We start from the raw sequence: 72089 nt of genomic DNA, 5'->3' as shown, positions 1-72089 counted from the left end.
CACTGACAGCCCAAATTTAACCTTGTTTTAGCCAAGACGACTATGTTTAGACGTCCATTAGAAATCTATTAGACATCTTCTAAAAACAAAAAATGCTTGCTGGGTAACAAGCTAATGTTTATTACTCATATAACATACTGGAAACAATTATATAAAACCATAAAGCCTAGCTAAAGAAAATGCTACTCCACCCCTTTGAGAAGCGTTATTACATACTGTGTGTTTTACACTTTAACTAACGTGGTTCAGACTATGGATTTCCAAAAGAGTTCAGGAAAGACTTATCACTAAATCGTTTATTTCACAAATGATGCATCATACTGTGGTAGTTAAGCCGCAAGTTACATCATTGTTTGGGAAACCCCTGGTAGCTAGTTCCTATAACTGACTTGCTATAACTATCTATAAAGCCCCTCCTCCTAAGGCATGTTTTAGTCTATTGGATCACAAGTAGTTGAGGAAAACACATTCTCGTTTACGCCTGGTGTCTTTTTGTTCACTTTAAAACTACTTTTGCATTTCTTTTTTGATTTCTTTGAAGGTAGGGATTATGGCCAGGTCTACGTATGGGCTTTTCAGATAAAACAGTTTAAAATTAATTATAAGTCTAATATTTTATAATGAACATGAAAGGAAACAACAGAAAATTATAAATTTCAGTTCTGAAAGCTGAAAAACTATGCCAAAACTGTGGGTTTATTGAGGAATTAGGTTTATTAAGACAACAATGTGCTTTATATTAGGGATGTCCCAATCAAGTTTTTTCGCCATTGAGTCCGAGTCTGAGTTATTTGATTTTGACTATCTACCGAAACTGAAATTCGATCCGATACTTCTATAATACATAAAAAGGAATAAAAAAGAGTGAAGAAACAGATCCAGGATGTTCCCTATTTTTTATTTAATTCCTATTTAATTATTTAATTAATGTATTTTAACATTCATTAACTCTGGTAACAAACAGAGCACTTCAGTGAGGCAGCTTGAACAATCAAGTAATAAATAACATCAATTCTTCACATTTGGAACAGTGCAACAGTAAATATTTTAAAAAATCTAATATATAAAATAGCACCTCAACTTAAAATACCCGGCAGACAATCCCAAGTTTACATATCTCAAAGTTTGCTATGACAATGTTGTCGTCTTTATAATACCTCCAGACCACAGACATACTCGCACTCTCCGCTTCAAGCTGCTCCCATGTTCTACTTTGCCAGCATTTAACCAATAGAGTCTCTGTAACAAAGTGATGTCATGCCGCACACGTTGCTGTTTCTGTGAGAAGTCAAGAAAGAGGTCTAATTCTGTGCCACCGCATAACTATAGATGTGTTAATAATGAAAAAAACAACAACAACAAAAAAAACATATATGTATATATATATATATACACACACATGAGTCCTGATCGGGAGGTAACATCCGATTTCGATCGAGTCTGAAACCGTGTGATCAGGCCCTATTTCCGATCACATGATCGGATCTGGACATCCCTAGTTTTTACATTTATTTTTTGCTTCACACCAAACTTACATATTCAGATAGTGGATAGTGGTCTGACTTGTCTGCTTCAACAACATGGCAGTATGTTTTAAAAGCATGTAAAAAGACCAATTGGAAATTGTCTATTGAGACGTTTTGAAACAACTAACCATATGCGACCATCTAAGACAGCAATCTAGGTGTTATTATTAATGTGTTTTTGACTTTTCAAGAAGTGGTCAAAACAGTCACAAGCTCAAAGCATTTCAGCCCTTGTTTACACTTGTGTTCAGTGTTGCCCATATATGACCAGATCAAAACAACACATATTAATACCTTAATAAGCAGGGGCATTGTGAAAGTGACATTTTACCTTTAGCTGAGTGATACTGACCCAAGCAGGCCAAAGCTCCAAGTCAAAGGTCAATATCAGGGGTCATCTGATAAAAGAGGAAATGACTGAGCCCAGCACAAGGGATTTACTCTGTGCCTGCTGACGTTACCCATCTTCACTCTCTGTTCCCCAACTCCCACATACACACACCTGCAATTACGTCAAACAGGCTTAATGTTAAATGTCTCCATTATGACAGGAGACTGTGGTTAGAAAATTACAGCTCGATTGGCAGAGCAGCAAAGCGACTTATAATACACACTTGAAATACTGTTTTACGTGACCAAAATAAGTGATCATAACTCAAACTAATTAGTCTCTCCCTAAATAGATCTAACTACCGGATCATTCATAAAGTTAAAGCTGTGCAGACCTCTTTATTCTTTAAAGGGCTCCTGTTTTGCCCTTTTTAAAAGATGTAAAACGAGTCTTTGGTGTCTCCAGAATGTGTCTGTGAAGTTTCAGCTCAAAATGCCTAACACAGCATGTATTACACCCTGTTGAAAATGTCAGTTTTTGGGTAAGAGGGAATTTGAGCTGTTTTGCGTCTGTGCCTGTCCGCTTCAAACCAGCGTCAGATAAACAGGACACACGGATGAATAATAGACCAGTCATAAGCACCAATGTAAGACTGAACCAGGAAGTTTCTGAATGTTATTTGATGTAGTTGTTGTGAAGTTTAGTCAGCCTTGCTGCAACAATGAATAAGCCACACACAAACTATATTACAAAGGTTGCAGCACACACACACACACCCACACACATTTAACAGTGTTTTGCAATGTTTTTTTATCTACTCGTGGCAATTGCGACAGGCTGCCCATCAAACAAGTAAATATATGCTGCTATGTGGAGATCCATTGCAGCTACTATACAAATAAACATCATCCACAATCCAGGCACCCGTTCTTCGTATGTGGATTACTCAATTACCTGGATTTGGTTATTGACAAGTTGACACAATCCAGGATCTTTTCGTTCTTCAAAATTTATCCGAGAGTTGTTGTCATGGCAAAAGTTCTGGTAGCTGCAATCTTGCTCAGGAGCAGGCTCATTTAATATAAACAGGACTAGATTGGGTCTTTTTAAGCAAAGGTAATACTTAAAGTATGTACCCAAGTACACTTGAGAAAATACTAAAATAGTTTTAAAAAGTTTTATAAATAAAACTTATGCAATCTGCACTCCGAAATAAAAGTACAAAGACTGTCACAGGGTGGTTCTCCATAAGGGGTTCAAAGAGAACATTTATTAATATGGACTTTTTAGATACAAACACGTACTATTTAAGCTACCAGCTTTAGTACTATTTGTGTATGATAATAGGCATGCACAACATTGGACTGTTTTTTTTAAAGGAATAATAATTTATGCAGTCATACACAATGTTTTGACAGCTAATATGACGAGGATTTGATGCTTCACAAAAGTTGCAGACACCTTTATCTATATAAAGCTGTTTTGATGCTAAATTAATTTCAACAGCCATTTATTCCTCACACAGATAAAGAAACTTGAAAAGGCCCATGCTATTATAATAAAGAAAACCCGCTCTAAATGTAAAACTAAATAAATTGCTAAGTACTCTCGACATATGAAAGTGTAAACATGTAGGCCACAACAAAGGTGGAAAAGTTATTGCATATCATATTTAACAAACTGTTTACTATGAATTTTATGTAATTTTGCTCTCATGGATTATTGCATATTACAGTTTTTCTCAGTCGCTTTGGTTCATTTCTCACAACACTATTTACATATTCACAACAGTTAATGCATTTCTCAAAACAATCAGTACAAACTGCAAAACCTAGTTGATAACCTGCAAAAGCGTGTCACTTGCTCAAAATGGAGAGCTCATTCCTCAAAAGCAAGTATTCATGTCAATGAAAGTGTCAGTGTCATCAAGATGAAAAGTCCTGACACCATTGTTTGTGAACAAGATAGTCAAATGGCTTTGTCATGTTTTCATTATGACAGTTTACTCTGTACATTTAGTCCAATGCAAAAAAGCTTTTGGTGACACTTCCTGAAAATGCTCAAGACAGCACTATATGCTATTTGCACAGCCATTTGAAAACTACAGTAGACAACACTGCATTTAGTGAGGTATCTGAGTAGAAGACACTGAATATGTGTTTCACATTTTTACTGCATTTGCTCTTTGCAATTCTAATGTATTCACAGCATTGTGCAGAAGAATAAACACACCCTTATTTACAACAAACATAAACTCCCTATGGGTAGAGCTGTGCACAACTGTAAACAATGTTGCAGTACATATTGGAACTGAACCTACAACATACATAGGTCTGTAAATCATTCATGAAATTGTTCAATTTAGAAGACATTTTCAGGGGGAAAAAGATTTAAATTTGTTTTATAAAATTTACATTTGACAGATTTTGACAACTAGTTCACCATTTTTGTATGTAATGACTCAAGTAATGAAATGAGGACTATTAATTTTATATGGAATGACTATTCAGCATTCACAAGCTTAGTTAATTTTGACTGACATGACATAAGCGAATGATAATTTGCATGATGATGCATGTCCAGAAGCATTTGCAAATTGTTGGAAGGAATGAGAAACTGCTACTATGATGTGCACAAATAACTATTTGTTTTGAGAAATGCATTAACTGTTGTGCAATGTAAATAGCGTTGTGAGAAATGCACCAAAGCCACTGAGAAAAACTGCAATCAGATGATGTCATTACACTGCTGTACCGTCAGCCAATCATTGCATTGCTCATCATGATTTCGAGGATATCTGTCCTTTAACTCCTTCTTGAGGTGCAGTTTGATCACAGATAGTTAGAACAGATCTTTGCAAATCCTGTCTTGTGGCTAATACAAGTTAATATTGAGTCTCGGTAATACGCGCCGGTCAATCAGTATCGGTAGGAGGGAAAAACCACATTGCTACGTCACAATGTGATGGGCCTCAAAATCATTGAGAATTGGATCCTGGTTTTATTTTAGGATATTTAACAAATAATACTTAGTGTGTTTGTATAATTCTAATTTGGCTGTGTCCACACTACTGCCTGTCCAAACAGCTTCTTAAGGTTGATTTTGCACGAGAGAAGCCTTTTAAGACAATGGGCTCAAAAAATTTTTCTTCTCTCCCAAATGACATTTTAAACCTAGATTAAATGAAATATTTTCAGTATATAATTGTATCTCTTTTTTAGACTCCGGTTAAACCTTTCATGCATAAAAATATGTTTAGGAGGCCTTTGTTAAAAAATGTTGTATCTTTTAAATTTTGGTTAACAGCACTTTTAAAGTGTGAACCTTTATTTAAAAGTATGTTGCTTTGAATAAAAATATCTTAATTTGTGTTCAAAGATTAACCAAAGTCTTACAGGTTTGGAACAATATGTGACCGAGTAGCCTAAATCATAAATGCTCACTTTCAGGGTAAACTTTCCCTTTAATTAAAATGCACATCATTACATGATGCACATTAGTTATTCATTTAGCAGATGCTTTTATCCAAAGCAACTGACAAAGAATAGATAGATAGATAGATAGATAGATAGATAGATAGATAGATAGATAGATAGATAGATAGATAGATAGATAGATAGATAGATAGATAGATAGATAGATAGATAGATAGATAGATAGATAGATAGATAGATAGATAAAGAGACAGATAGACAGACAGACAGACAGACAGACAGAGACAGACAAACAGACAGACAGACAGACAGACAGACAGACAGACAGACAGACAGACAGACAGACAGACAGACAGAAAGATAGATAGATAGATAGATAGATAGATAGATAGATAGATAGATAGATAGATAGATAGATAGATAGATAGATAGATAGATAGATAGATAGATAGATAGATAGATAGATAGATAAAGAGACAGATAGACAGACAGACAGACAGACAGACAGAGAGACAGACAAACAGACAGACAGACAGACAGACAGACAGACAGACAGACAGAGACAGATAGAAAGATAGATAGATAGATAGATAGATAGATAGATAGATAGATAGATAGATAGATAGATAGATAGATAGATAGATAGATAGATAGATAGATAGATAGATAGATAGATAGATAGATAGATAGATAGATAGATAGATAGGCAGGCAGGCAGGCAGGCAGGCAGGCAGGCAGGCAGGCAGGCAGGCAGGCAGGCAGGCAGGCAGGCAGACAGACAGACAGACAGACAGACAGACAGACAGACAGACAGACAGACAGACAGACAGATAGATAGATAGATAGATAGATAGATAGATAGATAGATAGATAGATAGATAGATTTTTCTTGTAGGATAGTGTTTGGTGCATGTGGAAAGAAAAAGAGTGTCATGTGGTTTGTCAAGTCCACTCACCTATGTGAAGCCCACTCAGAATTGCCTGAAACATTTCTCCACTGCTGCTTGTAAAATTGTTTTAATATTTTTATATACTCTTTGTTGTTGCAGTAATGTATGTGTTTTTGTGTAAAGGGAATAGGGGATTTAGAAGAGTTTGTGTTAATGTTTACTATTGTGCTGATATGTGGAGCTTGTGCTCAGGTTGTGGGCGCATATGGTGTTGCTCCACTCAGTGGCAAATAATAATGTCAATGCAGTGAAATGTGCTCCTACTATGCATTATATTCAGTACAAAAGACATACTACAGCAAGCTGTTTACTAAATTAAATTATGCAGCTAACTGAATCAACACCAAACACAGAACATATCATTAAAAGAGTTTTTTTCTACTATGTGGAAATGTTTTATGTAATCAACTAAGAACAGACATAGAAACACAGATCTGTCTACCAATATACTAACCTCAAGCCTCACTCATATTTATCTCTACTGCAAAACCACAAAGTACTTCAGCGGAAACCTAGCATGCAAAAAGTCCTGTAAGTGTTGTAAAGACGGCAATGCAAAGTGTGTTAGGTCTTGAAAACACTACACAAAAATCAAGCTGAAGAGGGCCCACACTTTGCACAACATTCTCATGAATAATGACGTACTTGTGTTGATGCATTCAATAAGGAAATAGTTCAGCTATTTCTATATAATTGGAACTGAAACTTTCAAGCTTTAAGACAAGACACTGCATGAGAATAAAAGCAGTCGATCTGCAAGTTGTATAACTTCTCCGTTTAATGGCTAATTCGGATATATTTGAGTACCATCTGCTAATCCCCAAATGAGGGGTAGGTGTAGGCGTTTTCATATGAACAAAATCTTAGCCACTTTCTGACAATATGTGAAATAGTTACATTTCCTTGTGAGATCAGGCTGGATACTTTTAATATGCAAGTGAGGCATTATTTAATTAAATCAATTTTTTATTTGCATACAGAGTATTCTAGCACAAACATTTGAACAATTGATGAAGTCTGCAAAAATATTCTTGTTTAATTTTGTTGACTTACTAGAGATGTTGGTATTTTCAATCAATAATTCAGATTTTTTTATTTTGTAGCAGTAAATGTTGTACACCACCTGACAAAAGTCTTTGCTGTAGAGCAGTTGTAAGAGCAACAAATAATACGTTGATGTCTAGTTGATCAGTTGGAATAGTGGCAGAGGTTCGATTTTTCAAATGAATCATCTGTTGAGCTGCGTCCCAATCATCACAAATACTGCAGAAGATCTACTGGAACCCAAGATTCTCACAAAAATCTGTCAAGTTTGGTGAAGGAAAAATCATGGTTTGGGGTACATTCAGTATGGGGCATGTGAGAAATCTGCAGAGTGGATGGCAACATCATCCGCCTGCGGTATCAGGACATTTGTGCTGCCCATTACATTACAAACCACAGGAGAGGGCAAATTCTTCAGCGGGGTAGCGCTCCTCATGTTTCAGCCTCCACATCAGAGTTCCTGAAAGCAGAGAAGGTCAAGGTGCTCTAGGATTGGCCAGCCCAGTCACCAGACATGAACATTATTGAGCATGTCTGGGGTAAGATGGAGGCTTTCTTTGCCATTCCAGATGACTTTATTAATAAGTGATTTGAGTCATTGCAGAGATGTATGGATGCAGTCCTCCAAGCTCATGAGAGTCATACACAATATTAATTCTTTCTCCACTGCACCATGACTTTATATTCAATACTGTACATTATTTCTGTTAAGTGACAAGACTTTTGTCTAAGCAAAGTCAGACCTTACTGACCTAATTAAATAATTAAAAACCAAGGCATGATCATATTTTAATTTGGTAAAATAGGCGTAATCTAGAGGCCTTTGCCTTTCATGAAAGCCACTTCTGATACCAAATGATCAACAAGAAGACAAGTTATTATTTGTTGTTCCTAAAACTTGGATAGGTGACTAGACTTTTGTCAGGTACTGTTGATAATTAGGCAAATTATGGATGAACATATCCTTATGTAAAAAAAATATCTATATATTTTCAGAATACAGTTATGAACTAAGTTTGTTTTATGTAAACAATGCTGAAGTGGATATTTATGGTCTAAGTGCAGGATAAAAAATGTTAAAAATTCATTTTAAAATAAAAGTCTTTTATAAATATGTATTATAATTCAAAGAAACACATATGAATAAATTGCTGCAATGAAACAAAGTGCATTTTGGATGCTTTATTTCTGTTAGAACAGTGATGCCCAAACTAGGGCCTGCGGGCCAAAGTTGGCCCATGTAACCTTTGATTTGGCCTGCCATCCCATCTGAGGTGAGAGGGAGAATGATAGGTATGGTTTAGGTATTGTCATTTCAAATTTAATGTAACCTCATACTTGTTTTATTGTTAAGCTTCAAAAAAAGCTAACTGAAATTAAATGTTTCAATTTAAATGCGGTTGTTTAGTTGTAAATGTACGAACCGTCACCAGATGGATAGAAGACAATGCAGAGACTTTGGTGAGCAAATCAATGCAAAGGCAGATTCTGCTCGACTAGTGTAAACAGCATTGAACGCCACTATGTTATAAATGTGATTGTTTATGTTTTATTGCGACAAGTTATAATTAAAAAGTTATACTGCATTAGTCAATACAATTTAAAGTGATGTTTTCTATTATTTTTTAAATATTATGAAATAAATTAGGAAACTACCCATGGTACCTTTACTGTAAAATAGTTTGGTAAACAGTATTTACACTTTTAACAATGTTTGTAAATTACACAGTATTTAACTGTAATACGAAATGTATTTTACTGTAGAACAGTTATGCGGTATGTTACTGTATTTTAAAGTTGCATTGTGAAAATTACTGTATATTTCACAGTAAAGATATACAATGCTGTAAATACACATGCTAAATGAAGCTGTAAATGCAAATACAGTATTGTTGTTGTAACTGATTTACAGTAAGTTACTGGCAGAGTGTGAATTATACATTGACGATCGGGGATGGGGGGGGTCAACTTTTTTTGGTAATAGTTTGTGTAATACATGCTTCAGTTAATCAAATTCATGAATTTATTTAAATTACATTTAATCAATTATTAAAATGCACACATTTTCGGTGTTTTGAGTGATATTTAGTGGCTGATTAGCTAATTTAGATGTTACTGTATAGGTCAAACTATAAACTAATGTATATAATTTTACTTTATTTTTTTAAGAACAGTGTTTTGTGAAGACTTACGATGTTTATCGGTGCTCTAGCTCCGATAGTATGAACCGTTATGGGGGTGTCAAATGTATATTTATTCATTCATTCATTTTATTTTCGGCTTAATCCCTTTATTAATCCAGGGTCGCCACAGCGGAATGAACCGCCAACTTATCCAGCATATGTTTCACGCAGCGGATGCCTTTCCAGCTGCAACCCATCACTGGGAAACATCTACACACACACTCACTCACACACATACACTACGGACAATTTAGCCTACCCAATTCACCTATACCGCATGTCTTTGGACTTGTGGGGGAAACCGGAGCACCTGGAGGAAACCCATGCCAACACTTGGAGAACATGAATACTCCACACAGAAATGCCAACTGACCCAGCCGAGGCTCGAACCAGCGACCTTCTTGCTGTGAGGCGATCGTGCTACCCACTGCGCCACCATGATGCCCCCACTTTTTTATTATTAATATTTAAGATACAGATCAGTTCGTTTCTCAATAGTTTATCACTATTAAAGAGCTGACCCCCCGTATACATCTTGTTTTGTCATCCATCAGGGGGGATCAAGCGCTAATTAGGAGGGTTAATACCCCCCAAACCCCCCTGTAATTCGCACCCTGGTTACTGGTGAACTGCTGCCAGTAAGTTACTGTGGATTTTACAGGAAATTGTTAAAAGTGTATCTTCAGTCCACGGCTCTCAACGATTTTTGGCTCTTCATATGAAAAAGTTTGGGCACCCCTATGTTAGACACTAAAATTCATCGTTTTTACCTGTAATATCTTGCTTTTTTGAAACTCTTGTACTTTTTTGTTCCAAAGAAAAACACCATGCATGTTTAAGTGTGAGTAAATGATATCAATCAAGTAAACATTTCCATTTAATACCACCTTTGTTTTATGTGTGTGATTGAGTCCAAGAACATCAAATGTTTAGTAATACTTTGTAAATTGCAACCCCCCCCCTGTTCAGCATACCAATAAAACGCCTATGAGTCTCACGAAAAGTCTACTATAAGTATCATAAAATCACAAAGGCACCGAAGGCTTGGAGTCAGCATGGTGTCTGGACCCTAAACGTCGCACTTTACCGACAGAGCTCAGTCCAGACAGTCAGACAGAGATGTGACTAATTCTGCGCAGCCAACTAAACTTCCTGTGGTCTTTTAGTGCAGATACTTGAGAAAAGGTCTATTGCACCACAGAGGTTTTGGACTCAGCATGTTTCTGTTTTAATACAATAAGACTGATTGTGAAGGGGGAAATATATACAATATAACTAAGTATTGCTTAAGGGCAAAATGCACTTCCAGACAAGCGCAGCACTCCAAAAACAAAAAAGTCATTTTATTTTTTGCACAGATCAGCTTTCAGTGGTATCACACTTCTGCTTTAGGGTATTTTAATAAAGATGATGGGAACGTGAAGATATCGCTGTTCATTCGAACGTTCCTTGTATAAATGCTGCGTTTTGTTCAGCAGGGAGTGGACGCGGCTCTGGAAAAGTTTGCTGATGTTGTTACAGCTGTACCATAACTAGAGTATGACCTCACAGACCACAGCCAATCAAAACTAAAGGAACTCGCTGGCCAGATCCAATCAACAGCGCAATAATGGCAGCGTTTGAAGTCAGAATTACTGCCAGTGTTTGGAGGGAGAGTTTAATATAATCGTCTCGTTTGGCAGCGTGGTTCCACATATAAAACTAAAATAGCTAATAGTTTGAAGTTGCTCTGTTCTGCCATATGGAGAAACGCAAACAGCATTAGGGACGCATGGACAGCATCAGCTTTCAGCAAAGCCCTTCTCCCTGCTAACGCTTAGATTGTGACAACATTCATCTTGCTGAAGAGATGATGACGGATGAGTTAAATGTGCAACAGTTTGATTTTGCTATTTAATATTTAAAATTAGAGTATTGTATCTTTGAATGGGGCTTCACGGTGGAACAGTGGGTAGCACAATCACCTTACAGCAAGAAAGACGCTGGTTTGAGCCTCGGCAGGGTCAGTTCCCATTTCTGTGTGGAGTTTGCATGTTCTCCCCATGTTTGCATGGGTTTCCTCCGGGTGCTCCGGTTTCCCCCACAGTCCAAAGACATGCGCTATAGGTGAATTGAATAAGCTAAATTGGCCGTAGTGTATATGTGTATATGCAAGGTGTTTTCCCAGTGCTGGGTTGCAGCTGGAAGGCATCCGCTGAGTAAAACATATGCTGGATAAGTTGGCGGTTCATTCCGCTGTGGCGACCCCTAATTAATAAAGGGACTAAGCCGAAAAAGAAAATGAATAAATAATCTTCATCACCATGATGATTTGCATGCTAGTTGTATAACGTAAAATTGTTTTAATTACACTTCCTAAGTTCCCCTTGAGTATTGTTGTATTGTAAAACAAGCAAACTGAAGTATATGCGTCGAAATTTAGCAAAAAAATATTGGTAAAACTTTAGTTTAAGTACCAATTATTGGCTTATTACATGCTTATTATTTATATATTACCTGTTTAGTACTTATAAAGTGTGATCTTATTCTAGATCCATAATCTAACCTAATAGCTAAACCTAACAACTAACTTCATAATTATTAATACGCAGTTAAAATATTAGTTAATTGAGCTAAAATTATTAGTGAATGGTTTATTAAAAGTGATTGTAAAACATGGTAAAACACTGATTTTATTAGGAGATTAGCTGTGTTTATGTGCTTTAGGAATGTTGAAAAACAGTGTAGATTTGTTCGGCGCCGTGTCTGAGTCCACTAGATCCTTTCAGAGGTGCACCCAGCACTGTGAGTTCATCAGCTTCTCCAGAAACTATACCTGGATGATGGAGGCTTTCAGCGGTGTTTCAGACTGAGCCAAGCCCAGTCTGATGAACTGTTGTCCAAAGTCTGCAAGAGGATTTCCCCTCGGGACACCAACAACAGGTACTAAGTCATAATCACTCCCCTACAAGAGCAAGCTCATGATTGGTTAACGCAGCATAATTGTCCGCTGAAGTTCAGGTTTTTTTTAACTACAGCATTTCATGTAAAACGCTCAACATGCACGTTAAGTATGTCAAACGTTCAAAACACTCAATTTGTGCCGCTTCATCCGTAAATCGCGTAAAACATGCCACAGGATGTCTATTCGCATCTTTGCGTTTTGTAAATCACATGCGCTTGACGCTTCATCCATGTCTGGTGTGAACGCAGAAATAGACTTTCATAGTAGGAAAAAAATACTGTGGAAGTCAATGGGTACAACCAGCATTTTTCAAAACATCTTTCTTTGTCTTCAACAACAAAAAAAGAATGTATTTTTTTGGGTAAATTATCCATGTTTTAGGAAATATATATTTTTATACATTTTTTTATTTTATTATACACACATATATATATATATATATATATATATATATATATATATATATATATATATATATATATATATATATATATATATATATATATATTTATTTATTTTTTGTAACTATGAGTTTGTCACATTTCAGTTGCTTTGTTGTTATAAAGAATGTTCATTTGTGACTATTATTTGGAGAAACGTTAATAACTCACATGTTAGACCAACAGTTTAACAGTTTGTTTAACATGGATACATGGATATGGTGTTGAAATGTTGCACTATGACACTGTGTTCTTGTGTACAGCCTGTTGTCACAGGTTGTGACTGTGCTCAACAAAAAATTGTAAAAACATACAATGTGATTGATAAATGCAGAGGAAATGGCTGCGAAAATGCATGACAAACACTAAACATATAGACGACACAACTATGGGAAGCCTGTTTCTGCCACTTAATAAAAAAATAAAAATGTAATTTAGAATTTTGTGTTAAAATTCAGACTTTTTTTTATTGTGATTCTAAGTTTAGATTTTGCAGTTCTTACTTTTTATTACTTGTTAGAATTCTGACAAACTTTTTGGAGAAATTATGGGAGAAAAAGTCTGAATAGTGAGTACCAAGTATTGGCTTATTACATGCTTATTATTTATATATTACCTGTTTAGTACTTATAAAGTGTGATCTTATTCTAGATCCATAATCTAACCTAATAGCTAAACCTAACAACTAACTTCATAATTATTAATACGCAGTTAAAATATTAGTATAGTTTTTTCATGCAATTCTGACATTGTAACATGCAACTGCAAGTTAGAAAATCAGAATTGTACAATATAACTCATAGTTTCACATATAGTTTTACATATAGGGTCCATTAGGACATTTGAATATTTTTTAATGTAGCTTAGAGAAAATAATTATTGTGATCCATCTTGGATCAAAGATTGATATATTTTAATACCAGCTCAGATTTATTTTATTCTGGCTTGAGCCTTGTCTGTGAATCCAGGGGTATTATAACTCATAAATGTGAGTTTATATCTCAAATTTCTGTGAAAATCTATCAGAATTGAGATTTTTGTTTATGTCTTATTGTTTTTTTGTTTTTTTACCGTACACTTACACAATATATACTTTGTAATGTGGTCTTAATAACAAGCAAATGCAAGTTCATATCACATAACTCTGAGAAAAGTAACAAATGGGAGATATATGTTCACAATTACAATTACACAATCACAAAGTCAGAACTAACTTGTTCTTTTTTATTCGGTGGTGGAAAAAGTCTTCCATGCAGTACAGAACAATGAAACACTTGAGCCTGAAACTGAGGTAATAAACACATGGGGAACCTAATTATCTAGAAACAGAACAGGTGTGTAACTCAACTCTGTAAAAATAAAAATTGGGAACAAAGCAAACAAGGTCAAAACAAAACAAGAAAGGGGAACAACAGAATCAAAACACGTTACGCTTGTTGATGATTTGTGTGACGCCATTTGTGCAATGCATAAAACACACAATATGCAACATATGGTTATTTATATGACTCATTCCAGAATTGCAGGAACATTTCAGGCATTTTTCACACATTTTCCATAAACTTATATGCAAAAAACAATTATAATTTACATTAAACTGAATCAATTTTTAATGTAAAATAATGCAGAATGCTGAAATGTGATAGGGAATGTGATTGATTCCATTTCTATATGTTGTTAAACCACTAACCAAGTAGACTGTAACATCGCTGACATGCTATACCATTTTGTGCATTATCTGTAGTTTAGTTACTAACCTCAAACCAGAAACCACACGGCATCTTTAAAACAGAATTTAAAGGGCACCTATGATGCAAAATCAACTGGACAGAACTGTGTGTAAGTATAGTGTGTTCACAGTCATATTGGAGTGATACAAACACACCAAGTCTCTTTTTAAATTTACTAACATTAAAATAGGATCTAGATTTTGAGGCCCACTGAAAAATGACAGGAGTGTTGTTTTCCCTGAATTGGTTGACAGGAACATATTTACATGTGTTTGTAGTAACACATATAAACATGTCCACAGAACAGGATTTGTGAAGAAACTGGGATTAAAAGATCTGTTCCAACTTTCTGTGATCAGCTGCACCTCAAGAATGAGTTTTACAAGTGCATGGTTGTATTTAGGTAAAGACGGTAAAATCCCTATGTAATTCATAACTGCTAGAATCATCACAGTTGCACTGTGTCAGTATATGCGTGTGTGTGCTGCAAACTTTGTAACAGCATTTGTGTGACTCATCATTTCAGAAAGGCTTGAATAAACTCCACCACAAATACATCAGATAAACGTATTTGGTATATTTGACTAATGAGCTGTATTTTTGCTTCATCCATGTCTGTCACTGACTGCTGTTTATCTGATGTAACGCATGAGAAGCAGACACCACATGGGAACGGTAGGTGGGGATAACCAGCTTATTTGCGTTTAAAGACTACAAAAACAGATACATTTTGCATTGTAAAATAAATAATCTGATGGGTATTTTGAGCTGAAACTTTACAGACACATTCTGGAAACAGCAAAGACTTATCTTACATCTCGTAAAAAGGGTAAAATGGGAGCGAATGAGAAATTCACTTAAATATCACAATAACAGAGTTGGCAAATAATTAATATACTATTGGTGTATCATTAATATTTTGTACAAATTAATTACAGAAGAATAATGACACGCCTCAATGCCTTCTAGTTTCCCGCAACATAGGCTCATTCAGAAAATGTAGCCCTATATACATTTCTGGAGATCGCAAATTATGTAGCCAGAAGTATATATGGCTGCATTTCATCTTTAAAACGAACACTGTGGCGGTATGACGCCGTTCCTTTTCCTGCTTACCAGCTGACCGCTTACCTTCGTGTGGACGAATTTCTCGCTGTTACCAGTTTGTCCAGATAGCTCGCGATGTACGTCGGCGGACTTGAGACGCAGAGAGGTGTTGACCACAATGACGGGATTCGATTCCAGTGAAGAACGGTTCTAGAAAGCAAAAGCAGAAGCCAAAAAGTAGGGGGCGACGCGGTGGAGCAGTAGGTAGTGCTGTCGGCTCACAGCAAGAAGGTCGCTGGTTCGAGCCTTGACTAGGTCAGTTGGCGTTTCTGTGTGGAGTTTGCATGTTCTTCACGTGTTCGCGTTGGTTTCCTCCAGGTGCTCCGGTTTCCCCCACAAGACATGTGGTACAGGTGAATTGGGTAGGCTAAATTGTGTGGGTTTAGGGAAGTGGTTAGTTGGGTCAATCGGTGCTTTTGAAAACACTATAGGTTAGGTTTAGCGAAAAAGAACGTGGGTCAGTCGATTGGTCAGTCAGTCAGTCATTTACATGAGAACAACAGGCATGAAAGGCACTCGCGAGAGAAATTTGAGATCTCAAAAAAAGTACACATCGGCCTCTGGCCTCCTGGGATGTATTTGGCACACTCCAGAAATTTATATAGAGGTACAATTTTAGAATGAGCCTGAGTTGGTTTCCCACCAGAGTGACATCAACATGTTGTGCCTTTTTTATAACAGATATAACAGAGTTGACCAGAATGTAGGGACGGCTCCAAAATGTATATTGGTATATATGAAATAAGATGTTGGTAGGAGCCTTTAAGTATTTTCAAGGCAAAATGTCCCTAAATACACATTCAAACATTATTTTTAGAGATTAACTTCATATAATTTGCTACCAGACACAGTGTGACCAGGTAACTTTAGTATCAGGTCAATAAGCAAAACAAAAGACACCATATAGATGCTAAACCTTCTTCTTAGTATCTCTAAATCTAGAAGACTGCACAGATGCTTTACACAATCTGATATGAACTAAATGCTTTTGACAGAATCTTGTGCATCAGATTCAGTTAAATGATAATCGTTGTTGATGACTCAAAGTGCAGAGGGATAAGAGGCAGAGCACTGATCCCTAATGGGAGTTTCCACATCTGGCAGGTATTAGGAAGGGTGATGTGAGAAACATGAAGCAACACCTAAATCAGCTACTCAGGTCTTTGTTGAAGTTCAGCCTTGACTTTCTTTGTCTGTTGGCTAAATCTCTGCGTGTTTACATATCCGCATGTTTCTTTTGTTTATATCATAACAGAAGCTTCTTTGTCACTGTCTACTGGCGAGTTATGCTGAGTAAATTCCAAAGTTTATCTACTAGTCTGAGTTTGGCATGTCCCAGCTGCTGTGAAGAATGCTTCATAAATTGAGGAACACCATCTCTAGATAGCCTTGTGGAAGAGCGCAGTTAATCATCTGGCGTAGGAATCTTGACAGAGTTGTCTGTGCTAGTGCTAACTGAAAGCAGATTGTTGCAAATGGGCTCCATGTTGAAACAGCGGAACGCCTTAGATTACTGACTGTGGGCGATTAAAAATGGGGGATTGTTATTTTGTTGCGTCATGCCTTGGCGTGAATGCTGACAATAAAATGTTCTTCTTCTTAAAGGATGGAGTGTAATGCAAAGCAGTTGTTCATACTGTCTTAACCTAGTTGTTCATACTGTTTTAATGTCTTGGCAATACAATTGTGGGTCTTTGATTATATTATCACACTCAAGAGAAGAAGTTTGGTTATTATTTGACCTTAAGCAATGAAATGAAAAAGAGACAAAAATAATAAAAAAAATATATTCCTTTTTCTACTCAATTAACATGAAATGCTCCACAAAATCAAGATATCCTAAACCTACACAGCTATTAAAGCCTACAATATAATGCAATTTGTAGCATTACATTTAGATCTGTGCATGTTTGAGCCTATGAATGCTGTAGCCAATCACAGTTAGATTAGACACCACTACCTGACTTGTAAACAGTTTTAAGCAGCCTCAGTGGTTATAACAGGAGTTTTTGTTGTGCTTATAGCTTGTGCTAATCTAATGTTTGAAATTATGGACCAACATAATCTGTGACCAGATCATGATTTCTCCAAATATGCATTTTATGTATTAATAGGCATTAATAGTCATTATTACAATATCAAAACAGTTATAATGGGTTATTTCAGAACAAATTTGGGTAAAATATGGAGAAACCCAACCAATTTAATGGCCTGTTTCAACTGAGTGGTACAGTATGGTACAGTACAATACGGGTCACCTTTATCAGGCTTGCATTTCCACTGCTAAAAGTGTACCAATGGTACTCTTTTGGTGGGTGTGGGACAGAAAGTTTCAGTCGACATCATTCACGCTTGAGGAAATTCACATAATATAAGAGAAGCACTTCTCACAAAACAGATGCTTTATACACATAAATACTTATGTATAAATCTTCATTGCTAACCTTTCAATGAACATGATTTGATCATAACTGCAGATCAATGATAGCGAAATAGCCTACTGTAAAGTCTGCAATTATATAAAATTAATAAATAAATGCAACATATATCAACACATACAGACCCTTGCAGTCTCCGATAAGTTACCAATTACAGAAAAACTATACACAACATACATTTAGTCCTTAATTGGGTTCAAAAACAACACGCAACATATAGCCCACAGTAAAAGCTCATCTGTATCTTTATTCTTTGGCAGAACATGTAACCTCTGTTAGAAAGCATTTCCATCATTCCGAGTTCATAATAGTCCAAAGGGTGATGATAATAGTTAAACATGGCAGTTTGTTCATCTTTTAGTTTGCTGAAACAATCATTTGCTCCTTAGTTTTTTTCAGCTTCTCCTTTGTTTTTTCGTTTGTCCGTTTCTGAAAGGATCGGATGTCAGAAGCACGTCAATAATCACGCACATGTTATTATCATCAGCTCAAGAATTTCGTTATTTCAAATATAGATGCGCGGTGAGCTCTCGCAAGAAAGCGAAACTGCTTGTGCTTTAAACAGCCTTGTAAAAAACAAGGGCACAGTAGAGTCTGCTCTTCTTCTTGGCCTTGTGGCTGTTCATCAAGACGACAACAAGGTTTGTTTGAGCACGGGTCGACCATGGCCTGTTATTATATGTATATATTATTACAATGTAATGTCTTGGCTATGTATTTAAAAATGCTGGTTCCTTTGTTTTTATTCTCCTGGCTTGTTGCACAAGCGAGTAACGTATCTCTGTAAACCAATAGCGTTCAGTTGCGCATCTAGCTTTGCCTTTTGATACCTTTTTGTTGTGCTAGGTACCCTTTGGAAAGGGTACCCAAAAAGTGGCACAGTATGGTTCGCTTTTAGGTACCATTTGACAGTGGAAACAGCCATAAAAAGCGAACCGAACCATAATGTACCACTCAATGGAAACGGGCCATAACTCAACAGTTGGGTTTGTCCTTATTTTATTTGTTGTTTTTGGTGTTGTTGTTGTTTTAATGTATAATTTATATTCAGCTGGCTTGTAGTTGAAGTATTCCATAAGATAAACAGCCCCTGGAAAGTTGGTCTAGAGGGCAAACATGTCTGACCCTGGTAGTGTCACTGTCACACACTTGCAAAGTGATCCGCTAACAAAGTAATGCTTCAGTTGTAGTCTTTGACTATTCTTATCCTTCAAAAACATCCGACTCATCCTGCTTTTTGTCTGACTCCCTATGTTCTCGAAACAAATGACTTCAATTCAGGTGAAAATAATGGTCAATCTTTAAACAAGCAGACCTTTCACCACAAAGGTCTTTACCTTTTCTTCCTTACCCTTTCTGGCTCTCTGCACTACTATGGGTCACTGCCTGAGGCATGTCAGAGTTTACACTTAGGATCTCCAATCTCAAATAACAGTCCCTTTGACTCTCCAAGGCTTAACTCGGTAAGGAAAAAGGATCCATCAGGAAACAGTTGGTATGCAACCTGAAAGCAGTGTGCAAGAGGTTGTCGTGCAGTCACTAGACCTCAGTAAACTCTCACACATCTGGGAGTCAATTGATTTAACAGCCAAAAAGAAATATGGCCTCCGTCTTTCTCCAGTGTGTGCTCACCCTCTCAACCTCCCCATGCTCCTCCAAAAGACTCTGGATTCCAGGAAAGTTGAAGTGGAGCTCTTGAGTCTATAAATCAGCCTCCCCCTGTGACAGAGGAACTGGGGTAAGGCTGAGAGCCCTCCACCCCTCTTTAGAGAGGGGAACTGGACGCCTTTACACTGAAATTGCCTCTAGTGTGTCTAGTATCTTCAGTGTTAAGGCCTGTAAAGCTTTTTATAGCCCTAGCTAAACTGCCACAGAGGTGTCAATGTCAAACCACTTCAAAAATAGACAGTATTCTTTTAGCCATTAGCGTCGAACCATGGCTATGGTGCTGTTACCACTTTACTGCCTGCAATCAGCTCCCGGTCTCCTTTACCAGCTCTGGTATGCCTCACCGATGGGACAAAAATGTGATGACAGCAGCTCCAGACACAAAGGATGACTGTGGGACAGAGGACTAGATGCGTCTGGATTTCCAGACAGGATATGGACGATTTTAATGGAAGGTGTTCGTGTGATTCAGATTTAGGCCTACGTAAGGTGTGCTTGTTTCCACAGGGATAACAGAAAAACCTTTAACTGACACACAGCAGGAGCCAAACCCTTGCAAACCATAACTTGTCCTCACATGCACATTTAACTCTAAAAGGCGATTAGTAATGGGCAAGGTTCAACGGTGAATGACACATCCATCAAAGCATGTGCACTCAATAACACATGGATGAACTTATACACATAACCAGAGAACAGAACATAAACAGTTCTGGAGTTGTCTATTAGATCTTATTTTAACAGGAGATGGGGGTGGGGGTGGATAGGTGCTGGGAGAGAAAAAGCATGAGACTTTTCAGCTGAAATTCTCTGTTACGCGGCCCAGTGGGGCGGAGACGTTGTGTCCTGCCCCCTCTCTCCTATGGGACATTCTGCCTGTGCAAACAAACCGACCTCCGGGCCTCTAGTCTAATGGGAACCAGACTTACCCCAGCACCAAGGCCCAGCAAACTCCACTCTTTTTGCGCACACAGTCATCTTGGTCTCCAGCTGAGGGACGCAGTCCAATTATCCCAAACAGACCTGAAACTATTCCCATTCTTGTTTCCCACACAGTAGAGCGCCACGGTGTTCTACCTTTTAGGGACACTCGCCCTCCTGACCCCTCAGCAACCAGTTGCATTACATGAAGCCCCCTGAGATCTATTGTCTTGATCAGGTCGTAGATTGATAAGTTTACACAGTTTTATGATAAGCGGTGTCATCCAATACTTTAGGTAATTCACATTATGTGCATATCATTAAGTGGTTTGCATCTATTTAGAAAATACAAATAATTTTATAAACACTTTATAATCATCAGGTTTTGGAAATGCTTTGGAGCATCTAACTGCATGCCTACCTACTTCTGAACAACATAAATAAGCAGCAGGCCACAAGACATAAAGGTATTCGTCATGAGACACAGATGGATGGTATTTGAAGCTGATATAAGATGTTTTTTGATTTTTGATGAATTTTTGTTTTGTGAGAGACAACATCTAGCTGTATGGCAAAATATCAACTCCTCCCATAAATAACTCACGCTGCATCAGAAGACTTGGAATAGTCATAATTTTTGAATAAACTGAAACAAATTTATTGATACAAAACTGTAGTTATATCTGCTTTCTATCTACACTACCTGACACAAGTCTTGCTCTCCATCCCAGTTGTAAGAGCAACCAAAAATAACTTGACTTCTAGTTCTAGATCATCTGGAAAAGTGGCAGAAGGTGGATTTTTCTTATGAATCATCTGTTGAAATTCATCCCAATCACCAAAAATACTGCAGAAGACCTATTAAAACCCACATAGACTCAAGATTCTCACAGAAATCAGTCAAGTTTGGTGAAGGAAAAATCATGGTTTGGGGTTACATTCAGTATTGGGTTGTGCGAGAGATCTGCAGAGTGGACGGCAACATCAACTTCCTGAGGTATCAAGACATTTGTGCTGCCCATTACATTACAAACCACAGGAGAGGGTAAATTCTTCAACAGGATAGCACTCTTCAGCCTCCACATCAAAGTTCCTGAAAGCAGAGAAGGTCAAGGTGCTCCAGGATTAGCAAGCGCAGTCACCAGACATGAACATTATTGAGCATGTTTGGGGTAAGATGAAGTTGGAGGCAATGAAGATGAACCCAAAGTATTTTGATAAACTCTGGGAGTCCTACAAGAACCACTTCTTTGCCATTCCAGATGACTTTATTAATTATTTTAAGTTATTTGAGTCATTGCAGAGATGTATGGATGCAGTCCTCCAAGCTCATGAGAGTCATACACAATATTATTTCTTTCTCCACTGCACCATGACTTTATATTCAATACTGTACATTATTTCTGTTAAGTGACAAGACATTTATCCTAGCAAAGTCAGATCTTACTGTCCTAATGAAATGATTAAAAACCAAGGCATGATCGTATTTTATTTTGGTAAAATAAGCGTAATCTAGAGGCCTTTGTCTTTCTTAAAAGCCACTTCTGATGATCAACTAGAAGTCAAGTTATTATTTGTTGTTCCTAAAACTTGGATAGGTGACAAGACTTTTTTCAGGTAGTGTACTGTTTCATATTCACAAATGGCTAGGTTAAGTGCTAGGAGCTGGGTTACTTGCTCATAACGACAAAAACATTACCCAAAATGTCAAATAATCATAATGCTTGCCAATGCCTTTTGAGTCAGCATATCAACAGCAAAGGTTTCTTATTTCAAGCAACGGAGGACCTTGCACGCCGTACAATAAGTGACAAGAAGGGGTCCTGACCATGCATCAATATTTGATGAGTCAAGAGTGAGAATATGTTGTTGCTATAATCTTTTTTTTTTTTAGTCATGTCTTATCTTATACACAGCACTACTTATACACTATGTCAATGCCACCACTGGAGCCCCAACAAAAACTAGAGGTACACAACGTCCCTGTACAGAACAGTCAATCTCCTTGAGTCATCTTATCAAACTTCCCATCTCTAGTCATTCAAGCACCATGTTATTTCCTCAATCTCTCCTATCTCCTCTTATGATTCATTTCTCTAGCTCCTGTTTTTGTACTTTCTCCTTCAGTCTCTTTTTCCGTCTTGTTTTTATTCTCCACCCCCCACATCTTCTTCGTCTCCTTCATCTCGCTCTCCTCTGTTTTTCCATCCCCCACCCCCATGCTACAAAAGTTCAGTTTCAGTTTTTATCACTATTCCATAATGTGCATTACTGTGTTTGTCCTTGGCCCAGTGCTGCTGTTACTTCCCTGGTCAGATCATGGGCTTGTGGAGGAGGCCTTGTGAGAGGGACTTTCTTCAGCAGCTGCAGGGTAATGAGTTGTGCTGCAATCTTAAGTTCAATACATTTCACAAATTTGCCGCTCCAGACGCCCTGAGCACAGGGCAGCACAGTCCATCATGATTCTTGATTGTTCACTGTTGGACGATACGAGCTGAATGATCTCATTGTGGAGTTTATGGGTTATCTCTGAATGTTCAGCCAGTTATTGCACCGCTTTTTATGTGAATGGCTCATTTCGCAATAGACTGAATCACAGCATAGAAGAAACTAACATGGAAAGTCCTCCAAAACACAAAGACCCCCACATACGAATCACAGTTCCGCAGACAGTGGGTTTTTCCCCCGTGTCTCATTAACAGAAGATCTTTTATGCAGTGCATATCTCAAAACAAAACAAAAATCTTTCTGTCGATCAAGCATGCCACTCATTCTGAATGCTTTCATTGGTTTTTGGTTTGCAGCCCACTTGTGTGCGTTTTCATTTTTTTTCATACTGTGTGTGGCAGAGTTGTGGTTTGTTATGCCGTAAATGTATGCTCACTTCAAGTGGTGTATGTTTTCTAAGAATAAGCAACACATGATGTCTAAAACATATTGAGGTTTTGAGTCTGGGAGATTAAGTCTTTTCATTGTTTCCTCAGTATTTGAGCACAGACCAGTCCTGGCAGGCTCAGATTTCTTTCTTTTTTTCATGCTTTCTGTTATTCAATTGGTGTGTTTTCAGGCAGGCCTTTTTGTGTTTCAAGCATGGTAGGAGTGGCTTTGATGAGACTTACCCTTCTGGGGAAGTGTGAATGTGTATATTTGCGTTTATGGTTTTTGCAACGTCAGCAAAAAGGCAGATAGAAACCTGTCTGTGGGTAGTTGTCAAAACATACGATGCATTATCAAATGAAGGACAGGTGTCTATAAAAGCGTCTGTGGTTCTGTGCATCCAACTGAGCTGTTTCTTATTGATATGCGTTAAAAGTATTATCATTATCTCCTTAAAGTGAAACTCTTTAAAAGATCAATTCAATTCTCGTCTCTGCTTCCTTCAAGTCTGTTTGCTTTTATGCAGCATTTTGGCATGACTCTTTTCTTGGTTTAGACTGTTTCTGGACTGGTTTCTTGCATTTGGAACATGACATGGAATCTTTGCAATTTTATCATCAATTTTTAAACAACTTTTAATTAAAAAAGCTTTTTGGGTGCTTAAAAGTAAAATACCGCTCATGGGAGTGTTTAATATAAGTTTGAGCTAAGGGTTTTTTCAATCCTTTCCAAAATGACTTCTACTGACTCTGCCAAGAAAAGAACTCATGCATGCAATGCATTAAAATGTGCCTTAGTAAATAGTTTGCATGTGTGTTTTGCTCTTTATCAATTATTCTCTTTCTGCATGTGCAGTTATAGGAGGGTCTATACGGTATGAAGAAAAATGTGCATGTTCAATACCCATTGGACATCATTTTACGGCAGCTAGCTCACTGCAACACTCACATGGTCTCCCACTGAAGTTAAGCAGGGCTGCGCCTGGTCCGTACCTGGATGGAAGATCACATAGGAAAGCTAGGTTGCTGCTGGACATGGTGTTAGTAAGACCAGCAGGGGGTGTTCAACCTGTGGTCTGTGTGGATCCTAAAGCCCCAGGACTCTATACTGCTCAGTGAGTGTCGTCTTTAAGATGAGATGTTAAACCGAGGCCCTGACTTTTTGCGGTCTTTAAAAATCCCAGGATGTCCTTCGAAAAATAGCATCCTGGGCAAATTTGTCCACTGGCCTCGGTTTATCATGGTATGCTAATCATCCCCATATCATAATTCATCACACTGTCTTCTCTCCCCCAATCAGCTGGTGTGTGGTGTGCAGTCTAGCACATTATAGTTGCCATTGCGTCATCTAGGTGGATGCTGCACACAAGTGGTGGATGAGGAGATTTCCCCCAAAAAATGTGTAAGGTGCTTTGTGTGTTCAGAAAAGTGCTATATTGATGTAAGGAATTATTATTATTGTTATTAAAATGCTTACAGTAAACCCGATGCAGCTAGGTCCATTTGTGATGAGCATTGTAATGCTTCCCCAGTGACATTTTTGAGGCATGGGCCCCTGGCAGAAACAAGCGAAAGACAAACAAACAGCCTTGATCACCATCAGCAATAGGGAATGAAGCTCTAGTTGTTCTGTTTCTCTCATCAGGGTATTATAAGTCCAGACATGCTCTATCGGTGCAGTGTGAATACGGTACGATTTGCTCAAAATCACGTCTATGGAGACTACTACTTCCTTACACCATGTCTTCTGGCCTTCCTTTGTGATTCTTCTCTTACACAGGCCCCTCTAGCTCTCACCACGTCTGCTGCCACGTATCCAGATGCTTCAGGCCCAGTGTTGAAATCATTTTCTTTATGAGGTGAAGAAAAAGGAATTAGCATCCAACACTGACGATGTGGCAAATGTGAAAAACAACAGAGTTGGGGCTTTCTGACACCCCCCAATCCATCTCCCAATGCTCTACTCCCTCCCACCACCCCTACCACCAGCTGAAATATTCAGGGAAGTGTGGGATTACTTTCACAAGGAGAACTTGAACCCCTTGACTTCCTGCCCGGTGATGAGGTCACTAGTCTCTGAGGGAGTGTCTGTGAAATGCCTCCCGCTCAATAACAGCCCAGTCAAGGCCAGAGAAGAGCGGGGGCTGGTATAGTCAGAGAGGACTGGGAGGAGTGACGGAACTAAGCATGGCAGGGGGTCTGGAGGTGACTGTGAGGACCGCGTTCGTCTCAGGTCTTGGCAGTCAGCCCAAACACAGTGTGATCTCGCATCAAGTTGTGATCGTCCACTGTCACAGATGGGTTCTTGTGAGGATCAGTATTGCAGATGGATATGCTCAATAATAATGTTTCTTACCATCCTCGCCTCAGGGCTTTTGTTGCAGATGGTGCAAGACACTTAAAGAAAAAAATGAGAGAGAATAGTAAGCCTTTTGACAAATCCAAACCAGATGAAGGCCAAATTGCTTGCATGAATATACTGTCTGTGTGACATTCAATGAAATAAGCATAGTTACAGGCTTTTTATGGGGCTTCCCTTCGCAGCTGGGCTGATGTCGTTGAGGATGAAGGCAGAGCACCTGGCACAGGCCAACTAATGTTAGGTGGGGGCAAATCGCACAAAGCCATCTTGTTTCAGCTCATGGTCCAGATGGAAGAGCTCTGTTGCCAAGGATGCTGTTTTCCACTTCCTGCCCCGAAAAGAAAAGACAAGCCCTTCGAACAAAGAATCATACACAGACGCTTTCATATCTTTTAATCTGCTTGGTACACTAGCTGCCTCTCACGAATGCACGTTCTTCGACCTCACACTATTTCACTGCAGTGACGGTAGAGAGTTGCACTTTCCCCATGAGATATGCCTCTCAGGCCTGCATGGGCAATAATAGACTAATGCTTTCCAGATGCGGTCTTCAATGGCCGTACCCAACAACAGAAGTGCCCCTCTTGTGGGAGTCCTAACGATGCCCTGGGGGCCTTTGAGATGGAACGGGTTGAGTCTGTAGTCTCCCCCAAAGCTTTTCCCTTTTTAACATACTCTTCTCCCACCACAGTCACAAGCTGCTGATCCCTGATCAGCACGGCTGAAGGTCAAAGGGACAGAAAGCTAAATTCTTTTCTCAATCTGGTTCAGCTTGTACTTTGATTCCCATGCCATTTACACCACAGAGTAAACCAAAATAGGTGTTGATGTGATTTTAAAAGGATGGAACTCTATATTAATGAGTTTTCAACAGGTCAGATCTCTAATCATTAGATAAACTCATGGGAATGTGACCTGACCACGTGACCTGTTTGTTTTATTAAGACTACGGGGAGGGCGATGAGAGGCTGGAAGGAAAGGCATGAGTATCTGAGCTGTGCAAAGCATCCACTCAAATTTCAGGGCTCAAATGGTGTCCATTTGCCTCAAATTCCTCCAACTCCAAAGTCGATTACTTTGTGCAAACTTTTGCACTGGGCCCCAAGCTGATCTTATGGTGCTGGCTTTTCTCCGGGACTCATTTCCAAGACCCTTTTTAGGGCAGTACCATTAGAGACAAGTGCTGCATCTTCCCCAAGGGAGACTCCACAGCAGCTCTCAAGTGCAGGTCTGCTTGACCCGGCTTTCTCCCTTGGAGAGAGTGCGAGATCTGTCTGAGACAGAGTGTTCTCACAGGAAGAGGAGAGGGTGGGATTTAGTTTGGGAGTCTGAGAAAAACAGGGCCCTTGGCTTTAATCTTTGCCTAAGTTCAGTGCTGGAAAGAGCCACTGGGGAACAACCAGAGATGCAAAACCTTTAGCCTGTTGGCATGTCATGTTAGTGCTTCGGATACAAACCAGTACCTTTCATTATTTATTAATTTGACATTTAAATAGTTATTGGGGGTGGGTGGGGCCATATTGACGGGCATTCTTGAATCTTGAATTCAAATTGAGGTGGGGAGAACATTCTCTAACAAAAGCATTAAAAAAAACTATATGTTTATAATATCATATGTGATCATTTAACAGAATTTGTGGTAACACTTTATTTTGATGGTCCATTTGAGTATTAGTAGCTTCAACAGACATTTAACTGACTATAAGAAACTTTGCAAGCACATGTAAACTTACACTAACCCTAACCCCAACCTAACAGTCTACTTATAATCTGATGAGAGTTAGTTGGCATGTAGATGCAATGTAACTTAAACGGATCATCAAAAATAAAGTGTGACCTAATATGTGAAGCAAAACAAGCATAGAGAGGTCCTACAAAACAGCAACTCTGATGTGTGTTTATAAAATTCTATCTCAGTTTAGAAACTGGATGCAGCAATTCTGTGAGAATATGTACATTTCCAAGACACACTATGGAGCCCACCCAAAACAAACAAACAAAAGATGCTCTCTCTGGGTGCAGCATGTTAAACATTCTGTGACAAAGTCTTCCTCAATAATAAGGCATTAAACTGTTGTATTAGTTAAAACTTGTGAAACGTCTATCTTTCCACTGACAGATATAATCTATTTGAACTAATGTGTGGGTTGTGAGTACTGGAAACAGCTAATTCCTCAGAACTTAATCATAGTAGTATCTATGTAATAAGACAATATCAGCTTCATAGAATGCTTATGAATTTCTGTAAAAAAAAAAAAATCACATAAAGCCTGAAAGTATTTGTCATTGTTGAATCACTACAGATGACAGAAAGGTTTTTTTAACATTGTCCCTCCGACAGCTATAATTGGCAGTCTATATCACTGAGGTAGACCAAAAAACATTAAAGACATGAAAATCTCAAAGTGCAGACCTGAAGAAGTCTGTTTGACATATTTAATCATGTCCTCATGAGCCTAACCACACTTTCACAACCAGAATGGTTGTCTGAGGTTCTTGTGGTTGCCATTGCTGATGTTTCCTAAATCCAGGAGAAACATGAAACTGTTGGACGTTTGGATCACCCCTTGCTATTGAACAAACTGCTTGTTAGCACGAACCAAATGAATCATACTACAGAAAGTACATTTATCTTAGGCGGGAAAACGTAATACTGCTACCGGGATGATCACGTCAGTGTTTTAGCTGTTAGCGTTATACTGGCGCCATCTTGTGTTATGAAGCTGTAGCCTATGTTGTGCTGCACTGAAGTGCTTTCCGTTGAACAGCTCCAAAATATATATGACTAAATGCAACTAAAATGTTTATATTCATCTATTTTAAATAATCTAACTTTATACAATACTGTACATTATTTTTTCTATTGTGGTATGACTACAGATATCGTAAGCATATGCTATTTTTTGTTTATGTAGCTAAACTTCAGAGAGCTCTAGGCCTAGAGTTATTCTGTATAAACTCATTTGTATAATCTCAATGAAATCTGAGTTGAATGAAAATGAAAATGGTCTAATCAAATTTGAATGTATAATATACATAACAATGGTTTAAGAACATGGTTTTGTATTTAAACTATAGTAACCACAATTTACTACACTAAGCATAGTTTAAGCATGTTATCTCTGTTGTAAAACTGTGGTTATGCAAATCGTCATTTTAAAAAGCATTTCTGTAAGGAAGCATTTATGAGAACTATTTGTGGGCATGTAAAATTTGTTTATAAATAATATTGTAATTTTATACTCATTTAAAAGAGAAATTCTCCATCAAAATTAAACAAGGTTTAAAAGATCAAATGTTGTAATGAAAGGGATTGGCATTTGGGTGTGAGAGTGGAGGCAGCATCAACATTGTTTATTTCTCCAACCAGGAATGAGCTACAGCAATGATATTTACTGCTTGTGTTTAGTCAATCCCTTTTCCTTCCAAGAGCTAAGCAGCCATACTATATGTGACTATTCCTACTGCAAAAAATAAATAATTAAATAATAATAATGGTAAAAATACAGTGCCTTATATAAATATGATATATGGCAATATATGCAAATTGCATGTACAGGCCCGTAGCCAGCCCGGTGAAAGGAGTGGTTATTTTTTTCTCAAACAAGGTTTCGATACTGCATTTTAGTGACATTTAAAGCACTATTTTAGCTGGACTAGCTTGTCAGGTGATCACCATCATGTAGAGCTTCCTGATTTTTCTAGCTTCTCTTGTAAAAAGTACATTTGAAAATTCATGGATAACAACAATATCCTAAATCGTATTAAAATGTAATTTTGTAAGCTTCAAAATTACCTTTTGGTGCTTTACACCTTTTTATTCCTCATGTTATTCTTTCAAGAATAAAGTTCAAGATTTAGAATTAAAGTTAATTGTAAAATGTTTTCACTATTTAACGCAGTGGCGTAGTAGGTAGGGCTGTCGCCTCACAGCAAGAAGGTCGCCAGTTCGAGCCTTGGCTGGGTCAGTTGGCGTTTCTGTGTGGAGTTTGTATGTTCTTCCTGCGTTTGCGTGGGTTTCCTCCAGGTGCTCCAGTTTCCCTCACAGTCCAAAGACATCCTTTCACGTGCTGTACAGGTGAATTGGGTGGGCTACATTGTTCGTAGTGTATGAGTGTGAATGAGTGTGTATGGATGTTTCCCAGAGATGGGTTGTGGCTGGATAGGCATCTGCTGCGTAAAACATGTGCTGGATAAGTTGGCGGTTCATTCCGCTGTGGCGACCCCGGATTAATAAAGGGGCTAAGCCGAAAAGAAAATGATGACAGTTTCTTTTCTGTCTTAAAGCTTTCATCCATGAGTTATTTTCACAATATGATGGCATAGCAGTCAAAATAGGACAAATGAGCTGCAAATTCTGGATCGTTGTCAGTGAGGGGTGGGTCTTTCGAACCACCCAAACCCCTCTGGCTACGGGCCTGATATATGACATACGGTCCTGTCTGAATATCATATAAAAGATTTTATACATATATATATATTTATACATGCAACATTTTAAAATATTTCCAAAAATTTCAGTTTGCTTTTTTTAAACATGTTCTTAGCTTTAATTTAAATATGTTCATATATGGCCATATATTATATCGTTTTGCAAGAAAAAGCTTGGATGAAATGTTGTGAAGTTACATATACAGTATATATTTTAATCAGTCGGGCGACGCGGTGGCGCAGTAGGTAGTACTGTCGACTCACAGCAAGAATGTCGCCTGTTTGAGCCACGACTGGGTCATTTAGCGTTTCTGTGTGGAGTTTACAGGTTCTCCCCTTGTTTACGTGGGTTTCCTCTGGGTGCTCCAGTTTCCCCCACAATTCCAAAGACATGCGCTATAGGTGAATTGGGTAAGCTAAAAATTGTCTGTAGTGTATGTGTGCGAATGAGAGTGTATGGGTGTTCCCCAGTGATGGGTTGTAGCTGGAAGGGCATCCCCTGCTCAAAACATATACTGGATAAGTTGACGATTCATTCCGCTGTGGCAACCCCAGATTAATAAAGGGACTAAGCTGAAAAGAAAATGAATGAATGAATAAATCCTTTTAATCAGTTTTCTTGGTTTTGTCAAATGCCAATTGTTAAAGCTATTCTGTTAAGTAAGCAAAGCAGGTTTTATAGCCTCATAACTATCAGTGTAGGGACAATTGCAGCACCAACTCTTAACACAATGTAAACACTTATCAAAACAGACCACAAAATGAAATGTAATGGATTAGGCCAATAAAGAAACACATTCTGTAGTCAGACATCTCTCCTTAAGTAAATAGTTTTGTAAAGTCAGACAGGCCACTTTTTCTCACACACACACACACACACACACGCACGCACACACACACACACACACACACACACACACACACACACACACACACACACACACACACACATACACACACACACACGCGCACACACACGCGCACACACACACACACACACACGTAAATATATGCAGAATCTTAAAATATAGTTTTTAAAAAATCTAAATTTGTGATAATTAATTTTCAAAAATGAAAGTATAAGTCACGCTTTACAATAAGCTTCCATTAGTTAATCTCAATGAATTGATTTACCAACATCCACTAAGAAATCTTTCAGTGATTTATTAATCATAGTCAAAGGTTTACTATTGCATTATTCAAATCTAAAATTGTACTTGTTAACGTTAGCTAATGCAATGTGAACATAATAACACCGTGCACATGTACTTATAATGAATAAATAAATAATGAATAAATACCGTGTAGTGTTCATATGTTTGTAAATACATTAACTAACTTTAACTAATGAAAAGCCTTAAAATATCAATAACTTTTATCTTCCTTGAATATAGAATGATGTTAACTATTAGACATTTGTTGCACTATAATCTGACAATCAATGGCACACCCAGAGTCTCATTTCTGACCTCTATTATCTGCATGTCCAGATGTGCACTTCAAAATATATTTCACCTTTCATTTAAACACATTAAATTACCACAGCTTAATTCTGTTAAAAAGTAATATTAATTAATTAATCACAACAAGGTTTTTACTTGTCTCATTAAATTTTTAAAGACCCTGCCTGTGCAGAAATACAATATAAATGCCACAACAACTGATTACTAAATCGTTTAATTACATTTTAATCAATGTTGCATCTGTCCTTGTTGTGGGATCAGTTGCAACATTTGACTTTGTCCATGTAAGTATAAATTGAACGAATAAAGTACACTGTACAGCATTGTGGAATTAAGGATTTTATTGGAATTAGATGGCAGATGTGGCTTTCTCTTTTTGGTTTGGTTTTCCAATGCAAACTATCACTGGGAAACGGAAGTAAACCCAGAAAGTGTTGCAACCACCCAATTCTCTCTTACATACGACCTAGAATATAATATATAGTGCTTTTATGTAAATGTATAACTGTAAACTCTAGATGGCGCCATTTTCCTCACAATGTTTGCCTTTCGTACAACATTTCTCGTAATCATGCTCTTTATGAGAACTACTGCTCCACTGGGTTTGTGAAAGGTCACGCCGGGTTCCTGTTTTGTGAAACAAAAATATCATATGTAGGCTGAACAAAATAATACCCCTTTTTGACTTCATCATCTATATGCAAGGCTGAACTGCACATTTTTCAAGACAAGTGCGTCTTTCATAATAACTTGGGTAGATTTTAGTCACATGTAGGCTACTTAAAATGTTGTACATTTACTGTTTATTAATCGCAGCATTTGTTGGCCATTAACATTTTTAAAATAGAATAAAAATAAACTATTATTATCATTTGATTTGATGACATAAAAATGAATGAAATAAGCATATACAGTTGAAGTCAGAATTATTAGCCCCCCTGAATTATTAGCCCCCCTGTTTATTTTTTCCCCAATTTCTGTTTAACGGAGAGATTTGTTTTCAACACATTTCTAAATATAATAGTTTTAATAACTCATCTCTAATAACTGATTTATTTTATCTTTGCCATGATGACCTTACTATTTGACTAGATATTTTTCAAGACACTTCTAAGCTTAAAGTGACATTTAAAGGCTTAACTAGGTTAATTAGGTTAACTAGGCAGGTTAGGGTAATTAGGCAAGTTATTGTGTAACCATGGTTTGTTCTGTAGACTATCAAAAATATATAGCTTAAAGGTGGCTAATAATTTTGACCTTAAAATGGCTTTTAAAAATGTTAAATCTGCTTTTATTCTAGCTGAAATAAAACAAACTTTCTCCAGAAGAAAAAATATGATCAGACATACTGTGAAAATTTCCTTGCTCTGTTAAACATCATTTGGTAAATATTTTAAAAAGAAAAAAAAAAATCTAAGGGGGTCTATTAATTCTGACTTCAACTGTATATAATAGGATTGAACTCTAAAGTGTTTCATGTTTAGTTTAATTTACTGAAAGTAATTATATAACAATAATCTAATTACAAAAATACAGTTTTTGAAAATGAGAGACTAGGGCAGATTGCCACATGTGCTTAAAATGCTTCTTTATGCATACTGTTTATTAATTTGAATATTTGTTTGTTACACAGTTTTTGTTTATTATCTTATTTTCTGGAAATTAAAATGATACGCGCATTGTTTTCCTCCCTAAAAAGGGGAAAAATTTAATAAAAAATAAACATATATTATTAATTATAGATGTTGTTGCTATTATTATTATATTAATATAATTAATATTCATTCATTTTCTTTTCGGCTTGGTCCCTTTATTAATCAGGGGTCGCCACAGCAGAATGAACCGCCAACTTATCCAGCATATGTTTTACGCAGCTGCAATATAATTAATATATATTATTATATTTAATAATAATATAAATACAATTGTAATACCATTGTAATATGTTTCATAATTTAAAGAAAATTGTATGCTAGTTAAAATACTATTTTATATTTTATGGAACAACAATAAAATGACAAAACTTTAGAAAATGTAATTGACATGGTTTCCTTGCTGTGCCTTGCCGATTTTGACCTTTGTTTTGTTTGTGTTACTGCTTATTCCTGTCTGCTGCCTGCCTTTTGAACATTCGTCTGTTTAATGACCATGACTCTGGGAAAGGAAAAGGAAAAAGGAATTGTCTTAGTAGACACTCATTTTAGTGAACTAATAAGACAAAAATACAAAAGTAGCACATTACACATTACTTTCAAACTTTGATCAATCTGTATATACTGCGAGTACAGCTCTTAGGTCAGAAAGTTCTCATACGATAGTTCTCAGTCAGAAAGTTCTCAGACGATAGTTCTCAGTCAGAAAGTTTTCAGATGATAGTTCTCAGACGATAGTTCTCAGTCAGAAAGTTCTCAGACGATAGTTCTGTCAGAAAGTTCTCAGACGATAGTTCTCAGTCAGAAAGTTCTCAGACGATAGTTCTCAGTCAGAAAGTTCTCAGACGATAGTTCTCAGTCAGAAAGTTCTCAGACGATAGTTCTCAGACAATAGTTCTCATTCAGAAAGTTCTCAGACGATTGTTCTCAGACGATTAAAGATTTTTTTAATGAATGTTATGAAAGCTGTAGTTCAGAAAGAGATCAAGCCACAGCAATAGGAAACTCTAACACAAAAGTAGTTGGCAAAAAAAAGGAAGTAACGCACTTTTTTGGTGGGAGAAACTCAGTAGAGGAATGTATTACTTTCAAAAGTAATCAACACTTCTGGTTAAAATGGTTTCATTCATTCATTTTCTTTTCGCCTTAGTCCCTTTATTATTCTGGGGTCGCCACAGCGGAATAAACTGAACTCATCCAGCATATGTTTTGCACAGCGACTGCCCTCCCAGCTGCAACCCATCACTGGGAAACACCCATACACTCTCATTCACACACATACCCTACAGACAATTTAGCTTAACCAATTCACCTATAGCACGTCTTTGGACTTGTGGGGGAAACTGGAGAACCCGGAGGAAATCCACACGAACATGGGGAGAACATGCAAACTTCACAAAGAAACAGCAACTGACCCAGCTCGAACCAGCAACCTTCTTGCTGTGAGGCAAGAGCGCTACCCACTGCGCCACCGTGACACCAAAATGGTTTCATAATTACAACAAATTATTTGGAATCTGATATAAATTAAGTCTTTTTCCTCACAGCAGACCAAAAGCACAAAGTAATATTAAAATATCTAATAACGGTATGTAAAAGTGAAAACGAAACTAAAACAAAGCTTCATTTTTGAGCTGCGCTTGTGTTAACTGATAATCTTTTTTTTTTACTGGGTCCTTTATTAACCACAATTTCTACCAGAATGCCATACAGCAAATCTTGTTGGTGCTTTCACATGAATTAACACTAAACCCCCTCCAAACCTTATTCTGCAGTCAATCTTTTAATGATCGTCCAAACTTCTTTGAAAATCATTTCCTCAAGGAATGGAAACAGGAACATGAAACGTCACAGCAATCTCCTATTTTCAATGTACTTTATTCCTATTCTCTAGGCATGACAATTTAGGAGAAGTGTATGATTTCTCCAAGACTTGGGGGTTTTTTGGCTGAAAGCATCGAATATGGGCTTTCCTAGAGCTGGAGTTCATACCAGAAATCACGTGATCTCAGCCCCCCTTTCTTGCCTCTAACAAGCTGCTCCTTTAAATGCTTGAAAAAAGAGACGAAAATTACAGGAAAGGCTGAATAGGAGAAAGAAACTTCACAATCAAAAGTGTGACCTCCAAAAGACAAAGGAAATGAAAACACAACATGGTATTAAATAAAGTATCTTTGGCGTTCATCATGGAAGACAGGAAACATGAAAGCAGCCACCTTAGACCTACTGTAAAAATATCTGAATCCAGTCTTTTCCAATCTGAGGTCATTGCTTCCTTTATGAATTTCATGAATGTAGTAGTAGTAGTCTATAAAAAGCTAATCAAATCAGGCAAATCAGTACTCCTCTTTTCCAGAATAAACATTACATTCCTGTTTGAGTTAATTATGTGTGGAGAGAGGAATTAAGCTCTCTGCATGGGAGATTCCCAAGGACATGCAGGAGTGTGTTTGTGGAAATAGGGCTTTTCCTGGAATAAATTAATTTTGCTCAGGCTTTTCCAGACTAGATACTGTCACAACTAGATACTGAAATAAAGGAACAAGACAAAATAAATCTCTCCCGTTCTCTGCGATGAAGTCATTTCATGTTTTTGCTGATGGTGTTTCTTATTTTTACTTTATTCCTGTGGTAATTGTGAGTCAAACATTACATCATCGTTGACCTTGATGATGTTGGTGATGAAATTGGTGAATTGATGAAGAAAGGGGAATTTCTTGAGTCACCACATTTTTCGTTATTGCTATGTAATAAATATGAAGCGTTCAGATGCAAAACCCTCTAAATGCCATCTAAACTTTTATTCTAAAATTAGCATTTTTTTGTGGGTAGGTTCAGTAAATTCACTTTTATGTCGATGAATATGGTAGTTTCATCATTGTAAAGTAAAATAATTTAACATAAACATAGGAGGTTGAGAAAAATGCTCGTTCTTGAAGTAAATTTCAAATGGCATTTAGAGGTTTTTGCATCTGAACTCTTCATATATACTCATACTGTTACCTCATGTCACCATTGATCCTACAAAATAATTAATTTGAAAACAGACTTTAATAGATTTTTTTCATAGCTTTGTTGTTTATAATTAGATTTCAAACTTTAAAATAATAAATGAAGGTTAAGGCGATGATTTCCCAGGTCACTGAAGGACAGAAGCGCTGCATGTGTGTTAGGATTACCACAGGAAAAACAAACAAGACAGAGAAGTATTTAAAGCTGCAGGAAACAAAATTCCAACACTGATGGTTGTTGTTTGTGCCTGAGAAGTTCACTTTATCAGTGCTCTTTATCACTGTGCCCTCACTGAATGACCTTCGAATGACGTAGAGAGACATATTTGTCAAACTAGAATACACTACACAACCTTTGGCTGGATTTTTGCAATGATTTGTCTGGATGAGTCAATAATAGTTCCCTAAAGTCAGAGTCTGAAATGTTTTCCATGGTGTCAAAGTCAACAGATTCAACAGAGTACTTTCAAAGTATATGATGCATGATTAGAGCAATTTTCTGATTCCTTCAGTCTAAGCATATTAACATTTTTGATTTGATTTCAGACCCTTTTGTTTTTATTTGCCAAGAATCTACTAACGAAGCACGTGTTTCTGCATTACTTCTATGTTTTTTGTAATAATTTCTTAATATTAACTCATTAATTTTATCATTCAATGCCCATTTTTCTTTCTCTGTAATCATTTATAAGCTTATAAAAAATTCCTATTTTAAAATCTGCTCAGATTTTGTGATATACTGTTTTTCTGTCACGATCACAAGCTGGAGTGCCAATGAGTTCCCGTAGGGCATATGTCTCAAAGGCAATACCTGGAGTGCCACACCACAGCTCTGCACAGTTTAACCCTAATCAAACACAGCTGATCCAACTAATCATAGGCTGCGTCCGAAATCACATACTTCCATACTATATAGTACGCTAAAAACAGTATGTGAGTCGAGTATTATGTCCGAAATTATAGAATTAAAAAATTAGTATGTGAGAAGATGCCCGCTGCGCTATCCCATGATGCCCCGCGAGAGAATTCATGAATGGGAGTGAAGCGACGCAACTCACGCGGGTAGGTCACTTGAACACGACAGTCCCATTCATACTATTCACATTCATACTGTATAGAACGTACTTCTGTAACGGCCGAGTAGTAAATTTAAAATCAAATGCAGTACTTACTGAGTAGTAGGTGGTTTCGAACACCATAGTGTTCAAGACTACTATAGACTATTAATTAGGCGTGAGTTGGAGCTGGTTGGAGCTAAACTATGCAGAGCTGTGGCCCTCCAGCATTAAGTTTGAGACCATTGCGCTATAGAGCCATGATTGCCATTCACCGGACTTCATTTCCCACAACTCACTGCACTGATTAGCGCTTCACCTGTTTCCCATCATTTGGACTCCACAATTCACATTTTAACGAAATAATCAGAGATGGGAAGTAACGAAGTACAAATACTTCATTACTGTACCTAAGTAGATTTTTCTGGTATCAGTACTTTACTCCACTATTTATTTTTCTGACAACTTTTTACTTTTATTGCTTAAATTTTTTTACACATATATCTGTACTTTCTACTCCTTACATTTTTAAACCAGGCTCATTACTTTCGTTTTAATGTGTTTCGTGGCGCAATCTTTTATTTCGTCTGAGCGTGTTGCATTTTGCAGATTTTTTAACCTCTGATCTGGCATCATAAGTAGGCTTGTTTATTAAGATTAGGCTACCATGGGAATTGCAGGAATGGCGAACGTGGATGAGACAGAGGGAGTCAGCAATGTTAACATGACTGATGTAAGTAAAGGTAATTAAAAGTTTATTTATATAGCACCTTTTCCAGACATTGAGTCACAAAGTGCTTTACAATAAGAGAAAACCAGAAAACAGGTAAAAGAATACATATTTAAAAAAGAAAACATATTAAAACAGGTTAAAACAGAACAGAAACACCAATGCTGTCAATTAAAAGCATGTCCAAAAAGATGTGTCTTTAAATCCTTTTTTTAAAGCATGTCATGTTTATAGCGTGTAATAATAAGATGCAGTGGCTTATGAAGGATCAGAAATTTATCACGTGAAATAAGATTATGCAAAAATGTATTAACAGCATTAATAACTTTTATCCATTATATAAAATATACACAATACTCTGAAAACAAACAAACAAAGCAAAAAACTAATTGTGATATCATATGAGCTTCACGTTACTGTTTGAAGAAAATGAAGCAGCTTTAGCATAATGCAAACAATTATTTGTTGTCAAATACATTTTATCAAAAGTTATGGACAAAATGAAGTGTTAAATTTAAGACGTTTATTAGTTATTATGTTTTAGAGTAAATGAACAAGTATGGCTGTTGTTATTCTTAACAGTCGTAAAGTTAAGTTTGTGACCAGCTGATGATACACAGAGCAACTTTTGAGCAGTGCTGTTGGACAATATTGTTGCTTGGCTACTTTGCAGCTGAAACTTGCAACAAAATGTTCACAAAAATATTAGAATTATAAAGTATTTTGTACAGATGTATGCATAATGTGCAGTGTAGTTGCCACTATGAAACTAAAACAGGTAGTAGCAATGAATACTTTTTACTTAAGTACATATTTCAGTCCATACTTCTTTACTTTTACTTGAGTATAAAAGTTTAGTCAGTACTTCAACCTTTACTAGAGTCATTTTAAACATGATTTTCTGTACTTCTACTTGAGTAAAGGATGTGTGTACTTTTACCATCTCTGAAAATAGTATTGACCTAATAAACGTTTACTGAAATCATATGACCTTGCTAATTTGATTCATGCTCCGAACCGCTCAGTCAAACTTTTTAAATGATTAAATGATTGTAATGATTGTAAATGTTTCGAAGCTTCATCAAGCAATGCTTTGAAAGCAGCCATCAGTAGATTACTATGCAATTCCTTTGTTCTTTGTTTTCTTTGTTTTTGCATTGCCTGTTCTGATCTAGGTCCGTTGCTGATTGTTTGTTTGGATATTTATATTAGTTTTGCTGACCATGCCTATTTGACTACGCTACATTTACTTTTTAATTTTAGATTTATTTTTGACCTTTTTGCCTTTATTAGATAGAACAGTAATTAGACAGGAAGTGAAGTAGGAGAGAGAGGGGGGTAGGGTCGGAAAACGTCCTCGAGCTGGGATTCGAACTCAGGACTCCCTGTGCACTAACTACTAGGCTGTATCGCCAACTTACTTTTTTATTTTAAAACTGCATTTGGATCCCCAACTTCATTACGCCTCTGTACATTACAACTCCAGCCTTAAGGGTCATATTATTATTTTACAATATGTTATATAAGCATTTGTAGTCACAAGAATCTATCTATGAAAAAATTCCACACAGTACATTTATTTTACCATTCTGTAAAAGACATTGATTTTATGTGTCTCTTTAAATGCAAATGAGCTGCTGCTCCTTGCCAACTCTCCAGAAGTGCATGTAGCCTTCACAACTTGTGTCTCTCTTATACTTGCAACAGCAAACTCCATATCTGCATGCATTTTTAAAGGCTTGTCAGTTTAAATTCTTTATGTACGGTCGTTATTTAAGCACATGAACATGAAGTGAGCGCAATGAAATCTGGCTGTCAGATAGAACATTGTGTTAAGTATTAAATTTAAGTTTAATTTGAATCAACTCTCAAAAACACACAAACAATCCCTCAAGATCACGTCTTGCATCTTGAATCTGCAGTTGGAGAAGAATTCGCATGTCTATATAGCATGTTCCTGGGTATATTCAATTTACGAAACAGCATCAATTTATGGCAAAGTATGGCAACTTGATTTGAATGCTGTTCATTAAATTCAGGATATTGTATGTTTGTTTCCTGTGAGTAAACACAGGACTACATCTGAAGATCAGAATCAATGCTGACTCACAGAATAATTACCTTCAAAGAGGACTTTATACTTGCTACTATGCATATGTTTTTCATGCTCAGACAGCAACATTATGGACCATAAAGCAAACTCAAAAAGTAAAAAGCACTCCTTTTACTTGATTCCTTTTCTACTTATTTTCCGGGGTGGATTTAGTGATTTGGGGGCCCTAAGCAATTCCAGCCATATAGGGCCCAAAAGCTCTAAAATGCACCTTTTGTACTTTCATTTATTTTTAGTTGATTTATATCACTCAATCGCTCATTTTTTACATTTTGTCTTAATGCAAAATAATAATAACCACATGTAAAGCATCTTGTAAAACCTATATATAAAAACTATATATAAACTCTTTAGTTTTAAAAACGAAATCATTACCTAATTTGACTGCTGGACTTCTCCATAATTGAGGGTGGGGGATACATTTGCGCAGATGTAATAAACATTAAACTTTTATTTTTTTTAGACACGTCTTACAAAAAAATGATATAAAACGATGTTATATATACTTTATAGGTATAATTTATACTTCTACGTATTTATTGGGGGCTCTCAGATTTCCTGGGGCCCTAAGTGGCCGCTTATCTTGCTCATTGGTTAAATCCGCCCCTGCTTATTTTGAAAATGGTAGTCAATATTTTAGCTAAATGTGTACCATTTCATGCCATTGGTAACTGAAAACGCTGTAAAATCATTACCAATACCGGGCCTTAGTTCTCATTAGTAGACTATATTCTAGCAACTCCCTTGCTAGTGTGATCTCTTGATAGGAATTTTCTCTTGATCTGGGTTATCTATCCTGCTGTCTCAACGCATTCCACACTCCCCCCACAGATATAAAACACTCCATGGCATCCAAAGAAAATGCACAAAGGTATGTTGCAAGTCTCTTTATATTTCACATGCTGTTTGTTAAAATAGATGTCTCATCAGGTAATATTAATAAACGAAACAAACGATCAAGTTAAGAAAAACAAAAAACAGAAAAGACAAAGTGCAAATCTGCTTCTTAGCATGGTTATTAAGTTCCCCCTGTCCACTAAAATACACAGGGAGTTCTGTTCTGTAGTGAGAACCTGATACTCCTAACACTCGGACAATCTCAGATACTTCACTGCTTCCTGGCTGCTTATCAGCATCTCGCTGTGTTTCCTTTATTTCCTGATCCCTGTGGTTCACTATTTTATTTCTATATTCTTAGGAATTAACCAGAACTTGTTGAATAATTAATTGATTATTTATTAATGTTTTATTATGTATTTATTGTTAGTTTGTTTGTAAATTTTGCAGACGATAAATCAGCTAACACCAAAACTGTTATCTAGCCAACACTGATTTACACCATTGTCAACTGTCATTCCTCATTTCCAGCATATGATAAATGTTTGTAATTTATGAATGGTTTGGAATACAAGGTTGGTCTTTATATATATATATATATATATATATATATATATATATATATATATATATATATATATATATATATATATATATATATATATATATATATATATATATATATATATATATATATATATATATATAGTTAAAGTTCAAAGAAAATGTACTGTTATATATTATATTATATTATATTATATTATATTATATTATATTATATTATATTATATTTTTCATTTTCTTTTCGGCTTAGTCCCTTTATTAATCTGGGGTTGCCACAGTGGAATGAACCGCCAACTTATCCAGCATATGTTCTACGCAGCGGATGCCCTTCCAGCTGCAACCTATTACTGGGAAAAATATTATATTATATTATATTATATTATATTATATTATATTATATTATATTATATTATATTATATTATATACATTTTTTAAATATTCAAAATCTAAATGTGAAATATAATCAAAAACATAACCATGTTATTTTCCAAATTTGAAGCTGGTATCACAAAAATGGACAACATTTCATTCTGAAAACGTAGCCCTTTATACATCTCTGGAGATCACAAATTATGTAGCCAGAGGTACATATGGCTGCTTTTTAATCTTTAAATGAACGATGCAGGGCGGTATGACGCCATTCCTTTTCGCACTTACCAGCTGACCGCTTACCTCCATGTGGACAGCTTTTCCACTGTTACCAGTTTGTCCAGTAGCTCGCCATGTATGTCGGTGGACTTAAGACACAATCAAAAATCTTGAGTGAGTCCAGCGAAGAATGGTTCTAGAACAAAAAGTAAGTAAATAAATTAGGGTGTAAATAAAAGTAAATAACAGGGTGACAATGTGGTAAAATCTGAAAACGTGGGTGGGTGGGTGGGTCAGTCGGTGCTTTTGAAAACACTATTGGTTGGGTTTAGGGAAGGAGGTGGGTGGGTCAGTCGATAGGTCAGTAAGTGAGTCAGTCAGTTAGTCAATCAACAGCGACCTCTAGTGGATTTATACGAGAACAGCAAATGGCACTCGCGAGAGAAATTTGAGATCTTAAATAGCGTACGCGACGGCCTCTGTTGGATTCGCGAAAACAAAAACAGCAAAAAAACGTATTTTCCACTCTCCAGAAATGTATATAGCGGTACATTTTGAGAATGAGCCTGGGTTGAAAATGGAGGTTTCAAAGGGACTTTGTTTTGGTGCTATCCCAAAAATAGCCACCAGGTGACAACCAAATCAATAAATCAATTCCTGCTGCATTTTCCAATTATAAATTTATTAATTTCAGTCACAAATGTCAGTCAATTCAGTCAGATGCTTTTGATTAAATTTTTTTTAGGATAAGCAAAATATATGAACTATAATACTTTCTGTAATATCAAACTTGGCATCATTCCTCATAGACGGAGAAGCTTGCTAAACATTTTTGCATAAATAGGTATGTTTTACAAACCATACAAATGATAAACCCCTCATACACCTCCCCAGCACTGGGTCAGTGTATCTCAATGTTGAGGGATCAAACTGGTTCAAACTGGACGGGTTATCAATTAGTTTGAGAAACCTTTCTTACAGGAATGCTCCTGAATGAAATTAAACTTTCAATTCCTTTCTCACCAAATAATTACTGGGTTATATTGACCTGGCTTGTTGGATTTTATATATACAGTTAAAGTCAGAATTATTAGCCCCCCTGTTTATTTTTTCCCTAATTTCTGCTTAATGGAGAGAAGATTTTGTCAACACATTTCTAAACATGATAGTTTTAATAACTCATTTCTAATAACTGATTTATTTGATCTTTGCCATGATGACAGTAAATAATATTAGACTAGATATTTTTCAAGACACTTATATAGAGCTTAAAGTGACATGTAAAGGCTTAACTAGGTTAATTAGGTTAACTAGGGAGGTTAGGGTAATTAGGCAAGTTATTGCATAATGATGGTTTGTTCTGTAGACTATAGAAAACAATATTGCTTAAAGGGGCTAATAATATTGTCCTTAAATGGTTCATAAAAAAAATTAAAACTGCTTTTATTCTAGCCAAAATAAAACTAATAAGACTTTCTCCAGAAGAAAAAAATATTATCAGACATACTGTGAAGATGTCGTTGCTCTGTTAAACATTATTTGGGAAATATTTTAAAAAGAAAAGAAATTCAAAGGAGGGCTAATAATTCTGACTTCAATTGTTTATTGCTGGCACTGAGTCAATCGACCTGATATTGAAGAATATTCATTTATAATACCAATAAAAATAAATAATGAAACAGAGCAGAAAACTTTATATTAGCAACTTACAGTGAAGTACTTAAGTCATTTTACTTGATCACTGTACTTAAGTATATTGTTTTGGGGAATTATACTTTACTTTAGTACAATTAACAATGAATCCTTTTATTTAATTAAGATTTTTAAGAGAACTCATCTTCAAGAGTACTCATTTTCGTGTCTATTCTATTTCCTCTTGATGCTAACAAACGAATTGAGTTGCACTCATGCCCAATCCATATGGACGAACGAATGAATGAAACTTCTATTTATTGGGATATCCTAGGGTCCTAAGTGGCTTTGAGAACACTCTAAAAACACTGTATTTACTGTATTTCAATTTATTTTGGGTAAAACATGGACAAAATCGACTACTGTTGTTTATTATTAAATTTATATGACCAAATGTAACCCATATCGTTTGAGTTTGTCCATATTTTACCAAATTTGGGTTTAAATAATCGAATATGTTTGTGTAAATTATTTGTGACATTAAGCTCAACTAACTATCCATTTAGACAAATCAAAAGCTTTATAAACAACGAGTTTCTGGTGAATTCCAGTGTGACGGTATCGGTCATGTGAGTGTAAAACTGGAAGTGACATTCCGTGAAATAAAAAAGAAACGGTTTAGTTAGTTGCTACTCCCCCAAGAGTACGGGACATTCCAGTAATCGCCATCACAGCACGTCTACACAAGGGAAGGGCCAGTTCAAACTCTCACTTTTACTCTCAGTGGTCGAAGTGTAACCAGATCTACAGAGACAGGACAATACTAAACCCCAGGACTCGAGCTGAACCTAGTATTAAAATGCAGAAAGGGTCGTTCTTTCTCGGCAAATCTTCACCGATATCCCATATAGGACTACTCGGAATTTGTTTTCTCTCACTAGCTGCAGGTAAGCGCTTTCTAAATTTGGTTTACATTTGCTAGAGGATAACCATCTATGGATAATAACTGCTCCACTTTGTTTTGTATGTTAACGTTACCGGTTAAACCCGAACAACTGTGGATGCATTTGGAATACATAAATACCGTTGGTAATCCATAATGGCATTTCCTTGATATCTTTTACGTCTAACAAAGAGAAATAGTCTTTACTAACAACTATTTTACTGCCTGACCTAAGGAGAAACTTGGCTGAAAGTCCCGTTACCCGGTGACGGAGAGAATATCGTGGCTCAGTTATTTAAATATTAATAAGTATATTTACCCATCTAATTGTGTATTTCAAGCCATGTTGTTGCCATGGTTACATCATCAGGCGAACATATAAACGTCAACTGAAAATACATAGGATTGTTAAAATTTAAAGCTAGTGGTTTTAGACGTAAAGTTGTGTAGGCTAATTTTAAACTTTCAGAAGTTTGTTTACATGAAAACACGTAAATAGTGTTTAAAGATCTTCCTACTTGTATTGTTTCGACTTTAGTTCTAAGGTAAGTAACCAAGTAACGTCGTTTTTTTCCTCCCTCTCTCGTGTTGGGCACCAGACAGCACTGCTCATTGTAAATGTTGAAGTCTATAAATTTTGTCTTCAAATTCCAGAAGAGGGCGCGATACCATTTCATTATACAAAGTTTCCTTCAGATTCCCTTCCCTTTTTTCTTTTTTTATTGCAATTTTAAAACACAGAAGATACAAGGGCAATAACATAAAATTAAATAAAAATAAATTAAATAGAAAAAGAAATAGAAAAAATACTATAAGATTCAATTCAAATAGTAAATTTACATGGAGGACGAAACCTGCAAAAACAAAAACTAAATGAATAAATAAATATGCAAATAAATAAATTATAAAAATAAATGTATATAAAAATCCACAAATTTCTGCATAAATAAATATATAAATAATCAATGGTGCGGCAGGTAAATAAATAAATTGCATGATTGTTGGGGAAATTTAAAACCTTTCTAAAGGTTTATTCATTCTTGAACGTTGTTGCACATTTACTTTACCTCAGCCTCACATGCTAATGAGAGTCTGCCAATCATTAGAAGGCGGACTTTATGCCATCATTGGTTGATCGTTAGAAAAAATTTGCATACATTTTTTTTGACTGGCTTCTGATGATTGACAGACAAGCTCTCAATTAGCATGTTGAGCTAAGGAAAAGTAAATACGAAATTACGTTCAAGAATGAATAAACGTTTGAGAAAGGGAGGATAAAAATAAACTTTCAATTTAGCATTTTCTTATTTCCCCAACATTCATGGAATTTATTTAATTATTTACCTGCCCGCACTATTAATTATTTATATTTTTATGCAGGAATTTGTGGATTTTTATATACATTTATTTATATGTTTGCGTATTTATTTATTTATTTATTTATTTATTTATTTATTGTCCTCCATAGATTTAAGGCTTTAAAATAATTTACAGCCTAAACTAAACCTAATCGATAAACTTATCTCTTAATTCTGACTGATTGGAATGTTGTTTTAGAATCAACATAGGTGTTAATCCAAGAACATGTCCTACTTGGTGAAATCAGGTTAGGCGTAGATTTACTGAATTGGTCAGGTTTGGGATTAAGTCAAATCTTGATATGTGTTTTATTAAGATCCATAAAAACATATAGTCATTTAGAGCTTTTGTTTTCAGAAAATGGTGATCTATTTAAAGTCCCCATGAAATCAAAACTAACCATATTGATTTTGTTAGCTCAGATTGATAGTTTTGTGATGAACAATTCATCTGTGCATGTCATAAAAAAAAAAAAACAGTTTGCACTTGCGATCTTTAATTGAAATCTGAAATGTAATTCCTGTTTGTTTTCAGTTAAATTCTCAGATTATGTTTGTCTAAGGTATTGGGAGTGGCTAACATACTTAACCATGCTCCCCTAACTCTCACTTTTGACAGCGCTAAGACAACAAACAGAAACGGTGAAGAGGAGAAGGTGTCTGTTAGGTTGTAATAACTCTCCTCAAACCTTTTCCAGATCTTACTGAATGAAATGCCTATAGTACACCTAATCAAACCGCAGTATAAAAAACAAGCCACACCCACTGTTTTCTCATTTAATACTTTTCAAGGAACAATACAGGGAAGGAAAATGGTCGCAAACATCGGTCAGTTGTTACACTGTAAAATCCAAAAAGTTAAGGGAACTCAAACTGTTTGAGGAAACAGATTGCAACAAACTATTTAAGTTCAAAAGCTAATCCTAATGAGTACTGTGAACTTAATCCATTTGAGTTGAAGTAATGAAGGACTTAACTTATTACCTTCAACACTGAGTTCAAAACTTTTCAGATGAGTAGAATTAACTTTCAGTCAAGTGTGAGTTGACTACACTCATTTCATTTGCTAAAGTTGACTGTTGGGTTTTACAGTGTGTGAATGTGATTAAAAATAAGAGTTATTCCAGCAAATAATGATTAACACTTAACACTTCTAAAGTTAAAACATTGGCCTTGTCTAAAATACATTTTAACATGTCTGAAAATATGCCACAATTTTTTTTATCCAAAAAAGGCGCTCTAAATGTAAACATTTTACTTTCAAAGTGGGAAGAAATGTCATCAGTAATCTATTGATTCATTGATTTATACCATAAAACCTGGTAATTTTTAGGAATCGCATTAATAAAATCAATAACCTTACTCAATGTGTCCGATGTTGCTACTTGCTAGAAAGTGCTGGTCTGAGCGTGCAGTTGGGTCTCCGGGCCTGCAGCTTCTCCGTACTGCTTCTCCCCCGTCCGCTGTTTACTTTCGCTTTCTTCCGTGGCTCCCCAACCCTCTTCACTGTATTTAGTTATATATACAGTGTATTAAATATATTGTGTTAAATATACAATATATTTAGTTTTTTGACACTAATATATATATATATATATATATATATATATATATATATATATATATATATATATATATATATATATATATATATATATATATATATATATATATATATATATATATATATATATATATATATATATATATATATATAAAATGTTGGCTTCTAAAATCTTACCCTGTACCCTGTAGGAGAATATGAATTCATATGAAACAATCAAACAAAATAATTTTCATTATTGATTTTTTTTTCAGGTATTAAATGTAAAACTTTATGGTGACTTGAGAAAGCCTCGTCTGAAAGTTTGAAGTAGTTTAAATAACTGAAGTAATTTTTAAGAAGTTTGAAACAATCATAACTATATATAGGTTAGCAGGTTTCTAGTTAGGCAGTTAAAAAGGGGTTCTGAGTGGTTGCAAAGGTGTTGCTAAGTGGTTGCTAGGATGTTCTGAATGGTTGCTAGGTGGTTTCTAAGGTGTTGCTAGGTGATTGCTAGGGTATTGCTATACTAATTAATGAATGAATGAATAATGCATATTTGGACAAAATATTCTCACAGTGTGCCTGCATAGTGAATAGTTTCTTCGTTAAAGTTTGTCTTTGTGAGGATTAACAACGATGAATCTATTGTGCTGTATGTTGTCAAAGAACAAATGCTCAGTTATATAATAGCAATAAACATTATATAATAAACATTTGTGGTTAGAATTGGCCTTATTCTTCAATTTGGTCTCGTTTTTGTGCTTGTTTTAGAACTTCCGATTCAGTTGGTTATGGGAGAAATGACTAGAAATAATAAACTTGCAACATCAAGCAGCATAACGAGCTGTTTTTAACCTCTAAAAATGAATGGACGTGAATGAGACCGGAAGTCTCGAGCCAAAAAAATTAAAATGGCTGCGCCCGCTCGTACGCAGGGTATAAGGTGAATATAATGACAATATGTACGATGCTGTAACTAATTATGTTTTTTTATCTTATTATTCACAAAACTCTTTGGACTTCTCAAACTATTTGAATATATTTATTTATCATTGATTATCTTTTAAGATCAGGCAGATTAAACATTACATTTACAGTACGTTTTTTGTCCAGTGCACTAAAAAGTAAACTGAGACTGGAAAGGCATTGTTTTTTCTGATTTTGTTTGCAGAATGGTTTGTGATTTTTATATTGATCACCTGCACGGCAGTATAAGTGATGCTGTAAAAATACTGTAAACACAACCTGCTTCTCATTGTGTTTAACAGGTACAGGTGCTGAATGTCCTGTTCAGATCAGCCCACAGAGTGTTGTTGTGAAGTACTTCGATTCTTTTAAAGTAAACTGCAGCACTTCTGTCACACATCAGGGGATGGGATGGGAATCCACTAAAGGAGCAGTGCCCCTGTCCAAAGACAGTCTGATCATATTGAGTGTGTCACAGCTGATAGACTGGGAGATACAGCCACCATTCTGCTACATAAACTATGACGAAAAGCAGTGTTCAGTAGATCTCCCAGTCACTGTATACAGTGAGTTTATTTCTCTTATCATTATTTGTGTCTTCTCATTCTGAGAAATCTCTAATAAATGTAGGTTGATGACTGCAGGTATCAGAGTGTGTGAATCTTCCTCCACAGAGACTCCAGACAGTGTTTCCATCAGCACTGTGAATCCAATAATGATAGAGGGAAACCAGTATGAGCTCCAGTGTGATGTTCACAATGTGGCTCCTGCTCAGAATCTCACTGTCAACTGGTACAAAGGAGAAACTCTGGTGAATCAAACCAGCTTCACAGACATCACCAAGAGTCCAGTCAACATAACATCTAAACTCCTGATCCATCCAGACAGAACTGATGATGGAGCTCAGTATAGGTGTGAAGCAGAACTGAACCTGGGAGAAGCAGGACCTCAACCTCCTCCTAAAAACACATCTGAACCTCTCAGCATTACTGTATATTGTAAGTTGTGTCACCTTTTGTGATTTACATTTGGTATCAAGTCCAATTGCAAGCAGGCTTTAAGTAACTGTAACACTTACAGAAATCAGATACAGAGTGTAACTTGTATAAATTAAGATGAAGTTGATCAAAAAATTTAAAACTTAAACTGTGTATTATTTTGCTCTTTCCTGTAGTTCAACCAACCATCAATGAGGACATACTGCCCTCCATAGTGTATGTTGTACGAGGCTATTCAGAGATGGTTGTTTGTAAAGCTGAAGGAAAGCCAAAACCAACAATCAGCTGGAGTGACGGCACAAACACAGTTAATGGTGAAACTTTTACTATAACAGAATCCACAGCTGAGAATCTGACCTGCACTGCAACCAATGCTGCTGGCAGCTCCAGCAGATCAGTGAAAGTAGTCATTCAAGGTAACTATGCATTTTTATTACATCTGACCTTCAGTGTGCTTTCATGAGGAGTTTCCAGCAGTAATTTCAATCTGCTTTAGCATTAGTGACAGTAATAAAACAGATTTTAGACCAAATGTTAACTTGGACTTCAGTTCAAATGCAAGTTATAGTTTTGAAAGCATGTGATTGATTCTGTTTAGTTTTTGTTTGTAATCTTTTTAGAATAAGTGAAACATCTTTCTGAGGCTTGGCTTCTCTTTTGGTTTGTGCTTCTTCTGATATGAGATCTTGGTTTGTTGGTCTTGTAATGCTCTGCTTGCAGTCTAATCATTGGAGGATGTGTAATAAGGACACCTTTTAAGTGTTCTGGCTTGTGGATTGTGTTAGCATTGGTGTCTTGCTTAGCTTTCTCTAGTCTGTTATTTAGACTGGCTGCTTTACATTTGGTTGCTTTATTCGCTTGGATTTCTTTCCGGAATCAGCTGATTTACTCATATATTTGTTTCTTTTGACACAGAGAATATAATGCCTATAATAATAGGCATTGTTTGTGGCATATTGCTGGTCATCTCAGTCATCTTCATCTACATCTACATCACCTGCTACAAAAAAAACAAGATGGGCCATTATAATTTCAAGAAGCCCAAAACACCTAAAGGACTCTTAGCTCAGCCAGCACAGACCCCATGAAGGAACTCTGTCAGAGCAACATCTCCACTAATGATAATGATTCCCTGAGTTTGATTCATCTGCTGAACCCCACAGCCAGATCATTCAGAATGAACTGTGACGGGTCATTGTGTGGACCAGTCTAAAATGTATTAGCAGCAGTGTTACTTATTTTCAGCATATCTGCATAGATTTATACACTGTAAAACCCAAGTCAACCTTATCAAATGAAATAAGTGTAGTTAACTCAAAATTTACTGAAAATTATTTCTACTCATTTGAAGAGTTTTAAACTCAGTGTTGAAAGTAATGAGTTAATTAAATACCCCATTTTTTCAACTTAAATGGAGTAAGTTCACAGCACTCATTAGGATTAGTTTTAAACTCAAATGGTTTGTAGCAATCAGTCTCCTCAAATGGTTTGAGTGGCCTTAACTTATTGGGTTTTACAGCACTCAGTTGGTTTGAGTTTCTTCATTTATCGGGTTTTACTGTGCTCAAATTGCATCGTGTACTCAAATGGATTAAGTTCACAGTACTCATTAGAGTTCGTTTTTAAATTTAAATGGTTTGTTGCAATCGGTTTCCTCAAAAGGTTTGAGTTACCTTAACTTTTTGGGTTTTACAGTATATAAAGAAACTACATTTATATGTCTCGGACACATTCATTATACGTACTTAACATTTGTTATTACTGTCTGAGAAAAACATTGAAGTTATTATGGGACATGGCACTAGATGTTGTACATTTCTGACCTATGTAAAACCAGGTGCTTAAAACTAACATAAGAATATATATATATATATAGGTTAAACTTTGAGTTCACAACTAGTTAGTATATAACGGTTTGGCAAACCACTAGTATAGTAGTCGTAATAAATAATTAAATAAATAAAAGATACTAAAAATAGGGACCATATCTGTTTTCTATATAAAATAAATATTTTCCATGTAATTCCGTTTTGCAGGGCCAACATAAGAATGACACTAAAATTCACGTCCCAGAAGTTGACAACACTGAGAATGACCCAAAATTGTCAAGTTTACCTAAAATAAATATCCATCATAACATTGAGTATGGGTGACACAGTGGCTCAGTGGTTAGCACTGTCACCTCACAGCAAGAAGGTCACTGGTTAAAGTCCCGGCTGGGCCAATTGGCATTTCTGTGTGGAGTTTGCGTGTTCTCCTTGTGATCGCGTGGGTTTCCTACGGGTGTTTCGGTTTCCCCCACAGTCCAAAGACATGCGCTATAGGTGAATTGAATAAACTAAATTGGTCATAGTGTATGTGTATGAATGAGTGTGTATGGGTGTTTCCCAGTACTGGGTTGCAGCTGGAAGGGCTTCCACTGTTTAAAACATATGCTGGATAAGTTGGCGGTTCATTCCGCTTTGACGACCCCTGATGAAAAAAGGCAGTAAGCTGAAGGAAAATGAATGAATGAACATTGAGTGCAAGTATAGTGCAATAATATTAGTTTGATCTTTCTGTAAGCATAAGTTAACTGTACTTAAGTGTAATTTAAGTATATTTCTGAGAGTTACATAAAATATATTCCTGAGTATTTACAAAATTTTTAGTAAAATAAAAGTTTAAAGAGGTAAACTTTAAAAAATTAAGGTTCCAAAAGGTTTTTTCTTTTTTTCAGAGTCGCCATAAAATAATAATAATAATAATTATTATTATTATTATTGGTTCCTCACAGAACCTTTCAGGGAACAGTTAAAAAGCCAAACCAATTATTTCTTAATGTGAAGAGCATTTCTAATGACCTGTAGAACCTTTTCGACTTAATAACCTTTTGTGAAATGAAAAGATTTTCAGGATTTTCATGGGACCATCAGTGCCAAAAAGAAGTGACTTCATTTATAACAGTGTATAAATCACACAGTTGAATAACCTTTTTTATTTTTTTTTACTTGTGATCAATTGATGTAAATTATCTTTAATCAAATCTAATTCCTCTGTATATAATGTAAATTTGGAATTTACATTGTCTGTTACACACGGTACACAAGTTTTTTATTCATTTTTTATGTAAATAAATGCATTTTTTAAATTACCAATATTGTAAAATAAGTGAAATGCCTTAAAGTATAACACTGGCTGTTGTTTTTAAAGTGAACATATACATATTTGTTCTTTTTTTTTTGCTGACTGATACTGCAGTCATCTCAGATCTGATATTTTTAATGAAGTAAATAAGCATACACACATATTATTAGGGTATTTAACCACACACTCACTTGTAAATGAAGGATTTTAATAAACCAACGTTTTAGAAAGAAGCCTTGAATTTTATACTGACTTCTGTATGCAAAAGGTTTTAGTTAAAAATTGTATCAGCTTTCACGTAATGTTAATAACTATTTAACAAAAACTGTTAATAGAGGGGTTGTCAAGCCTTTAAAATGTGGTATTTCAATGATTGAGGGGTTTTTAAAATGTGGAAGTACAAATGCCTCATTTTTAGACGTTTTTATCTACACAGTATTTAACAACAGCAGGTTGTAATAAAAAAAACAACATAACTTTATTGGTAAATTAGAAGAGTAAATTTTTAAACATTTGTGAAAAGTACTATTTATTACTTTAGGTAGTAAAGCTTTTATTTAAAGGACAATTCATTGAATTATGTTGTCATTTAACCACCCTCCACTTGTTCAAAACCTATTTGAGTCTCTTTTTTCTATTAAACACAAAAGAATATATGGCACCCATTGACTTCCATAGTGTTTTTGTCTATGGAAGTCAATGGGTGCCAGCAATGAGTTCATCCACAAAATTAAATTATATCGTCATTTAATCACCCTCCATTTGTTCAACATATATTTGAGTATCCTTCTTATGTTGAACATAAAAGAAGATACTTTGAAAAATGCTAATGACGGGCACCCATTGAATTACATAGTGTTTTTGTCTACTATGGAAGTCAATGGGTTTCAAAATTAAATTATGTGAAGTTTAACAAATTAATTTCGAGAGGAGCATGTTTTCAATATGATTGACTGCAGCCGGTCATCCATATACAATCATTAGTTAGCCAATCAGATTAATCCAAACTCACTATAAGTAGCCTAGCTAGATCTTCTCCCTTACCTTAGTTTTCTGAAGAAACCCCCCATCCACCCCTTCTCCTCCTTTCCTCCTTTACCACGGGGAGCTGTTGAGAACCACCTGATCTCGTACTCCCCTTACATGCTCTATCGACCAGGCGGGAGCCCTGGGCTCAACTATCTCAGAGCTCAGCGTTCTCTCCCGGGAGAGCATGCCAAACCTGCTAACATTTGTCAAACAATATCTAAGTGTGAACTCTTGAAGTTTTCATTTAATCACTCGCCATTTGCTCAAAACCTATTTGAGTTTCCTTCTTCTGTTGAACACAAAATAAGATACTTTAAAAAATGCTGATAGCTGGCACCCATTGACTTCCATAGTGTTTTTGTCTACTATGAAAGTCAATGGGTGGCAGCAACCAGTTCATCCACAAAATTAAATGATGTTGTCATTTGATCACCCTCCATTTGTTTAAAATCTATTTGAGTTTATTTCTTCTGTTGAACACAAAAGAAGATACTTTGAAAAATGCTGATGACTGGCACCCATTGAATTGCATTGTTTTTTTATACTATGGAAGTCAATGGGTGCCACCAACCAGTTCATCCACAAAATTAAATTATGTTGTCATTTAATCACCCCCCACTTGTTTAAAAATAATTTGAGTTTCCTTCTTTTGTTGAACACAAAAAAGATACTTTGAAAAATGCTGATGACTGACACCCATTGAATTCCATAGTGTTTTTTATACTATGAAAGTCAATGGGTGCCAGCAACCAGTTCATCCACAAAATTAAATTATGTTGTTATTTAAAGGCCCTTCATTTGCTCAAAACCTATTTTGAGTTTCCTTTGTTTTTGTTGAACACAAAATAAGATACTTTGAAAAATGCTGATGACTGGCACCCACTGACTTCCATAGTGATTTTTCCCACTATGGAAGTCAATGGAGTATTCTTCAAAACATATTCTTTTGTGTTCAACAGAACACTGTTTAACAACTGTTTAAAAACACATGAGGGGGAGAACATTTCAATGTGGGTGAACTATCCCTTTTACTGGAAATTCTAGACGTTATGAAAGTAAGTTTGTACACTTGTTTGATTCAATAGCTTCATTATTATTAATTCAAACGCTGTTTTTCAATGCTTGACAAGAACAAGAAGCCTATTCAGCTTGGTCTGAGGAGTGTTGCCTGCCGGTACAACAGATCTGCTTCTGTAAACTGTAACACTTCAGTAACGAGGCTCTGACCACAGACACTCTGCATGATCACTAGTGATGTATTACTCAGTATTTGGCACTCTCCACTTGTTAGTAAACAGTATCTGTAGGGAAATGATGATGTGTTGGTGGCAGCTCGGCGCTGGTGTGTATGTATAATTTGCTGTGTTTGTACGGTGCGTCTCTGCTTTTGGAAGTAATGTGAAGGTAATTCACACATTGCTGATGGCTATACAAACACTACTATACAACAACACTACCACGTAACCAACCATTGTGTGTTTGTTCGCACTTGCCTTTAATCTACACTCACCTAAGCACGTTCTATGCATGTGCATGATGTCATCATTTTCAAAGAATTTCAGCTGCGTTTTCAAAAATGTTCACTTTGAATCAGGGTGTGAATTATACATTGGCGATCGGGGGGTCGACTTTGGTAAGTTTTTAGTGTTTCAAATTCATCTTTTTATTTAAATTACATCAAATTTATTTAAGTTTTAAAGCCATTTTAAAGGCATATATAGCTTATTTAAGTTTTCAGTGTTTTGCGAGATACTTAATGTATTCTGACATACAGTAACCTCTAAAATAATCATAAATAATAATAAATAAGTTTACTGTAGCTCAAATTATGCATCTAAATTTACTTTAACTTTTAGGCTATATGTAAATGCAAGCACCTATTTTACAACAAAAGTGTCTTGTGACCACTTACGATATCCATTGCTGCTCTAGATCGGTTTAGACTGTTAAATCATTCTTGCAAAGACTGATTGGCGTAATTATGCATTCATACCATTATAGGGGTCATCAAACATATATATGTATTATCTATTTTATTTCAATTATTAATATTATTAACATTATATTAATACTTTTTAAAATATTATTAATGCTTTCCCAGTGATGGGTTGCAGCTGGAAGGGCATCCTGTACGTAAAGCATATGCTGGATAAGTTGGTGGTTCATTCCGCTGTGGCGAGCCCAGATTAATAAAGGGACTAAGCCGCAAAGAAAATGAATGAATGAATTATTTAATGCAACACGGTGGCTCAGTGGTTAGCACTGTTGCCTCACAGCAAGAAGTTTGCTGGTTCGAGCCTCGGCTGGGTCTTTTGGCATTTCTGTGTAGAGTTAGCATGTTCTCCCCATGTTGGCGTGGGTTTCCTCTGGGTGCTCCGGTTTCCTCCACAGTCCAAAGACATGCAGCATAGGTGAATTGAATAAATTAAATCGGTCGTAGTATATGTGTGGTAATGAGTGTGTATGGATGTTTCACAGTACTGGGTTGGAAGGGCATCCACTGTGCGAAACATGCTGGATAAGTTGGCGGTTCATTCCGCTGTGGCGACCCCTGATGAATAAAGGGACTAAGCCGAAGGAAAATGAATGAATGAACATTAGATATGATTTACGAGTATTTAAGATCAGGGAAATCTGCCCAAACATCTTGTTTTAATGTCTTTTAGGGGGGACTGAGCATTAATTAGGGGGGTCAATCCCCCCAAACCCCCCTGTAAATCATACCCTGACTTATATATAACATTTTCAGATTTGTCTTGTCAGTCTAAAAAACGACATTGCCATGCAAACGAACCTTCACATTCTGGCTGAAAACTCAGTCGTGTAAATGGACCCTAAAATGCTTTATACGTGCATTCACACTCACTTGGCATGTTTTTTGTTGACATTAATACTTGCCGCCTACCGGTTGTGTTATGGTCACATGAGAGGAGCTTGACGAATCACTGAAAATAGTGCAGAAGACCAGTCAAAGAGTGATTGAGGAAAGTGACACCTCCATTGTCATGAAGTCTGCATTTCAGCGGGGTATTTGCACACAGACTTATGTCAGTCAGCCATCCCCAGGGCTTCCGGTGAATTGTCATCCCGTACAAAATCGGCACATTTAAAATCTGATTTCTTTAAAAACAAGTGATCTTCACTGCCTGCCTGAGATGCGATATAAAGTGGGTATCAGACCAAACAAGAAGCACTGCATTAAATTACTTTTTTCCGCACCATGTCTTTAAAATATGAAAATTAATTTTACCCCAGTATTTTCAATGGAATTTCTGCGCTAGCCTGCTGCTAATGACAGCTCCTGCATTTCAACAGCCTTTCGTCTCTTTTTACGCTTTAACAACCAAATGGATGCTGAAGTCTATTTAACTGATTATATTGTAATTACATTACAACATCTATGCTGTAAAAGAAACCTTATGAAATTGAAAATAGTCACATAAAGCTTTCACCAGAAGTCCATCATTAGATGAAACACTCTAGCAGTGCATATAGCCCATTCACCTATTCTGTACTATACCAGTGTCGAAACTAAAACGGGGTCTTTAGCTTTTTCAGAATGCTGTTTTCGAGGAAAAATTAAAATGAAGTGCACTTGTGTAAACAGCATCTGAGAACCCCTTAAAGTCAAAATGAAATCCAAAATGTACGCTTCCTATTTTTTATGTAGGCTAGTGCTTGTTATAAACAGATATAAACAATATATCTGTGCACTTCATTATTTTGTAACAATTCATTTGCCCTCAAAATCTTTAATCAAATATCAACCTTCTCTCCCCCCTCGAAATGACTTTTTTCACTTCTGGTCACATGGAATGCGTTTTGGGAGGGGCTATTAGTGTATGTCTTGTTTCTGCTGTGCCTTAATCCATTCGTTAATCTTCTTTCATTTTGTTAGATATGCCCATCTTCCAAAGATCCAATCGGTTCTCAAAGGACTAAATCACGTAACATAGACAGTAGACAATAAAAAATAAAGTATTGACTGGAGATTGAAGGAAAAAAGTGGAGTAAATGTATCAATACAGCACTAAAAACATACTCAAGAGAAAGTGTAAGTATACAGTTTTAAACAACTTAGTAAATTACAAGTCAAAACCACTCAATTACAGTAATTTTCATTCATTCATTTTCCTTTCGGCTTAGTCCCTTTATTTTATATTTATAGTCCCTTTATATTAATCTGGCGTTGCCACAGCGGAATGAACCACCAACTTATCCAGGATATGTTCTATGCAGAGGATGCCCTTCCAGCTGCAACCCATCACTGGAAAACATCCATACACTCTCATCCACACACATACACTACGGACAATTTTTAGCTTACCCAATTCCCCTGTACCGCATGTATTTGGACTTGTGGGGGGAAACCAGAGCTCGAAACAACGAGCTTCTTGCTGTGAGGTAACAGCACTATCTACTGCGCCACCGCTTCGCCCCCACATTAATTTGAGGATTTGTAATTTGTTACTTTACACCACTGTGAACCGCCCTACATTTTTGTCTAATTTCAGGACCATTTCAAGTGAATGTGTCACAATAGAGGAATATAGGACAATCTAACTGCTGTTTCATGACAACTTTAAAGGACGGCACTCACTCCACCTCCAAACAAACTCTGATACCACTATATTTGACCATAAAAAACTGTATGCTCAAATATAGCTTTTCTTTCATGCAGTTCAATAATGGTGTCCTAGCAAACATTTTTTGTTTTTAAAGATGTCTAATAGACGTCTAAACATAGTCGTCTTGGCTAAAACAAGGCTAAACTTGGGCTGTCAGTGAAAATCTAATAGAGGTCTAAAAATAGGCCAAAACTAGTCGTCAAATAAACAGAAATGAATGACTACACATACAAAGTCTGTCTAATTTGACGACTAGTCTAGTTTTGGGCTGTTCTTAGTGGTGTAAAGTAAATAATTACAAATATTTAAACTACTGTAATTGAGTAGTTTTTCTCAGGAATTGTAATTTACTAAGTAGTTTTGAAAAATGTGTACTTTTACTTTCCCTTGAGTACATTTTTACTGTTGTGTCGGTACTTTTACTTCTACTTTCCTTCAACCTGCAGTCACTGCTTTATTTTTTTTCTTGTCTATGGACATTAGAAAAATCTGTCCTGTGATTCCTGTCCAATCAATTCGCACACAGAAGGTAAATCGCATCATAACCTCCTGAGACCCAGTCCATTGACTTGTGTCCTCTGTAGTGGACATTGCGTTTTCATGAATTTTCTTTAAATGTTTTTAGCTACTCTGTCAAGTCCTGTTCTACTGTTCAGAAGACATCCTGGGCTTTCTAGTGATATGTCATTTGATTGGCTGGCATGCTAGGAACCACTTCTTACACTGCATCCAAATTGGCTGACATACAAAAAAGCACATTTTATGGGAAGGAGAGAGGCATGTAAAATTTTGCTTTTTAAATGTTTTTTACTATTATTATTACTTATATATTTGTTTATTAAAGTGTCAGGAACAATAAATTTAGCTTTCAAAGCTGTTAACTTGTTTGTGTTTCAAAATACCATCCTTTTTTAAATGTCCACTATAGTGGACACGAGGACCATCTTAATGTAATTAATGACTGCATGTTGTAGGGGGCAGAACTGAAACAGAGAGGATTCTTTATCAAATAGTTGAGGCAGACTCTGATTTAGAGCCTGACAATCAGGAAATTAGAGAATTAGAGACAATTAGAGAATGACAATCAGTTTTAAATCACTTTTATGTTAAATTTGTTTTGGATTAACATCACTTTTTTTGTTTTTGTTTTGTTTTTTGAGTTCGGCTCTCTTTCAGACTGAACAGTTTCAGGATTTTCAATACAAAAGGAAAAAATGGCTTTTGTTTTGTTTTTGTTACATTAATATTGGATTATTATCCCTTTATAGCCATATCCTGTACAGTTTTGTTGTCTGAGTGGTGGTCGTTTTGAACTAAAATGGTCCTGTGGTCCACTACAGTAGACATGCTGTAAAATTAAAATAAAAACAAAATGTAAAAACTCTAAATTGTAGAATTTTTTTAACCCAAAGGATGTAGGAAATCACAGAAGAAAAAAAAGAAAAGAAAAAACTTTTCTTCGGGTCTCAGGAGGATAATGAACTACCTTAAGACATGGGAGATTTATAATTGCAGCAAACTGTTTGAAAGCATTAAAACTGTCATCACTGATGAGAAGATGATGGATGTTAACTGTATAATGACCAAAATGGCCTTAAACACCCAGCAGGCACAAGACGTCAACATGACGTCAGAATGACGTTGTACCCCAATGTCGTGGGGACGTTGCATTTTGTTTGGAAATAATAATCGGTTTGACATCAGAACCCAACTTTAAGCCGACATCAATGTCCAACCTAAATCAATCAGATATCAACGTCTAATGACGTTACAGCTTGACATTGTGTTGATGTTACTACTATGACATCTATCAGATGTTGGATTTTGGTTGTCATATCTGACGAATAAATGTCAGTAATTGATTTCAATATGAGGTTGGTTTAAGATGTTGGCTTGACGTTGGATTTTTTTCACTTTCTAACACAACATAATTCGACCTAATATTATCTTCATTTGACGTCAGTATTGGACATCAAAATAATATTGTCCTTAGACGCTGGCTAGACATTGAATTTTGGTCACCTGAAGTCATGACCTAAATCTAACCTAATATTAATGGCTTATGACGTTGTGTACCTGCTGAGCAATAACTAAACACAATACAGAATGTTACGTTTATACACAACCTCAAATTACATGTAAATGCATCAGCTTTTTACAGCGTAATACTCACTACTCACTACTCTTGAGTACTTTTAAAAGGTCTACTTTTCACTCATACATTGAGTAATATTTACAGCAGATACTTACTCTACTTGCACTACATTTTTAGGCAAGTAATGCTACTTTTATTTGAGTATGATTTTTCAGTACTCTTTCCACCACTGGCTATTCTTAGATGTCGATTTTCACCGACAGCCCAAGTTTAGTCTTGTTTTAGCCAAGCTGTCTACGTTAGATGTCTATCAGACGTCTTTTAAACACAAAATTGTTTGCTGGGGTCAGAAATGTGTCTCCTCACAGCAGATCTTGCATTTGTGCCAAACAATTTCCTAGTGCTCCTTTTACGCATTTACACAGTTATCAAGTTCTGATAAATTTCATCACATATTTGTCAGAAAGCTGTTTTGCATATATTAGTTTGCTCCTTTGACAGTTTGAATGCAAAGCAAACCAGCACTTATTTCCTTTTTTGGGAAAAAATGTGAACACTCCATCTCATAAATCTCATATGCATATTTAGACAGAAACTGTGTCAGTCAGTCGAGCTGTAGATAATTTATGAGTCACTGGATGAGGGGCTCCAGAATGACTCATATTCTGTGGATGTGAAATAGAAAGCTGTGATATAATCAAGCAGCATTCCACAGCCTGCTGTGTTTTTTTTATACTGACCCACCCTTATGTATATCTGATCTGGAGGACGTGTTGACAATGAAGGGAAATGGGTTGAAGTGAGTTGTGGCTTCTCAATATGCTACCTTTATAATGCTTAAACAAGGCACAAAACATGGATAATTGATTCTTCTCTTCCTCCAAACCTTGATCGAAAGTGTAGGGGAGGGTGCAAATGAATAAAGTTGAACGGGCACTTTTAGAGAGATGTGGGGGAGGGTTAACATTAACTTACACAGCCAGCAGCAATGCGAGGGAAGGCTGGGCAGTTGTTTCCTGCGATAAATGAAGGGTCCGAGACCGTGTTGTGTTTCTGTTCGAGCCATTACACGCTGTTTGTTGGTTAAAAGCGGTGTCGATATATTATCCGCTTAAATGATGGCGCGGGGCGAGCGGATAACGCTACTCTTCTTCACGTGTCTAATTTTGGATCTGTTGTGGCGGCTGTTTGCGTTGGATGGTAGGACTTTTACATAACGAGTGTTGTATTTTTCCCAACCCTGAAACAGAAATGATGTATTTGCAGAACAGTTTTCGGTGTCAAACTTGTGAACAGTGTTTTTAATACGCCAAAGACTGACCAGCAAGCCCCCCGTAACTCTGTTTAAATAGCGATAGAATAACGTTGTCACTCAAGATAAAACACTGTGTTTGTTAACCTTGTTAGAGCTGTTTAACGTTAACAAAAGCCAGTCATAAAAGTAAAATGTGTCAGCAATCGGAAATGTATGGCCTTCCAGCTTTTTTTAAGTCTTGAAAACTTAATTATACGTGCTAACGACGAGCTCCGGATGCTATTCATGAGAAGCAACATCACAGTTTTTGTTTTAGTGCCAAATGCTAACGTGGTCATTTTCACTGTAAGCTGATAAAGTGTTAGACCGTTATTTCTCTCACAGCTTACAGATAATGTTCAGGTGAGCTTGTATTCTTCCTAAAAGATCAGACTGAAATGTTTTGTTTCCTTAAGGGGATTGTTCTCCCAAAAATTAAAAGTGGCCTTATTTGCTTAGCTCCAGTTGATGTAACTGTAAGGTGACTTAAGTTACTTTATTATTATCCTTGGAGCAATTCCAGCGTTATGGATGTGACATTTACAGTAAAAACTCAAAATTCACAGAGAATGTATATGTTAACATTATATTGAAACATCTGTTTATATTTTCCAAAATTATTAACCACAGAGTTATAGGATCGGAAAAATATCAATCTGTAAACATTTTTTATATTTTAAATGAGGAAAATAAGCATGCGTTATGGATGTGTCCAAAACAGTATGCGAGTTTATAGTAAACAATGCTTCGTAGAAATTCTGTGAATTAAACTGTACAACCCAAAAGAAATAATGCTTAGCAAAAGACAGAGTTGACTTTCTATTGAACAAACATGATTGATTTTATTTTATTTAACATTTTTGTATTTTTGAGGAAAAAAAACTTGTGGATGTGACGGATGTCCGTTATGGATGTGACTGATGTGAAAATGGCACTTGTGTGGCTTTAGTAAATCAAATATAATTGTTTAAGAACATTTTTGAGTCATTTCACAGTCCTGTAAAATACAAGCCTACACAAAAAAAGTAGAAAGGGTTTTGCTATTTTGGTAAGAACTTAATTTTTTATGGCAAGGTTGACTTTGCATGGAATTGGTGATTCATGAAATGCAGGTCAGAAGCTCCCAGGACTGTAAGAGTGAAAACACAACGTACAGGCAGAATAAAATTAATGCCGTTGGCTCATCCCAGCAGACACACAACGTCAAAACAGATTAATAATAGGTTAGATTCAGGTCGCCAGTGTTTGACGACAATGTTATTTTGACGTCCAATAACGACATAAAATGACGTTGATATTTGGTTGATTTTAGGTTGTATTAGAAAGTTACCAAAATCCAACGTTAAGCCAACATCTTAAAACAACGTTATATTGACGTCAAATACTGACATTTACTTGACAGGTATGGCAACCAAAATCCAACGTCTGATAGACGTCATAGTGGTAACGTCCACACAATGTCAAGCTGTAACATCATTAGACGTTGATATTTTGTTGTTTTTAGGTTAAAAAGTCACTAAAATGCAATGTCTATTCGACATTGACGTCAGCTTGACGTTGGGTTCTTACGTCAACCCTATTTTCATTTCAAAACAAAATGCAATGTCCCACGACGTTGGGGTACAACGTCAATAAGACGTCCTATTGACATCCTGTGCCTGCTGGGATGACATTATGTCAAATGTTCAGTCTGTGCAGGAAGTGGAACATTATTTACAAACTATAAGTAAATGCTAATTATTACCTTAAATCCACACACATATTTACATTAGACGTCGCCTACACTGTTGTTGTCTATTGGAAGGAATGCATCAATAGAGCCGCCATTTTACTACAGGGTAGTGCTTCTTTAAAATGAATGTGGGACCAAGGTGCAGTGGAGATGCAGTGCAGTGGCCATCCAGAGCCATAGATATACACACATTTATACATATATCTATCATCGGCAGTTTTTAAACATCGTTTGCTTATTTTATTCAACAAAACTAGCATAAGCTAGTGTTTAGCATGCGAGTATTTAGCATGAGTTGGTGCTACTTTGCCTAATGGTCAGAGCAGTAAGTGACTGGATTAACATCCATACTTGTTGAGCACAAAAGTTTGTGACATACAAAAATGTAAAGAACTAAATCTTACCTATGAAATGTTCTGCCTTTATGCTTTGTTTTCTTTGTTTGCTCGTTACTACACCCGTACACAATGCTAAAGTCCAGCATCTTCAAATTGGCTTTGGACTAGTGCGGTTGAATGACTTTTCTAGGAGCACTGTACAAATGTGGCGATGCTATTTACACATGCTCAGGAATATGTGCAAAATGTAGCGTATTTATCTATGAAATCCACACCCTTATTTTTTGCTAAATTTTGTACGCATGGGCACAAAGTCATGTGAAATAACGGATGCATGTATTGTATTGTTAATTAAAATGGTACCTGCGCTTATTCTCGAAACTCCAATTTAGCACAGACCTATCATTTGGCTTCATAAGATATCAGAGTATCATCAGGGGTCATTTTGTTTTGCCTGTATATTTTTGTAACTCTCAAAGTTCTGGTAGTGCTGACCTGCATTTAAAGCATCATAATTTATGTAGTGAATGAAACATCTCACCTACATCTTGCATGGCCTTAATTTTAGTTTGAACTGTCTCTCTCTAAATGATTTTTCAGGTCTCTTTTTCAGGTTTTCTCAGGTCCAGCTTCGTCGGTATAAATTAGACAAAACCAGCAAGTGGTGTAAGCATTTTTTTAGCAGAGATTAAGAGAAAGGTTTTATTATCATTAGCCCAGTGTCATTCACTGGAAACTGCTTAGGTTATGAAATAGAAAGATAGAATTAAGCCGGTGTGTTTGGCTTTCACATTATAACTCACTAAGAGTCCTGTGAGTGAAATGGTGACTGTTGCAACATTTTAGAGCGTGGTTGATGGTCATTGGTGGTCAAAGAGCAAAATATCAGCTACAAGATGGCTACCAGTCAGTCTAAGCAGAGATGTTTTAAAAAAAGTATTGACAAGTATTTAAATTGTGGCATTTTTTTAAGTATTTGAGATACACGGATAAATTTGCAGTGCTTACTATATAATGCTTATTATGTCTTTCAGACTTTTCCATCAGCGCTGTGAATTACATTGAACCAATGATAGAGGGAAACCAGTATGATCTCCACTGTGACGTTTACAATGTGGCTCCAGCTCAGAGTCTCACTGTCAACTGGTACAAAGGAGAAACTCTTGTGGATCAAACCAACTTCACTAACACAATCGAGAGTCCAGTCAATAAAACTTTTAAACTCATGATCCATCCAAAACGATATGATGATGGAGTTCAGTACAAGTTTGAGCTGAAACCTTTGGAAATATTAAAATCTGTCAACATTACTGTAAATTGTAAGTATAATGATTTGTCAGTTTTTCATATTTTTGTGCATACACAAATGTTTTATTATTGTCTTATGCTGCGTCCTGTTTTTTTGTGAAGGAAAAGTACACACTTTTGAGTGTGTAACAGAAGAGTATGCTAGCTTTTGGGACATACAACTTCCTCGTTAACAGATCGTTGTGTTGCTAAGTTACGAGCCCTGTCAATCATCCACATATCATCCACATTATGTTTAATTCCCTACCTTATTGGAGAAGCAGCAGCAGGTTAATCTCCCATTCATGAGTCTTTCATGCAGAGAAATCTCCTCAGGTGTTTGGATAATTCTGCATTCAGATGTTAATGTCCAAACACGTCTTTATATAAGTTCAGTATTGTTGTTGCAGATGAAAATAACACAGAAAACTTTCAGTGGGCTAGATATTAATTAACAGTCATACAAACATCTTTACCGAAGCCTCTCTGCTTGACGGTTGGTCTTGCACGTCCATCATGTTTGTAGTTTGTTTACACTTTTCTCCCACGTTTGTAGTTCTAAATGAATTCACGTCCTATGCGCAATATATTGTGGGCAATATCAGCGGTTAGACTGTGGACACTAGTAAACCATCCGGAAACCTTTGGCATACTCTTTTCAACATACTATGATTTGGGACATACTTATTCTACTTTCAGATACTATTTAGGACGGTAGTATGCGAATTGGGACGCAGCATTAATCTTTAATGTGAATATTCATGTTTTCGTTTTCTTCCTCCTATAGTTAAACCAGTCATCAATGAGACCATACTGCCCTCTGTGGTGCCTGTGTTTCGAGGCTATCCAGTGAACCTTTCTTGTATAGCTGACGGAAAGCCAAAACCAATAATCAGCTGGAAGCACAACAATGGAATCATTTACAGGGAATATCTTACCGTAACAGAGTCCACACCTGAGAAAGTGGTTTGCATTGCAAACAATTCCATTGGCGTCGTCCTCAGAGAAGTAAAAGTGATCTTAAAAGGTATGTATTTTGCATGATTTGGCTTCCATTCATGTCGTGTGAAAAAGTAGGACACCCTACTGAATTTCATGGTTTTCTGTATCAGGACCAAGGGAGTAGAATTGGCATGGATGGAGGGGACGTGCCTCCAACAATATCCACCAATTACTGAAATGTCCCTACCAATAATTGAATCGACTTCAAAATAAAATAATGCTCCGTCAACCCTTAGTAACCTACACGTGTGCAAAGCCAAGTTCGCTACGAGTTCACCATTATACTATTAACCAAGACTTAAAAAAATTCCGTTTCGATTTTGGCATCCATGATTATGAAAAACAATAATTGGGATCATACAGTTAAATTGCGTCTCACACCTCTCTAAATTCCTCTACATTCATACCTCCTCAAAGCCCGACTGCAGTAAAATCATGTAAATTGACTTTTGCAGCATTGGACATGATTGTTATTTGTATTATTAAGTGTTTATTTTATATTATTAAAAGTGCGAAACAGAATTTGTGATGTTCAATGCATGCGCTCTATGGATGTATGTCCCCACCAATGTCAAGATCTAATCTACACTCTTGATCAGGACATCTAACAAATCTAAAAAAGTATGTTCCATTTTAGACCTGTCACAATAATCAATATATAGGCTTATCGCACAACACATGGACATGACCTCAATTGTTTTTGATGATACACAATATATCGTTTCAGCATCAATATCGCAATGTGTGCATCTGTTATAGTCACATCGCAAGATCTGCAATCTTAAGTCTGATTTTTAGTTGAACAGGAGCAACAGAACACATGCGATTTGTAGAGTCACTGTTAAGTTTAACCAAAATAGAGTGAGAGTTTATCAATTGCTTGTGTTTTTAAGGCCTGTGACTGAGCATTCAAGAGAGTTTAAAACATTTGGGCACAAACAAATGATTATGTTTGAAGGTGTAACAGATTAATTTCAATCAATTATTTATTTGGAGGAAAATGTTTTTCTTACTTATTGTCTTGTTTCTAGTCCAAATATCTATAAGCTTATTTTACTTCCCCCGTTGGCAGATAATTTAGCTTGTTTTAAGAAAAAAAAGGTGAAAACAAAACTATATTTTTAACTTGATCTAACAATTTGAGATATTTTGACTAGAAATGAGACAAAGCAAATTAAGATTTTTTTTTTTGCATTGTGAATTGAGTAAACTTAATTTGCTTTGATGTTGCTGAATATTGTTAGACTCCCCAGAAAATATCAAATAGAGCTAACTGTATTGATATTGCAATATTTATTACAGAAAAATAAAATATCGAAATATCAGATATTTTCAATATCGTGCAGCGCTATATATCGCACATACAAACCAATTCTAGCAACATTTTAGCTGATTGTGCCACATCCCTATCTCTATTGGAGGTGCCAGTGTCATTATGGTTAAAAAAACACTATCCACTATCAGTATTTTTACCATACTGACATCTGAAACTTTTTATATTGCACCTCTTGGTTAACATTTGTTATTATTTATTTAAGATATGCATTTCACATTTTGATTCCAATGCCTAATTGTTAAAATAACTATAATTAAATTAAATATTCACATATTTTCGCGTATTGTGATATATGCTCCAAAATAAGTTCTTTTTAAATGTCTGGGTAAAAACCAACAACATTTTCCCACATTGAACACAATGTTTTATTTTAAGAAACATTTAAAATATTTTGGACCAGTAGCTTTTAATGTGAAGGTTCCCTTAGTGCTGGAGAGACTGCTGCCCTAAAAAACTAAATAAAATAGTTGTGAAAAACATAAAAAATAAAAATAAAAAACCTGTCTAGATTATTATGATGGAAAAGCGCCTCTGATTCCTGGAAAGCGTTGATGCACAGTTATTATCTGCAGACTGTACAGCGCTGCTCTTTAATCTGAGCTGTTTTTGACATTTATTTGTCAATCAAAATGTAAAAGTAACTGATATTAAAGTGCTCTCCTATATTATAATAACAGTTATGATAAATGGTGTTTGATTCCTGCGAAAGCAAAAAAAAAAAAAAATACAGTTGAAGTCAAAATTATTAGCCCCCCTTTGTATTTTTAATTCATTTGTAAATATTTCCCAAATTATGTTTAACAGAGCAAGGAAATTTTCACAGTATGTCTGATAATATTTTTTTTACTTCTGGAGAAAGTCTTATTTGTTTTATTTCAGCTAGAATCAAAGCACAATTAACATTTAAAAAAAAAAAAAACATTTTAGGGTCAAAATTATTAGCCTCTTCAAATTTACTTTTTTCGATAGTCTACAGAACAAACCATCGTTATACAATAACTTGCCTAATTACCCTATCCTGCCTAGTTAACCTAATTAACCTAGTTTAGCCATTTTATGTCACTTTAAGCTGTATAGAAGTATCTTGAAAAATATCTAGTCAAATATTATTTACTGTCATCATGGCAAAGATAAAAATAAACCAGTTATTAGAAATGAGTTATTAAAACTATTATGTTTAGAAATGTGTTAAAAAAAATCTTCTCTCCGTTAAACAGAAATTGGGGAAAAAATAAACAGAGGGGCAAATAATTCAGGGGGGCTAATAATTCAATTGTACTTCAACTGTACCTTAGGAACGGTAAAACAAAAAACTGTGGCGGTATTAAAACCTTGACTTTTCCAAACTGTAGTAAACCAGTCATCGTCTCGGTAAACATCGCCTAGTTTCATGCTTGCCTAAAGAAAAGAATCAACCTATAATAATAACCTACATATAATAATAACAACCTTCATTCATTCATTCATTCATTCATTTTTTTTTTTTGGCTTAGTCCCTTTTATTAATCTGGGGTCGCCACAGCGGAATGAACCGCCAACTTATCCAGGATGTGTTGCTTATTCAGCGGATGCCCTTCCAGCTGCAACCCATCACTGGCAAACATCCATACACACTCATTCTCACACACACACACACACACACTACGGACAATTTAGCTTACCCAATTCACCTGTACCACATGTCTTTGGACTTGTGGGGGAAACCGGAGCACCCTGAGGCTCAAACCATGCTACTCACTGCGCCACCATGACGCCCCTAATAACAACCTAACTTTAATAAAATAATCGCTTTCTTAAGGGATTAGAAAACTCTTATGAACTGCTGCATAGTGAACGCAGAAAACTGTCATAAGCAGAAAACTATCAACCACTGCAAGATGTAAATAGCACAGGAAGTGTTTGTCAGGAATCGACTGATTTTGCAAGGCAATGCAAATGATTTGGAAAATATTTCTCTTTCCCATCTCATATTTTTTTCCATTGCCATGTCCGTTTAGGGGCTCTGCATGAGTACAAAACAAACATTGGTTGCTATTATGATCTCAAATGAGATCTTTCATAATGATCATCACTTCATTTCTTTGCTTCTGGAACAAACTATTTAGTTTCCGTTACTGAATTAACAAAAGGTAATTGCGTAATAAAACAAGCATCACTCATATCATGTTGTTTCAGGCTTTTATTTCTTTTCTTTAGTAGTAACTCATCAATCACTTTAGTGTTTGCTTTATTTATTTAATCTTTTTTCCACAGAGGATTACCTGCCCTTAATAGCAGGACTTATTGCTATCACAGTGGCGTTCATCTCAGTCATCTTCATCTTCATCTACTCAATCTACTACAAAACTGCCAAGATGGGCCGCTATAGCCTGAAGGATGCCAAGCCTAGTGCGCAAAATGGAAACATAGCACAAAATGGTAAAGACAACTCTATCCCTATGAAGAAACTCTCTCAGAGCAATATCCTAGCGTAACTTGTGCACCTCTGGCTTTGCTGGATCCGCTGAGCCTGAATGTCCACAATGGGATTTTTACACTGGAAGTCTCTCGGCCTCTATTTTTATGTGGCTAGTTTCTTCATGGCTCCATTATTTTTTTATTTTACAGATTAGTGGTTCATTCATTTCACCAAAGATTCAGAGGTTTCACACAAATTCTCCTTTTAAGCTTCATGCTGTTCAGTGGACCAGAGGAAAATGTCTCAGTTGAGATGTTGTTGAGATGATAATGCTGAATTTAGTTCATTTTAAGGCCTCTGATTCCTGCTGTGGCCATTTTTAGGAATCTTGGGTCTTAAAATGGACATCAACTGCAAAGTGATATTCTGTTGTTGAGTAATATTTGCTTTGTAGACCAGTCTAAGGGAATAGCACGCTTGTTGGTTTGTCTAACAAGACTGTGCTTTTGTATATGTCTCTGGCACATTGATCAATATGAATATTTATGTTTGGTATAATGTGAGACAGTATATTAATAAAGACACTATAGTTATAAAACTGTAATCCGTTATTTTCAGTTCCTCTGGTGAAACCCGCACTTTAGATTTTGAAAATAGCAAGAAGTGAAAGCTTGAGTGATGAACCTGTGGGAAATAAAATCGGATGAATTTTTGAACATTCTCTCAGGCCTTGCAGCCTGTTAAGTAATCACTGGACATAATATGTGTGCCAGTTTTATGGCTTAAGCAGTGTAATGAAGATGGCATTGTTCATCAATAATGTCCGTCATCATTTTATTATAATTAGATGTTTTGTATGCTTATTTTTTTATCACAATACAAATTTATGATTCATTTCTTTTATATATGAGCTGCTGTTTGGACGATATGAGCTTGAGTATATAGTGACTGTTTTTTCGTATTTGTATGAAGTGTCCTTTTTAAATACGTCCCTGAATCTCTGTGTTTTCATGTTGAATGTATATCTATGCTGGTGAGATTTCAATATTTTTTGTGGAACTTTCACCACTTAACCTTATCAATACAATGTGATTTGAATTTGTAAATACATTTTTGTTGAGAACAAACATAAATTGTAAAAAAAAGAAAATAAAACAAAAATATTTGTGCTTTTATCTCATCTTCTCTTGCGATTTGTATTGAACGTCTTGTGTTGATAAATGCACTTCTTCCCTTAATGCTTTTTTTGTACTGTTTACCTTTTGTTAGAGATTTCATTTAGTAAAACTGCTGTAGCATATTTTAATGTATTTATTTTTCCTGTTATAGCAAGTTAATACAATAATAATAATAGTAGCAATAATCAATACAATAAGGTGAGACCTTTATATTTTACTCCAAACATTTGGGCGAAACAACCCACATGAAAAAAGAAATATATAGTAATACTAGTATAGTAAATAGCTACTAGTGTTTTTGAACTATAAAAAAGTAAAGTATTTGAATTAAGATCGTGTGATTTTAATGTGTATTTTGTTTCTGTTATTAGTTAGGAACTCCCTGCTGAAAAAAAAACTGCTTATACCAGCCTAAGCTGATTGGCTGGTCGACCAGTCTGATTTTAGAGGGGTTTTGGCCATTTCCAGACTGGTCTTAGCTGGTCAGGCTGGAAAATGAGGCTGGTTTAAGCTGGACAAAGTTGGTTTTGGCTGGGCTCATTTCCTACCAGCCTGGAATTGCCAAAGCCCATCTAAAACCAGGCTGGTCGACCAGCTAAAACCAGCCAGCCAGCTTTACATTACCCAATACGGTAGTTTTCTGTACTGTACTACAACAGACAGGCCCATAACTACCCCGTAGTTATTTGTCTATAAGCTACAGTTTTTCATTTTTAGCAAGTTTTAACAGATTCCCAAATATCCCTGCTGAAAAATCCAGCTTAAACCAGCCTAGGCTGGTTGGCTGGTTTTAGCTGGTTGACC

General features: G+C 36.1%; 1 protein-coding gene across 1 annotated transcript; it reads left to right on the top strand.

The window, feature by feature from the left end:
- The first annotated feature begins 44712 nt into the window (after nucleotides 1-44712).
- On the top strand, nucleotides 44713-71282 carry icam3 (intercellular adhesion molecule 3). Its single transcript, XM_056454073.1, has 7 exons — nucleotides 44713-44978; nucleotides 49147-49410; nucleotides 49519-49842; nucleotides 50019-50258; nucleotides 65119-65403; nucleotides 66159-66398; nucleotides 69963-71282. Exons 1-7 carry the CDS (start codon nucleotides 44891-44893, stop codon nucleotides 70181-70183), a joined length of 1662 nt encoding a protein of 553 aa, XP_056310048.1. The 5' UTR covers nucleotides 44713-44890; the 3' UTR covers nucleotides 70184-71282.
- Nucleotides 71283-72089: the final 807 nt, after the last annotated feature.

This window comes from Danio aesculapii, chromosome 3 (assembly GCF_903798145.1).
Source record: "Danio aesculapii chromosome 3, fDanAes4.1, whole genome shotgun sequence".
Lineage (NCBI taxonomy): Eukaryota > Metazoa > Chordata > Actinopteri > Cypriniformes > Danionidae > Danio > Danio aesculapii.
The sequence above is the reverse complement of the archived record's forward strand: the minus strand, read 5'-3'. Positions and strand labels throughout refer to the sequence as shown.

Coding starts and splice junctions, on each gene's coding strand:
- icam3 (XM_056454073.1), top strand. CDS start 44,891: ATGCAGAAAGGGTCGTTCTTTCTCGGCAAATCTTCACCGATATCCCAT. Junction 50,259..65,118: donor AGTGAAAGTAGTCATTCAAG/GTAACTATGCAT, acceptor TATGTCTTTCAG/ACTTTTCCATCAGCGCTGTG. Junction 65,404..66,158: donor TGTCAACATTACTGTAAATT/GTAAGTATAATG, acceptor TTCCTCCTATAG/TTAAACCAGTCATCAATGAG.